The 72,089-nt window shown below is 44.9% G+C and overlaps 1 protein-coding gene across 2 annotated transcripts; it reads right to left on the minus strand.

Moving 5' to 3' along the window:
- Positions 1 to 1,893: 1,893 nt before the first annotated feature.
- On the minus strand, positions 1,894 to 28,284 carry bnc1 (basonuclin 1). 2 transcript variants are annotated; one of them, XM_036981189.1, is made up of 5 exons: positions 27,912 to 28,284; positions 8,470 to 8,572; positions 7,239 to 7,645; positions 3,849 to 5,992; positions 1,894 to 3,517 (listed from the first exon to the last, which is right to left on the minus strand). In XM_036981189.1, exons 1-5 carry the CDS (start codon positions 27,924 to 27,926, stop codon positions 2,719 to 2,721), a joined length of 3,468 nt encoding a protein of 1,155 aa, XP_036837084.1. In that variant the 5' UTR covers positions 27,927 to 28,284; the 3' UTR covers positions 1,894 to 2,718. The 2 variants fall into 2 exon arrangements, with proteins under 2 accessions (XP_036837084.1, XP_036837085.1); XM_036981190.1 differs by having other exon boundaries at positions 7,410 to 7,645; positions 27,912 to 28,280.
- Between the last annotated feature and the right edge of the window lie 43,805 nt (positions 28,285 to 72,089).

The following is a 72,089-nucleotide window of genomic DNA, read 5'->3' on the forward strand; positions in this document are numbered from 1 at the left end:
ATTGATGTCACTTGTTAAATCCATTTTAATCAGTGTAGATGAAGGGGAGGAGACAGGATAAAGAAGGATTTTTAAGCCTTGAGACAATCGATTGTCTCGAGACATAGGTTGTCTATATGTGCCATTCAGAGGGTGAATAGGCGAGACAAAACATTTAAGTGCCTTTGAGCAGTGTATGGTGGTATGTGCCAAGCGCACCGGTTTGAGTGTCAAGAACTCCATGCTGATGGGTTTTTCACGCTCAACAGTTTCCCGTGTGTATCAAGAAGGGTCAACACCCCGAAGGACATCCAGCCAACTTGACACAACTGTGGTAAGTATTGGAGCCAACATGGGCCAGCATCCATGTGGAATGCTTGACACCTTGTAGAGTCCATGCCCGACAGATTGAGGCTGTTCTGAGGGCAAATGAGGGGGGTGAAACTCAATATTAGGAAGGTTTTTTAATGTTTGTACACTTGGTGTATATGCAGAATACCTAAACCAAAAAACTATTGTGAAAAAATACAAGAACGTAACTTTGGACATCTTTTTCCTCCCAATAAACATCTCTTAGGATGCAGAATGAGTCTAGTAGAATTAGCATATTTGATACATTATGTTTTTTTTATTTTTAGATTACAAATGACTCTATTCACAAAATATACAATTCAATAATTATTTAGGTACCATATGTTTTGAAGGGTGTGTGGACATTGGGCCCTGGCTACTTATCTTTCAGTTAGGTTTTGTTTTTCTCAGTGTTTGACTTGTTCACAGTACAATATCATATGATCCAACTCTTGGAGACAATGACCGTCTGTCTGTCTGTATGTCTAGAATGATGCCCTCACCCACTCTAGTGCACAAGATGTGAGCAGATTTTAGTACAAAAGACCATGAAAATATATAAAAGTTCTTCCAATAAATGTTTTCTTCCAAGAGTTGTAATAGCTTTTTAAGAGCCCAAGTCTGAATACTGACTTTTCTGTGATGCATTTTCAGATAAGAGCGTCAAGAGAAGGCTGTTTTAATACTGCAAGCCTCAAATATACGGTGTCCATATTAGGACAGCCTCAATCTCGGCCCAACACTGAGGCTATCCTAATAGGGACACTGTACTGCATGAGGCGGTTGGATTCGTTTGCACCTCGGGACTGAGAAATCTTTGGTCAACGTTATCACGCTAGCATAATGCAACATCCAGAAACAGCAACGATAGGAGAGGAACAGAACCACACATACAACATCAAACAATAACTTATATCCATCAAGTTCACAATACTTAGAAAACTTTTTTTTAAACAAAGATCTTTACAGACCACAGTCCAAAGAAACGAACGTACGCCACACCTCTAGAATGTTACAGACGCTTTTGATTGGAACGATACGTGTAAACTCACAGGGAAAGTCGACGATAACTACCAAGAAGAACACCGAAAATATTTAACTTGTTATAGTTGATAACCAGTGGTGTAAAGTACTTACGTAAAAATACTTTAAAGTACTACTTAAGTAGTTTTCTTTTGGGGGGGGGGGGGGGGGGGGGGGGGGGGGGGGGGGGGGGGGGGGATCTGTACCTTACTATTTATATTTTTGACAACTTTTACTTTTAATTCACTACATTCCTAAAGAAAAAAAAATGTACTTTTTACTCCATACATTTTCCCTGACACCCAAAAGTACTTGTTCAATTTTGAATGCTTAGCAGGACAGGAAAATGGTCCAATTCACGCACTTATCAAGAGAACATCCCTGGTCATCCCTACTGCCTCTGATCTGGCGGACTCTCTAAACACAAATGCTTAGTTTGCAAGTTATGTCTGAGCTTTGGAGTGTGCCCCTGGCTATCCGTACATTTTAAAAACAAATGGTGACCCCTGGTTTGCTTAATATAAAGAATTTGAAATTATTTATACTTTTACATTTACTTTTGATATTTAAGTATATTTAAAACCAAATACTTTTACTCAAGTAGTATTTGGGTGACTCACTCGAGTCATTTTCTATGAAGGTATCTTTACTTTTTCCACCACTGTTGATGACTGGAGATAAGTGTCACTTGAACAGTATGTGATTTAGAAACTGGCAGGTGATCCTAAACTGGATGCGAGTAAATTATACTAGACTGTAAGGCAAACTATTTAGAATTAGTGCATAGAAATAAAAGAGCTAGAGAGAGGGGTTGAGATGCACAACGTTTTAAAAGATGATGCATGATTTTTAAGTGTTTTAAATCAAGACAAAAATGAATGATGGGAAAATGACTTGTCAATTTCGTGTCCAAAATAAATTGTTGTTTTTCTACATGTACCATCAATAAATATCAATTTAAAATAACATATTTAAAAAATGTTGGCAGGGGAAAGGAAACATAATTAGTTGAAAATGAGTGTCCAAGGAATGGAATGCAGAAGGTCTTCATGTGTACCTCAGAACAATTTCAGGTTGCTGAACTTGATATACCTGGAGAAATCCACTCAACATTCAGGGAGATATACTGTCCTGTAACATTTGCACAAAAAAAGCAGATACAATCTGCCATAACAAAGAAAAATACAGCTGGATTCTACAATCCCAAGCTCACTACAGACATTGCCCCCTAAAAAACAATGGATTTTTTTTCAAAAAGTGCTAACCTGTTAGCCTGCTAGCCTGTTCTGGTGTCAAATAAACAAAGACTAAAGATTACAGTGAGAGTGAATCAGGGTCTGTGTGAGCTGAAGCTCGGGCAAGGCCCTACTCCTGGTCTAGAGTGGTGCCGCCGCCACTGCCAGTCAGGTTGCGGTGCAGGTTGGGGTTCTGGCTGTGTCTATTGCGGCTCCGTACTGACGAGAACGTGGTGTCGCAGCCTGGGACTTTACACTTGTGCAGCAGGCGCAGGTGGACAGTCTTGTAGTGGGCTCTGAAAGTCCCCTTGTTGCTGTATACCTTCTGGCACACGTGGCAGGTAATGGGTGAGCCACCTCCGCCCCCCTGCGGCCCCATCTGTCCTCCCCCCCCACAGCCCAGGGTCCTGTCCCCGCCCAAACTTAATCCTTCCCCAACGGGGACTCCTAGACCAATCCCGTCGCAGCTTTCCCCATCGCTGTCTTCCTCCATTGGCAGAGGCTCCTCCTCTAGCCCCTCCCCTTCCTCGCTGCCTGCCCCATCCGAGTCCCAGGAGGAAGGGGCGCTGCCGCCCCCACGAGGAGGTACAGACGATGACGTACTTAGGTCCAGTACCGCCCCCTCCTCCACCCCTCCTCCTCCTTCCAGTTCCTCTCCTGCATTCTCCCCTGTCCTTTCGTCGGCCATCTTGCTCATGGGGAAGACCAGGCCCATGCGGTTGTGTCCTCTGAAGATGACGGACGTCTGGCTGCCTGTGTCTCTCTGGAGCTCTCTATCCCTCTGGAGGTCTCTCAGGTCCTGGCGGTAGTCCAGGCTGACAGGGTCTTTGTCCCTGCAGAGGGAGGCTGGGGAGTAGAGGGAGCGGGGTGATGGGCTATACAGGTCTTTGGTCAACAGCTTGTGGTGGAGGTTGAGGTTGGAGCTGTGCCTGAAAGACACAAAATGTAGGAAAGGTTGTTCCTTGGTTGGCGTTTTTTCAAAGGTACCTTTAGCAATTGTTCTATCTTTAATTGACTATTCATCTCTGTTAAATAAGTCTGTAACTGACGTATATGTGGTTGCTGCCAGTTTGGTGTGGTTTTATTAGATCATCTGAAAAGACATACTAACCATAACACTTCAACAGAACCTCTGACATCGTATGCTTAAATATCCTATATTATGCTAGAGAATGACAAATCCCTTTCATAAATCGCTGACAGACTATACAACTAAATGACAGACTATTAACTGACTGATGTGTGTTTGTTCTCTCTCACCTGTCTCTGCTCCTGCGGGAGGGGAAGGCAGCGTTGCAGCCAGCCACCGTGCACATGTGCATCTCCTTCAGGTGCACGTTGCGGTAGTGCATCTTCACACTGTACTGGTTGTTGAACGTCTTGCTGCAGATCTCACAGTGGTGTGGAAGGTCATCCCTGTCCAGTGGCCCCTCCTGAGAGTCCATACGAGACTGCAGGAGGCTAGAGTTGGTGTAGTCTTCCATACAGCCCTCTGGTTCATCCTTCCCTCTGTCGCCTAGTCTGAACACACCGCCGTTGGTCAGTCGGTGGTCCATGTCGTCGCACGGCTTGTCTTGATGCCGGGAGGTTGGTTGGTCGCCCTCCTCTCCCTCTGTCTCTGTGTGGTCTCTGCTCAGAGAGAGGCTGTGGTTCTCTCTGTGGTTGAGTTTTCCATCATAGGGGGATGAGGCGCAGGTGATCATACCTGTCTCTGCCTGCCGGGATCCCTCTTCTTTTTCTTCTTCATCCTCCTCTTGTTCCCTGCCTCCACACACATCTCTCTCCGGGCTGTGGGACCTTGGCCGCTTCACCTCCTCCCTCTCCCCTCTCTCTCCAGCTAGAATGACTCCTCTCTCCTCTCTTTCCCTCTCCCTCTCTACACCCATCTGTCTCGTACACAAATCCCCTCCTCCTCCTACCCCTCTCTCACACTCCTCCTTGTCCCTGCCCTGTATAGGGCTCATGTCCTCTGAACCGCTGTCCTCCCCCATCCTTCCCTCCCTCTCTACCGCTTCCTTCTCGATCTTGATGGGCATGCTCGACTTCCGCGACTTCTTCTTGGGCACAGGGTCAATGATGGCACCGCAGGCGTCTGGGGCGGTGATGGAGGTAGATTTGAGGGGAAGCGAGGAGGAGAGGACAGTGAGGGAGGGGAGGTGTTGGCCGGGGCTGTTGGCCAGCTCGGCAGGGGTCACCAGGCTCCGGTAGAAAGGCAGCACAGGCTGCACTGTCTTCAGGTTGGGGAAGAGGATGCCGTGGCCCAGGTGCCCCATGCTGGGGAAGGAGCTGCTGTGGTGCAGCTTGGTGCTGCTGGTGGTGGAGTCCACATGACTCACCATGTAGCTGGCAACTGACTTCTGGCTGTCGGGGGACGAGGTCAGGGACACCGGGATGGATGAGTGGGGGTATTCAGACCGCGGTTTGTCGCTTGCCTCGGAGTCTTCGTCGGCCGAAAGGCTCCCGCCGCCTCGCAGGTCCTTGTCGCGGTTGTTGCGGTTCATGGGCATGTGCAGGCGCGGGTTGGGGTTGGCACTGTGGCGGTTGCGGCTGCGCAGCGAGCTGAACACCATGTTGCAGCCGTCGATGGTGCACTTGTGCTTGATCTTCAGGTGCACAGCGTTGTAGTGGATTTTCAGTGTGCCCTTGTCGTAGAAAGTCTTGTCGCACGCACTGCAGTACACACGGCCCTTCTTGAGGCTTCCTCCCCCGCCTCCCCCGTTCCGGTCCATGGATTGTTGGAGCTTGCTATCCGGGGACATCTGGGTAAAGTCAGAGTTCATCATGGAGGGTGTGCAGGGTGTGGAGCGGCCGTCCGAGTAGTTGTCACTGGTGGGGAAGTCCTCAGCCTCCATCTTGGGTGTGGCCGAGAGGCCGTCCATAGGGTTGTCTCCACCCCTGTCCAGGTCAGAGGTGAATGAGGCGGAGCTAGAGCCCACCAGGCTGTTCTCGGTGGGAGGCGGCCCGGGGAGGGGGAGGGCGTTGGGGTTCTCGTCCCCCCGTCTCTGCCCCTGCTCCATCTGCCCCCCTTGCTGCTGCAGCGCCCCCAGTGGCGACCCCAGGAGAGGCGCTGGCACGGAGCCCAACAATTGAAATGGCAGCATAAACGCCATACTATTAATAAAGTTCTCAAAGTGGTGCGCTTTGGACGAGCTCAGTTTCTCCACCTTGGGGGTCAGGATGTTGTTGGTGGTGGCAGTGCGCGGGGTGCTGCGCTCGATGAAGGTGCGGATGTCTGAGTTGGTGCGGGTGCTGGGGACCAGCACGGCCTGGCCCTCCTTGTCCTGCAGGGCCATCAGCTCCACAATGGACTTGGTCTCACCGAAGCGGAGGAACTGCTGCAGCGTAGCAATCTCCTCCTCGAACGTCATGATGGCCCAGCGGTCCAACACCTTCCCTGCTATGTCCTGGAGAGGGTGTGAGGGAGGGAGGGGGGAGAGGGGAGGGGGAGGAAAGGAGGGTGTGAGGGAGGGAGGGGGGAGAGGGGAGGGGGAGGAAAGGAGGGTGTGAGGGAGGGAGGGGGGGAGCGGGGAGGAAAGGAGGGTGTGGGGGAGGGAGATGGGGGAGAGGGAGAAAAGGAGAGGGGGTGGGTGGAGAGCGGGCAGGGGGAGGAAAGGAGGGTGTGGGGGAGGGAGATGGGGGAGAGGGAGGAAAGGAGAGGGGGTGGGTGGTGAGCGGGGAGGGGGAGGAAAGGAGGGTGTGGGGGAGGGAGATGGGGGAGAGGGAGGAAAGGAGAGGGGGTGGGTGGTGAGCGGGGGAGGGGGGAAAGAGAGTGAGAGAGCGAGAAAGCGATTGATATGCAGAGAAAGAGAGAGAGCATTTCATCATTAGCATTATACATCTGTATTAAGCTCTATTCCTGTATATTCACACACCAAGGACGCTATGAAGTCATCTAAAACACAGACTGACTGTGTCTAAATAGGTGTAGGGTGAACTTGCCCTTAGACACAGATCTTGGGTCAAATGAGCATTTTCCCCACTAATGGCTAAGGTGAGGATTGGGGGAGGGGAAGTTGATCCTAGATCTGTAGTTAGGGGAACTTCACCCCAGAGCGTCTTAATAAAGGGTTCAGTTGTAAAGTTAATGCAGAGAGGAGGGAGCCCTCATTACAGCGCTGCCTTTCATCTTGCCTGTCATTTCTCTTCATTTAAGTCACGTGGATTTTCCCTCTATCCATCAGCATCAGAGAGGACATGTGCACACACATACATACAAATTAATGAATACACACACACACACACACACACACACACGCACACGCACGCACACGCACGCACACACACACGCACGTCAGGGTGGAGTGAGATCAGAGAGGAAGGAGAGAGGAGAATGAGGTTCCTCCACCCGGCCCAGTAGTAATTACATAGGAGTTGTGGTGTCTGTGAAAGTCAGACCGCGGCCTCTTCATACAGTAACCATGATCAATATTTCATCACACAGCATTCGCTTGGCTCTGCCTGTCGAGGATTCTGACTCTGTGTTCACCATTAGAGGAGCTAACATTAAATGCAGAGAGAAAGCTGAATAGTTGATGACGGACTAATCGAAGTGAGCAGCGGTTGGCTGACACTGACTGTGTGCAGGGTGGTTCAGCCTAGCTCAAGTTTGAGAGGGAAATCGTGGAACTAAATAATATTTACAAATCTCACCTCCATCAGTCTGGAGACCTCCAGAGAGGAGGATGAGGAGAAGAGGAGCGTTCCTATAGAGAATCTTTGTTTCTCCCCCTCTCTCCTGTGTTCCTCTCTCTCCTCCTCTCTTCTGTCCTCCTTTCTCTCCCCTCTCCTTGTCCTAAAGTAAGAAAGAAGAGCCCCCCCCACCTGTAGGACGTATCCTCGGATGTAGTCCTGTAGGGTCCAGTCCAATGCGTTGAGGATCTGGATGACCTCCTCTTGTTTCAGGACACTGAACAGCCTGTCCAGCAGGATCTTTAGTCTGACTGGGATTGCCTGGGTCCCGTAGAGCATCAGGCTGCAGATGTCAAAGACCACGTTAGAGTGGACGATCTCCACCTGGCTGCCCTGGTACATGTGGTGCAGCTTCAGCTTGCTCAGAGCTGCAGGAAGACGGAGGGGTGGAGGACGCACAGGAGTGAGTCGAGAAAACACAGGCGAACCCACACACACACAGACATGAATATAGAAAACAGCCCCCCCACCCCCCCACACACACACAGACATGAATATAGAAAACATCCCCCCCCACACACACTGACATTAATATAGAAAACAGCCCCCCCCCCCACACACAGACATGAATATAGAAAACAGCCCCCCCACACACACAGACATGAATATAGAAAACAGCCCCCCCACCCCCCCACACACACACACACGAATATAGAAAACAGCCCCCCCACCCCCCCCCCCACACACACACACAGACATTAATATAGAAAACAGCCCCCCCACACACACACAGACATTAATATAGAAAACAGCCCCCCCCCCACACACAGACATGAATATAGAAAACAGCCCCCCCCCCCACACACAGACATTAATATAGAAAACAGCCCCCCCCCCCCCCACACACACACACAGACATGAATATAGAAAACAGCCCCCCCACACACACAGACATGAATATAGAAAACAGCCCCCCCCCCCCACACACACACACAGACATGAATATAGAAAACAGCCCCCCCCCCCACACACAGACATGAATATAGAAAACAGCCCCCCCCCCCCCCCCACACACACACACACACAGACATTAATATAGAAAACAGCCCCCCCCCCACACACAGACATGAATATAGAAAACAGCCCCCCCACACACACAAACATGAATAATGACACACCTACCACCCACCCCCATTCCCACACCCTGATAGAAATGTACACTAAGTAAAGTAACAATTGAATCTGTGCTTACCGTGCGCTACCCATCCATGCTTGCAGTGCTCACACAGTCTTTTCTTCAGTTTCCCAGGTTTGAAACTATCACAGGTACAGTTCACCAAGGTGCAGCAGATCGCCTGGCAGAGAGACAGAAGTTCAGATGGTCCAGAAAGCAAAAAGAGTGTGGCTCACAGTTCCCCTACATCTCCTCCACACAACAATTGCGTCAAAAACAAAAGTTAACTTACTACGTTACCCACAATGCACTTCAGTGTTTTAAAGCTATACCCCTACTTTACCAACACCAGGCATTCCGATCATTCCATTTGCGAATCCTGCCTCATATGTAGTCATTCAGACTACCTCACATAGTGTACAAGTTTAATAAATGTCAACTACTTTCAGTGGAATTCCAGACTAACTCATCATTAGCAGCAGATAACATCCCCAAATGTGGGAATTGCCCCAGAGCATCTGTACATTTCTCTGGCCTTGGAGCTAGCAAGTGAAGGCTCCCCTGAGCCGTCCCGACTAAGGTCTGGAGGGGAGGAAGTAAAGGTAACACTGGGTTCCATTAGAGAGCCACAAAGGACAAAATAAAACAGTGTTAACTCAACTTCGGTTTTCAAGTACCACTAACAACACACATTTCTGTTCAAGCCCCTCACTAGTACACCTGATTCAACAACTCAATTAATCATCAAGTCCTTTAGTTAGTTGAATCAACTGTGCTGGACTAGAACTGTTCGGGGTTCTTTCTCAACCAGAAGTTGATAGTTGAGAAACACTGACATAAAACACAGCTGAACTCAGGAGAAAGGGAAAGTATAACAATAGATTAACCAGGAGAAGAAACCAATATGCAGTTTGATCACATGGAGAACACTACCTATCATTCACTTCTACAGGGAAATACACATTCAGCCTCAACCAACGGAAACAGCTTCTCTTCCCACCTAGAGCTGAGGGAAACAGATCCACTATGTTTCACAGGGAGGGAGTTATCTTTTGTACATTAATAAATGCACAGCCTTACACCTCTCTCTCTTCTGGATGTATAGCGGCAGAAACAGAGATTGCCTGCAGTCATCTGTTCTCCCATTGTGAATAAATCATCCCTGCCCTGGGATGAGCAGTGCATGTGAGAGAGATCAGGCAAGCTTCTCACACTAACACACAGCAGTGCTGCGGGCCTGTTCTCCCCATGGTAGGATCATCTACATCAGGCCTGCACTGTTCTCCCCATGCTAGGATCATCTACATCAGGCCTGCCCTGTTCTCCCCATGCTAGGATCATTATAGATCCAAGATGGCGTAGAAGTCAGACATCTTTGTCCTGTCGTGTCCCATGTATATATCTTTTTATAGCTTTTTCTTCACATATCCTTTTTTATATTTTTCTAAGCCTCAATTTCAAAATACTCTTCAGCAACCCGCCTCACCCAATGTGGTGTGGATCTGCTTTTTCTAAAGTATGTTTCTTTACTTCGGAACCGGAATCCCCCAACAGAAGCTAGCCAGCTAACCTGCTACTAGCTAGTAGTCAGCTAACCACTGCTAGCGGTCATCAGCTAGCCAATTTGCACAACGTGATTCAAACCAGAGCATACCGGACCTATTTTCTCTCCATATCCCCGGATTTGTATCGCAGCTAGCTAGCTGCAATTCGAGTAGCTACTCCTGGCTGTCCTGAAGCCTGGCTGTCCTGAAGCATCTCCTGACTAGCTGAAGAGGTCCATCAGCCACTCTACAATACTTATTTTGCCAATTGGCTCGGACCCCTTTTACTGCCGGTACGTACAGAGCTCCTTCACGACTGGACTACCGACGTAATCTGCCCGAGGGGGTTTTCAACTGGCTCCTATGTCGCGACGTCCCCTGAATGCCCATCTGCTAGCCACGGCCCGCTAGCAGTCTAGAGCATATCGGACTGTTACCTGAATATGTCCAGCGGCCAATTTCTTGGGCCACTATACCTATTTTGCCAATTGGCTTGGACCCCTTTTACTACACGAAGCCCTGCTTATCCATCACGACTGGACTACCGACGTAATCTGCCTGAGGGTTGTCCCCCCCCCTCCCCCTACCTCATTCGCAACGTCCCCTGAATGCCCATCTGCTAGCCTGCTATCCGTGGCCCGCTAGCTGTCTAGAGCATATTGGACTGTTAGCTAAAGAGATCTATCGGCCAATTTCTTGGGCCACTATACCTATTTTGCCAATTGGACTGAACCCCTTTGCTACACAGAACCCAAATACTCCATCACGACTGGTCTATTAGACGTAACTGCACGAGGAGGCTATAACAGACTACCTCCATCACAACGTCCATCTAAGGCCATTCTGCTAACTTGCTAGCCCCGGCCCGCTAGCTGTCTGAATCACCGTGTCTCCAACCAGCCTAACTACTCACTGGACTCCTATGATCACTCGGCTACACATGTCTCTCCCTAATGTCAATATGCCTTGTCTATTGCTGTTCTGGTTAGTGATCGTCTTATTTCACTGTAGAGCCTCTAGCCCTGCTCAATATGGCTTAACCAATCCTTTAGTTCCACCACCCACACATGCGGTGACATCAGCTGGTTTAAATGTTTCTAGAGACAATATCTCTCATCATCACACAATTCCTAGGTTTACCTCCAATGTATTCACATCCTACCATACCTTTGTCTGTACAGTTTGCCTTGAATCTATTCTATCGCGCCCAGAAAACTGCTCCTTTTACTCTCTGTTCCGAACATACTAGACGACCAGTTCTGATAGCCTTTAGCCGCACCTTTATCCTACTCCTCCTCTGTTCCTCCGGTGATGTAGAGGTTAATCCAGGCCCTGCAGTGCCTAGCTCCACTCCTATTCCCCAGGTGATCTCATTTGTTGACTTCTGTAACCGTAAAGCCTTGGTTTCATGCATGTTAACATTAGAAGCCTCCTCCCTAAATTTGTTTAATTCACTGCTTTAGCACACTCTGCCAACCCGGTTGTCCTAGCCGTGTCTGAATCCTGGCTTAGGAAGAACACCAAAACACCTGAAATTTACATTCCTAACTATAACATTTTCCGACAAGATAGAACTGCCAAAGGGGGTGGAGTTACAATCTACTGCAGAGAGAGCCTGCAGAGTTCTGTCTTACTATCCAGGTCTGTACCCAAACAATTCAAGCTTCTACTTTTAAAAAATCCACCTTTCTAGAAACAAGTCTATACCATTTTGCTATAGACCACCCTCTGCGCCCAGCTGTGCCCTGGACACCATATGTGAATTGATTGCCCCCCATCTATCTTCAGAGCTTGTGCTGCTAGGTGACCTAAACTGGGACATGCTTAAAACCCCAGCCATCCTACAATCTAAACTTGATGTCCTCAATCTCACACAAATTATCAATGAACCTACCAGGTACAACCCCAAATCCGTAAACATAGGCACCCTCATAAATAGCATCCTAACCAACTCTCCCTCCAAATACACCTCTGCTGTTTTCAACCAAGATCTTAGTGATCACTGCCTCATTCTCTGCATCCGTAATGGGTCTGTGGTCAAACGACCACCCCTCATCACACTCAAATGCTCCCTAAAACACTTCAGTGAGCAGGCCTTTCTAATCGACCTGGCCCGGGTATCCTGGAAGGATATTGACCTCATCCCGTCAGTAGAGGATGCCTGGTTATTCTTTAAAAGTGCTTTCCTCACCATTTTAAATAAGCATGCCCCATTCAAAAAATTTAGAGCCAGGAATAGATATAGCCCTTGCTTCACTCCAGACCTGACTGCCCTTGACCAGCACAAAAACATCCTGCGGCGTACTGCATTAGCATCGAATAGCCCCCATGATATGCAACTTTTCAGGGAAGTTAGGAACCAATATACACAGGCAGATAGGAAAGCAAAGGCTAGCTGTTGTCCAGACCTGCCACAGGGTTCATTTCTCAGGCCGACTCTCTTCTCCGTATACATCAATGTCGCTCTTGCTGCTGGTGATTCTCTGATCCACCTCTACTCTGACGACACCATTCTGTATATCTCTGGCCCTTCTTTGGACACTGTTAACAAACCTCCAGACGAGCTTCAATGCCATACAACTCTCCTTCTGTGGCCTCCAACTGCTCTTAAATGCAAGTAAACTAAATGCATGCTCTTCAACCGATCGCTGCCCGCACCTGCCCGCCCGTCCAGCATCACTACTCTGGATGGTTCTGACCTAGAATATGTGGACAACTACAAATACCTAGGTGTCTGGCTAGACTGTAACATTTCCTTCCTGACTCATATTAAGCATCTCCAATCCAAAGTTAAATCTAGAATTGGCTTCCTATTTCACAACAAAGCATCCTTCACTCATGCTGCCAAACATACCCTCGTAAAACTGACCATCCTACCGATCCTCGACTTCGGTGATGTCATCTACAAAATAGCCTCCAAAACTCTACTCAACAAATTGGATGCAGTCTATCACAGTGCCATCCGTTTTGTCAAAAAGCCCCATATACTACCCACCACTGCGACCTGTACGCTCTCGTTGGCTGGCCCTCGCTTCATACTCGTCGCCAAACTACCTCATCCCAATACTGTATTTATTTTGCTCCTTTGCACCCCAGTATCTCCACTTGCACATTCATCTTCCGCACATCTATTAATTCCAGTGTTTAATTGGTTTATTGTAATTACTTTGTCACCATGGACTATTTATTGCCTTACCTCCCTTATCTTACCTCAATTGCACACACTGTATATAAACTTTTTCTACTGTATTACTGACTGTATGTTTGTTTATTCCATGTGTAACTCTGTGTTGTTTTATGTGTTGAACTGCTTTGCTTTATCTTGGCCAGGTCGCAGTTGTAAATGAGAACTTGTTCTCAACTAGCCTACCTGGTTAAATAAAGGCTCCCCATGCTAGGATCATCTACAGCAGGCCTGCCCTGTTCTCCCCATGCTAGGATCATCTACAGCAGGCCTGCCCTGTTCTCCCCATGCTAGGATCATCTACAACAGGCCTGCCCTGTTCTCCCCATGCTAGGGTCATCTACAGCAGGCCTGCCCTGTTCTCCCCATGCTAGGATCATCTACAACAGGCCTGCCCTGTTCTCCCCATGCTAGGGTCATCTACAGCAGGCCTGCCCTGTTCTCCCCATGCTAGGATCATCTACAGCAGGCCTGACCTGTTCTCCCCATGCTAGGATCATCTACAGCAGGCCTGACCTGTTCTCCCCATGCAAGGATTATCTACAGCAGGCCTGCCCTGTTCTCCCCATGCTAGGATAATCTACAGCAGGCCTGCCCTGTTCTCCCCATGCTAGGATCATCTACAGCAGGCCTGCCCTGTTCTCCCCATGCTAGGATCATCTACAGCAGGCCTGCCCTGTTCTCCCCATGCTAGGATCATCTACAGCAGGCCTGCCCTGTTCTCCCCATGCTAGGATCATCTACAGCAGGCCTGCCCTGTTCTCCTCATGCTGGGATCATCTACAGCACCAAAGAGGTGTCCTCCACACCTGGCCCACCAACTCCATGTCAGCCAATCATATCCTGGCCATAAGACCCTTTACACAACACAAAGATGATGCCTCTGTCTCTGGTTGTTGCCCAAATGGCACCGTATTCCCTTTATAGTGCACTACTTTTGACCAGGGCGCATTGGAAATAAGGTGTAATTTGGGATGCAACCTCTAATTTGGGATGTTTCCCACTAATGGTCCTTATCTCTCAGGACAAGCACTCAGCAGCAAGTGTGTGTGTGAGAGATTCTAGTCACTGATGCTACTAGTGCTGTTGCCCTGTGTGTGTGTGTGTGTGTGTGTGTGTGTGTGTGTGTGTGTGTGTGTGTGTGTGTGTGTGTGTGTGTGTGTGTGATGCTATCTGATGTTTTGTGTTTCCTGCTTGCTGTACAGTGCTGTGTTAAGTGGTTGGGTTGAGAGAGAGCAGTAGAGTGACTGGGCTGAAACAGAGCTCTCCAGACCACCACTACACAACACTGAGTCAATCACAGTTCTCCAGACCACCACTACACAACAATGAGTCAATCACAGTTCTCCAGACCACCACTACACAACACTGAGTCAATCAGAGGCCCAAAACAATATTTCACACACTTTCATTCTCTGAACGAAGCATATTGTATTCCAGGGTTCTAGGTTTTACATTCCAAAGTGTGTGTACATGCTTGTGTTGATACTCATTAGATTGCGTTGAGAAGTTGGTGTGAAAGTGATTAATAAGATTCCGTTTCACCTGACGGTAAGAATCAACATTTTATGTGTCATAAAAATAAGTGTATAAATCACAGCAACAAACAGGGTTTCCGTAACATCAACAAGAACAGTATGCATGTCATTTACCACTAGCCGATTACTAACTAGCATCCCTTGAGAAGAGTCATCAGAATTGTGATCAAAGCGACCTGTGTTAGCACTACACGCCACCCCCCGTGCTGCGCTAGCACCGCTCTCTCTCTCTCTCCCCTACCATCTATAATGTATCAACAGCATGTGTTAGCATACATGAGTAGCATGCTTAATGGTTAGCAATTACTGCTGCTGTAGCACTAACCCCCTCAACAGGGGAGGAGGAGGAGACTGTCTACCTCGCTCTTAATTAATCACACAGTCAACTCCTCCCACTCGTTCGTCAGCAGGGCTGGGTTCCATTCCAAAATATGTCCCCTTGTTCTCTTCCCTTCAGTCTGACAGGACAGGATATGTTAGAGTAAAATGGAGGAAACCGGTTAAAACGTGCTTGAACTACTCAGTCATCTCAGTTATTTTAGATGTACAATGGGGAGTGAACATAGACAGATGGGAGACCACAACTTTCTGGAATGAAATGCAGCCGATTAACGCTCCGATGCATCCTTCCTGTTCTCTGTCCTCTCTTTCTATTTCTTTCCTTCTCTGTCTCTGTCTTTTATCCTCTCGTCTCCTCAGTCTCCCTCTCCTCCGTCTCCCACTCCTCAGTCTCCCTCTCCTCCGTCTCCCACTCCTCCGTCTCTCTCTCCTCCGTCTCTCTCTCCCGTCTCTCTCTCCTCCGTCTCTCTCTCTCCTCCGTCTCTCTCTCTCCTCAGTCTCTCTCTCTCCTCTGTCTCTCTCTCTCCTCCGTCTCTCTCTCTCCTCCGTCTCTCTCTCTCCTCCGTCTCTCTCTCTCCTCCGTCTCCCACTCCTCAGTCTCCCTCTCCTCCGTCTCTCTCTCTCTCCCTCTCCTCCGTCTCCCCGTCTCCTCCCAGTCTCTCTCTCCTCCGTCTCCCCTTCTCCTCCCAGTCTCCCTCTCAGTCTCTCTCTCCTCCGTCTCCCCTTCTCCTCCCAGTCTCCCTCTCCTCCCGGTCTCCCTCTCCTCCGTGGTCTCCTCCTCCCAGTCTCCCTCTCCTCCGTGGTCTCCTCCTCCCAGTCTCCCTCTCCTCCGTGCTCTCCTCCTCCCAGTCTCCCTCTCCTCCGTGCTCTCCTCCTCCCAGTCTCCCTCTCCTCCGTCTCTCTCTCTCTCCCTCTCCTCCGTCTCCCCGTCTCCTCCCAGTCTCTCTCTCCTCCATCTCCCCTTCTCCTCCCAGTCTCCCTCTCCTCCCGGTCTCCCTCTCCTCCGTGGTCTCCTCCTCCCAGTCTCCCTCTCCTCCGTGGTCTCCTCCTCCCAGTCTCCCTCTCCTCCGTGGTCTCCTCCTCCCAGTCTCCCTCTCCTCCGTGCTCTCCTCCTCCCCGTCTCCCTCTCCTCCCCGTCTCCCTCTCCTCCCCGTCTCCCTCTCCTCCCCGTCTCCGTCTCCCTCTCCTCCCCGTCTCTCTCTCCTCCCCGTCTCTCTCTCCTCCCCGTCTCTCTCTCCTCCCCGTCTCTCTCTCCTCCCCGTCTCTCTCTCCTCCCCGTCTCTCTCTCCTCCCCGTCTCTCTCTCCTCCCCGTCTCCCTCTCCTCCCCGTCTCCCTCTCCTCCCCGTCTCCCTCTCCGTCTCCCTCTCCTCCCTCTCCGTCTCCCTCTCCTCCGTCTCCCTCTCCTCCCCGTCTCCCTCTCCTCCCCGTCTCCCTCTCCTCCCCGTCTCCCTCTCCTCCCCGTCTCCCTCTCCTCCCCGTCTCCCTCTCCTCCCCGTCTCCCTCTCCTCCCCGTCTCCCTCTCCTCCCCGTCTCCCTCTCCTCCCCGTCTCTCTCTCCTCCCCGTCTCCCTCTCCTCCCTGTCTCCCTCTCCTCCCCCTCTCCTCCCCGTCTCCTCCGTCTCCCTCTCCTCTGTCTCCTCATCTTCAGCTGATCTTCTCCTGTGGGACTGAGGTGACGTGGAAGAACCTCTTGGTCACCTCCGACCACCATAATCCCATCATTACAGGGCCCAACCAACACGGCCCAATTACACTAATCCCATCACACACAGGCACACACACAGTCTTATGTGCTCACACACATGCAAACGAATGAAGGCACGCCTGCACACACACAAAGACACACACACACACACACCCCTTTGATGTTTCCTCTAGTGTACAACTCAATCTGTTCCTCTGGACAATCAAAGTGCGCACGCACACAGAAGCACACGCAGCAGGCATTGCTCCGCGTAGTCCTCCCTGTCGTTCATTTGTCTTAATTAGCTATTCATTTCTTCATTAGTCCCTGAGATTAAGAAAAAAAACTGTCACTTTCACAGACCACCGCTGGGCTGGCTAAGTCTGCTGCTGTGACCATGACCGAACGGACAGACAGACCAGCGCTGGGCTGGCTAAGTCTGCTGCTGTGACCATGACCGAACGGACAGACAGACCACCGCTGGGCTGGCTAAGTCTGCTGCTGTGACCATGACCGAACGGACAGACAGACCAGCGCTGGGCTGGCTAAGTCTGCTGCCGTGACCATGACCGAACGGACAGACGGACCACCGCTGGGCTGGCTAAGTCTGCTGCTGTGACCAAGACCGAACGGACAGACGGACCAGCGCTGGGCTGGCTAAGTCTGCTGCCGTGACCATGACCGAACGGCCAGACAGACCAGCACTGGGCTGGCTAAGTCTGCTGCTATGACCACGACCGAACGGCCAGACAGTCCAGCGCTGGGCTGGCTAAGTCTGCTGCTGTGACCATGACCGAACGGAATAACAGACGGACAGACGGACTCTGGTAGAGTTAATGAGTTGTTAGATCAAGGGTGATATAGTCACAGTCAAAGTGTCATGATTTATTGGTTATTCAGTTTGATTTCTGAATACTTGGTCATTGTCATGATCACAGAGGCTTTTATTTAGTTATGCATTTATGATCAACTTGATTCAGACAGGAATGGGAGCATGTTTTTATTCACAAATGGATCGTTCGTCTTCCACAGTCCACAATGTCAGGATAACACTAATTAACACTTTAATGAGAAATCTCCATAAACTACCATTAACACCAGTCTCTACAACTTGGGATGGAATATTTTCCTTACACAATATTTCTGACAATCAAAACACTGTGCAGGATTGCTGAATTCTGGTAACTTTCCCCAAATTCCCAAGAATCCCAGATATCTTGATTGGAGGATTCCCTGATTTCGTGCTTATTCCCTAGCAATTCGAGGAATATTCCAACTTGGAATTCTGGAGAACCTAGGAATTTTCCCTGAATTGTGCAACCCTACAGTGTCTACTTGATTTTCAGAAATACCTTAAGCGAAAATTTACGTCCAAAAATATAGAGAATGGCTACCCTATAGACCACACTATTAATCTTCACAAAATCATTGGCGGATGCAGAAAGGAAGGAAGAGCACCAGAAAGTGGAATGGAAACTCTTCTCATCTCCTGTCTCTGTCTTCACGCTGGTGTTAATGCTGTCACTCAGCACCTGGATCTACTGGGCCACAGGGTGGGAAATGGAAAGCAAATGTCTCAGAGTCTCTATCCATCCCCCCCTTCGCCTTTCTCTAGGTGCTTTTGTCTTTCTCCCTCTTTTTTCTCTCTCATTTTCAATCTCTCGCTCTACGTGGGGTTGGCTCCTTTTCTCTCCCCCAAGTGGAGATTTTGTATTTCTCTCCACATTCGTAAACAAAATAAAACTATGCAAATTTCTGTCTTTATTGGCCAAACCAGCAACTTCAGTGCCTTTGGGAATTATTCAGAAGCCTTGACCTTTTCCACATTTTGTTACGTTACAGCCTTAACTTAAAATTGATTTTTTTTTAATTCCTCAGCAATCTACACACAATACCCCACAATGACAATGCGAAAAAAGCTTTTAGAAAATGTAGCAAATGTAATAAAAAATAAAAAACAGAAATACCTTATTTACATAAGTATTCAGACCCTTTGCTAACAGACTCAAAATTCAGCTCCGGTGCATCCTGTTTCAACTGATCATCCTAGAGATGTTTCTACAACTTGGAGTCCACCTGTGGTAAATTTAATTGATTGGACATGATTTAGAAAGGCACACACCTGTCTATGTAAGGTCCTACAGTTGACAGTGCATGCCAGAGCAAAAACTAAGCCATGGGGTAGAAGGAATTGTCCGTAGAGCACAGAGACAGGATTGTGTCGAGGCACAGATCTGGGGAAGGGCACCAAAACATTTCTGCAGCATTGAAGGTCCCCAAGAACACAGTGGCCTCTATTATTCTTAAATGGAAGAAGTTTGGAACCACCAAGACTCTTCCTAGAGCTGTCCGCCCAGCCAAACTGAGTAATCGGGGGAGAAAGGCCTTGGTCAGGGAGGGGACCAAGAACCTGATGGTCACCCTGACAGCGCTCTAGGGTTCCTCTGTGGAGATCGCTGCAAAGGTGCTTCAACAAAGTACTGAGTAAAGGGTCGCTGTAATCGCTGCAAAGGTGCTTCAACAAAGTACTGAGTAAAGGGTCTGAATACTTATGTAAATGTGACATTTCAGGGGGGGGGGGGGGGGGGGGGTTGTGTAAATTAGCAAAAATGTCTATAAACTTGTTTTTGCTTTGTCATTATGGGGTATTATGTGTGGGGGTGACATGTTTTCTCTCTCTGTCTGTCTAATTCAAGGGGCTTTATTGGCATTGGAAACATATGTTTATATTGCTAAAGCAAGGGAAATGGATAAACTAAAGTGAAATAAACAATAAAAAGTGAACAGTAAAAATTACTAACAAGTTCCAAAATAAGAGACATTTCAAATGTCATTATTTCTCTCTCTCTCAATTAAAAATCTGCTTATCTGAGAGTCAGGAAGGGAGTGAGAATCGGGTGAGGCTGAGAAAGGCTGAGAAAGCAGCAGCAGCAAACCATGACACCCCAAACCTGGGTGATAACATGGGTCTGTCGGTGTGTGTGTGTGTGTGTGTGTGGAAAATACCTCTCCACACACTGACTCAAACCCACAGAGGGGAGGATATGGTTGAGCAGAATCACAGAGAACATATTATAAATCATCAAGCTATGAAATACTTTGCGTGAGCAAACTTACAAGAACTATTTAATCAGATGGAATAGGGCATTATTGGAGCTGGAGTTGCTATTCTATTAAAAAAAATAAAGTAATTTTGCTCACGCAAACGGTTTCTTAGTGTGAGGATCAAGTCTGCCAACATGTTGTACACTTCATAGAGGTTTAATGGAGGTTTCATTTCATCATGTTTCATTGACAGTGATTCAGGGCAAATAAAACAAAACTTCCTCTAAACACCCATGCAGGCCAGAGTGTTAAATCATCCAGTATATCAGTTATTCACTATATACAGACCCATGCAGGCCAGAGTGTTAAATCATCCAGTAGGTCAGTTATTCACTATATACAGACCCATGCAGGCCAGAGTGTTAAATCATCCAGTAGGTCAGTTATTCACTATATTCAGACCCATGCAGGCCAGAGTGTTAAATCATCCAGTAGGTCAGTTATTCACTATATTCAGACCCATGCAGGTCAGAGTGTTAAATCATCCAGTATATCAGTTATTCACTATATACAGACCCATGCAGGCCAGAGTGTTAAATCATCCAGTAGGTCAGTTATTCACTATATTCAGACCCATGCAGGCCAGAGTGTTAAATCATCCAGTAGGTCAGTTATTCACTATATTCAGACCCATGCAGGTCAGAGTGTTAAATCATCCAGTAGGTCAGTTATTCACTATATACAGACCCATGCAGGCCAGAGTGTTAAATCATCCAGTAGGTCAGTTATTCACTATATTCAGACCCATGCAGGCCAGAGTGTTAAATCATCCAGTAGGTCAGTTATTCACTATATTCAGACCCATGCATGCAGGCCAGAGTGTTGAATCATCCAGTAGGTCAGTTATTCACTATATTCAGTGTCTGGGAGTTCAGGGTCTATGTCCCTAGTGGAACCTTAGTTCTAATGTAGTGCACACAGGGCCCTGTTCAATAATAGTGCACAATCCAGGGTCTCAGAAATGGTCTCCAGTCACTTCTGCGTCACAGCCATAACATCCTTGACAGAAACATTTAAATTGTTCCTCTCCGGCTCGTAAAATAAATCCTGCCATATGTCCATAATATCCACACTGGTTTGGTTTATAGAGTCAACAGCAGTCAGTGGTTCAGAGCAAGACGGGAGGGAAGGGAACAGCTGTGGGGTGTGACAGTGTGTATTGACTGGGCCATGTTGGAATCATTTAGTGGAAAGCAAATCAATTAGGAGAGGATTGGTGCAGATTGCCACACAATGTGAAACTAGCTGTGCCTGTGCCAAGATGGTAAAGACGGGAATGGAATGGGATAAGAAATTCAACTGGCTGGCAAGGAACTGAGTGTACTAAACATTAGGAACATTAGGAACTTTCCTGATATTGAGTTGCACCACCTTTTGCCCTCAGAACAGCCTCAATTCCTTTGTGTGGTGAACCATTCTTGATACACGAGAAACTGTTGAGCGTGAAAAATCCAGCAGCGTTGTAGTTCTAGACACTCAAACCGGTGCGCCTGGCACCTACTACCATACCCTGTTCAAAGGCACTTCTTTAACCTGTCTCCTTCCCTTCATCTACACTGATTGAAGCGACATCAACAAGGGATCATACTGTAGCTTTCACCTGGTCAGTCTAAGTCATGGAAAGAGCAGTGTTCCTAATGTTTTGTACACTCAGTATGTGTATGTAGTATATTTATGGAGGATCTCTCTCTCCCTCTCTCATTTCAAAAGTGATAATGTACACAGACCTAATGCCCATTGTAGACCTACAGTATGTAGGATTATATTTTTTAAAATCTGAAATGTGCAGAATTGTTTTTAAAGTTACAAGTTAACATTAAACAATCTATACGTGTTCGGTAAGAGAAATGCAGAGAGTGTTGGGCAAAACAATTAAGCAAAACTTGAGTGTAATGTTTCTGTTCAAATCTCTTCATATCATTTAACGCATGACACCATAAAAAATGGATAAACCACATCACCTATCTGCATCAAATAAGACGCACTTTTAATTTGAAAGACATTTATTCAGATAAGCTAGAAACATTGTTCGAATCTATCACATTTATTGATACAGTGCAAAAACATCTATAAAAACCCAAGATATAGCACAGTGAAACCATCTGTAACAAACACGGACACACATATTTTCCTCATATCTTCATTCCAGGCCAAAACTGCAGCCAAAATACAGAGCAGCCTGGTAGTACCAGGAACTAAGAAAGTCCTGCAGAATTCCTCTAATAAAACACACAGACTAGCACGGAGCAGCTACAGGAAATAGGATTTAGGAATACAGCAGTCTAGGAGGTCGCTGTGTGTAAAAAAAAACTACCTGCAGCACTAAAACAAGTGGTCAAAAACCAGGAGCTAAAACCAGGAGCTAAAACCAGGAGCTAAAACCAGGAGCTAAAACGAGAAGATATAAACCAGTAGCTAATGGTTCACAGACAGAGGACTTCCTGCTTCTGAACATCTCAGTGTGTGTGAGTGTGTGTTACACATGCACAGACCATGGCCACATTCATAAATCATACGCCACTGAAACACATGTACGGCTGTGTGGCAGTTATAACGCTAAGCTAATTGATGACAAGTGTTGAGCTACTTAAAACAGACTGATATAAAGCTGTTATGTATGTAACACGACCCAGTGTGAACTTGAACACGTACGTCATCCCCTCTAAAATAAAAATAGCAGTAGTATTTCCGTGGAGTGTTTTTAAAGGAATGACCCTATATCACAAAGTGGCTGGGAAAACTGTGAAAGTCACCCACCCAGTTAAAGGACATCTCCTAGACATGTTCACCAGCCTTTCTATCTGACACACAACTCACTTGGTTTGAAATCCAATAGCCCCATTTTAGACTGAAATAAAACTTCTTTTTTTTTTTACAGGATTCTGCTTTAAAAATAGGTTCAAAGATGAAAAGTGAGAGTTTGAACTCCTGTCCTAAGAGTGAAATGTGAGAGCAAAGCATGAGAAGCTAAGGCTCTGCTTGTGCAAGTAGTGACAGGCTATGCTTTAGCCTATTAGGAGTCAATGGAGACCAAAGACAGCGTGAAAAACTCATTATTCCTCCTAATTCAGCAGTCAATCACAGAGCAAACACACACACACACACATGCAAGCACACACACACTGCCAGTTTCAACACAACACCTGAAAACAAAAAGTTACCTGAATCTCCATGAAAAGTGGGTTAGTCTCGTCTACATAAAAAACACAAATCACAGATGAAGAAAAAGAAAAGCCACAACTTTTATTACTGTCTCCCCAGCAGTTCTAGCCACCCGTTAGAGGAGAGGAGAGAGAGACATCGAGAGAGAGAGATAGCTGTGGGAGAGTAGCGGCGGCGAGAGAGAGAGAGAAAGAGAGGGAGCGAGGGAGTGTATAGTAAATGAGAGGAACATGTTAGTACACTGCGTCGGAGAGAGTTTAGCTCCCAGCTACGCTCTGATTAATATCATATCTCCCCTCTCTCTCTCGCCTGCCTCTTGACAATCTTGTCACATCTGGCTGACAAATCCTCACAAGCCTCTCGGTGGCAGCGCAGGGCTGGGGTGGAGAGGGGCTCAAGGGGGCTGTAGGAGGGGGGAAGGCTGGGGCGCAGAGGGGCGGATCACGCCCTGGGACTGGCTGGAGGGGGTGCAGGCTGCAGCAGAAGCCCCTCGCTGACGGACCATCATGAAGCTAATGAAGCTGACTGGGCTGGCAGGCTGCAGCCGCTGCACACACACACACACACACACACACACACACAGCAGCCCAGCTCAGAGGAGCCCAGCCCTGCTCTGTTCTGCCCCGGGGCCCTACAGCACTGAGACACACACTCACACCCAGAGAGAGAGAGCGAGAAAGAAAGAGAGAGAGTTAAGGAGAATGGGAACCAAGGGAAGAGAGGGAGAAAAATAGAGTACGAGACAAAGAAGGAAGAGACAGAGAAACAGAGAGATACAGAGAGAGAGAGAGAGAGAGAGAGAGCGAAAGAGAGAGAGAGCGAGAGAAAGAGAGACAGGGAGAAAGAGGGAGAAATAGAGACAGAGAAAGAGACACAGAGAGGAAGAGAGAAACAGAGAGATACAAAGAGAAAGAGACACAGAAAAAGAGACACACAGAGAGGGAGAGATACACAGAGAGAGTCACATTATCATCCCACTCAGTTCAGAGGGTGAGGTGGAGCCAGTTCAGAGAGAGATAAGTCAACAGCCAGCTCACTAACACAGAGCCAGAAATCTGTTTTCAATGGTTCCACTGAACATGTCAAGGAAATAAAAGGCATTTTCAAATACCATGGAGAGTAACTTGGTTGGCCTTGTTTTGTAATGATTAGATATGAACTCTGTTTAGAAACGATGTCTGTTTGTCTACATGCCTTATTAATGCACATCCAAACATCTTATTCTGTAGACTGAAAGCATCTACCTGCATCTACCTGTGTCTTTTTACCTTTATTTAAACAGGGAGTCACCATTGAGACCAGGGTCTCTTTCACAAGGGAGCCCTGCATATACAATTCATAAGACACAACAATCAAATCAAAATCAGATACAATGTAAAACAAGTCGTTAAAATACACCACAACACAAATATTCAAGAAAAACAGTTACATTCCACAGTATGAAGGTCCCCAATCAATATTTTCAATTGCCTGAGCGGCACCAGAACATCCAATTGTAATATATTTGGTACTTGGTTCCAGCAATGAGGTGCTTTAAAACTAAAAGCGGATTTACCTAGTTCGGTGGAGACCCGAGGAACCTCAAGCGTTAACCAAACCTGTATCTGGTGTTTCTATACTTTAACAACAAAGTTAGGTAAGTTGGAAGCTTGTGCAGGAAAGCTTTCTAAACAAAAAGAGAGTAATGACGTGCTCTACGGGACTTTAATGAGGACCAGCCAACCTTTTGATACAGGATGCAGTGGCGAGTATTAAAACTGTCCCCTGTAATCAAAAATAGTATATGCTTCTATGTCGTGGCTTCAATATCATTTAGAGCAGTGATGTTTTTAATGAATAACCCATTCTTCTAGTGTGTCAAACATGTCTAACAGCCAAAGGATTCTGAGTGAGTCCTATTATTAAGTTATTTTCCTCGATTTACATCAGATATGACAGGTACACAACTGTTACCAAAACAGGTAAATGAAAGGACGTGCCACTGTAATTGCTATGTAAATGTGGTAGCACTTAACTGTGTCACTTTACAAGTTGATCTAATACATTTGTCGTATAATTATGCTAGTAACAACTATGTGTTAATAACATATTTTATAACAAAAATGGCTCATGTTCAACAGAACACTGTACCAGTGACAGAAACACGCTGAATACTGGGTACAACATACATTTGAATATTAAAATTAGCAATATTAACTTAAATAAAATAAACAATATTCAGGCCAAAAAAATGATATTCATCACAAAGAACTGTGGTAATGATACAATGCTGTTACTGTACAAACCAGTCTTGGATCAGATGGGACATATTGTGTTAAAAGAAGTCTATTGGAGAGTTCATTCTCTATCACAAAAACAAGGAGGAGATAGAAAAACACCAAGCAAGGCCATGTGAGTCGATAACAAAGACGGTATTAAATCTGCCGAGAAGCTTGAAGGACCTCTGTTTTTAGTTCTATATTCACCTGAAAGAAGTTAATATAATCAAGATTCCATTAAATACCTGTCACCTAGATTTAAAGGTCAGAACACAACACACATACACACTCTGCAGAACAAGATGTGGTTGTGGTGTGTTGTTCACACCTCCAAACACAGAGAGACAGAGAGAAAGAGAGTGAGTGTTTGCGCCTAACAGCACCACACAGACACTTGTGCTAATTGTTACATTATGGCTGCAACAAAACATTAGGCTGCTCTTAAATTACATTCCACTAGTGAGTGGCCAGAAGCCAGCACACATAGAGACAGAGAGAGGCAGACGGGGCTAAAGCAAGCATGCCTTAGCAGTCTTCTGTACAGGGATACACAGCAACAGACTGAGCATGCCGTAGCAGTCTTCTGTACAGGGATACACAGCAACAGACTGAGCATGCCGTAGCAGTCTTCTGCACAGGGCTACACAGCAACAGACTGAGCATGCCTTAGCAGTCTTCTATACAGGGCTACACAGCAACAGACTGAGCATGCCGTAGCAGTCTTCTGCACAGGGATACACAGCAACAGACTGAGCATGCCGTAGCAGTCTTCTGTACAGGGATACACAGCAACAGACTGAGCATGCCGTAGCAGTCTTCTGCACAGGGCTACACAGCAACAGACTGAGCATGCCTTAGCAGTCTTCTGTACAGGGATACACAGCAACAGACTGAACATGCCTTAGCAGTCTTCTGTACAGGGATACACAGCAACAGACTGAGCATGCCTTAGCAGTCTTCTGTACAGGGCTACACAGCAACAGACTGAGCATGCCTTAGCAGTCTTCTGTACAGGGCTACACAGCAACAGACTGAGCATGCCGTAGCAGTCTTCTGTACAGGGATACACAGCAACAGACTGAGCATGCCTTAGAAGTCTTCTGTACAGGGCTACACAGCAACAGACTGAGCATGCCTTAGCAGTCAGTCTTCTGTACAGGGATACACATCAACAGACTGAGCATGCCTTAGCAGTCTTCTGTACAGGGATACACAGCAACAGACTGAGCATGCCTTAGCAGTCTTCTGTACAGGGATACACAGCAACAGACTGAGCATGCCTTGGCAGTCAGTCTTCTGTACAGGGCTACACAGCAACAGACTGAGCATGCCTTGGCAGTCAGTCTTCTATACAGGGCTACACAGCAACAGGCTGAGCATGCCTTAGCAGTCTTCTATACAGGGCTACACAGCAACAGACTGAGCATGCCTTGGCAGTCAGTCTTCTATACAGGGCTACACAGCAACAGACTGAGCATGCCTTGGCAGTCAGTCTTCTGTACAGGGCTACACAGCAACAGACTGAGCATGCCTTAGCAGTCAGTCTTCTATGCAGGGCTACAGAGCAACAGACTGAGGGAGAGAGAGTGCTGGGAAACACAGTAGTAATGAAACAAATGACAGGACCACTAAATAAACCCTCCACTGGGATAGACCAAATTACAAGCAGCACCCAGTTAGAATAGAACAGAATGGAAACTTCTGTATATACCAGCACTAACTTGGAAATGAAGAGAAGCAACTGTATAAATCAGCAATTCATTCAAATTAAGGAATAGCTTAGACAAACACACAAAGGTCCCGTGTGGCTTAGTTGCGGATTGTGGGTTCGATTCCAATGGGGGACCAGTATGAAAATGTACGAAAATGTATGGTCTGGGTAAGAGCATCTGCTAAATGACTAAAATGTAAATATTGAGTTTGAATAGAATATAACCATGTGGATAACAAGCCCTGAGTTGCAATATAATAGAACCATGCCCTAACTAGCCCTGAGTTGCAATATAATAGAACCATGTGGATAACTAGCCCTGAGTTGGAATAGAATAGAAACGTGGATAATGAGCCCCGAGTTGGAATATAATAGAACCATGTGGATAACTAGCCCTGAGTTGGAATATAATAGAACCATGTGGATAACTAGCCCTGAGTTTGAATAGAATAGAACCATGTGGATAACTAGCCCTGAGTTGGAATAGAATAGAAACGTGGATAATGAGCCCAGAGTTGGAATATAATAAAACCATGTGGATAACTATCCCTGAGTTGGAATATATAACAGAGGAGGGCCTGTAGTCATATTGTCAGGTTAAAACAACTTCCTGCCTGGTTGGCTGCTTTAAAGTTCCTCCTTTTGTTTTAAGGGAGTTGCCGCAGTAAGTAAGCAGCGTCTTATGGCAGGTAAGGACAACCTCTACCTCCCTCAGCAAGCATGGACACAGCCCGGCCAGGACGCAAACATCAATCACCAAATGATTCACGTGGAAAACCGAGACGAGAAATGATCTAGAAGTTACTGAATGCAAACCAGGCGCATTCTGTGAATAAACATGAATAATGACGGCATCAGCAAACGCTGGGAAACGACAGCGCTACAACGACACACGTTTTTCTCATTTCTACCTCAGGAGCATGTAGCAAGATTTGGCTAAAGGAGAGAAAAGAGGAGAAGAATGTGGAAAAGAAATAAGACAAGATGTTTCTCACCTCAGCCATTGTCATTAGAGATAGGTTTCCAGGGTTACCGTGTAGTTTGCCATTCCCTGCGAGTCCTACAAAAGAACTGCCTCCAACTCTCCCGTCTGAACAAGTACTAACGCAAAAGAGCCATCACACGCCAGCACTCTGTCACACACACTCATACACACACTGTCACACACACACACACACAGAGAGACGACACACACACTGTCCTCAACGCTCACACCACATAAAAAAACAATAAACGTACTACTCTTACTCACACACACACACACCTTTTTTCCACTCTCTCTTCCTATGTTGCTGAGGACTGGCTCTAAACTACTCAAGATGTGCTCTGTAGAGTGTGTGTGTGAGTGTGTGTGTTGAAACCGGGCACAGGGGATTGGAATGAGATCCTCCCACTCTCCCACTCGGCATTCTCACCTCAGCTGCCTGCTCCCTCCCCAGCCAGCAGAGCAATCGCACAAACACACGCGCACGCACACACACACACACACTCCCACCCCCATAGTCACAGGGCAGCCCCCCTCACAGCTGGCTAGAAGAGGGCATGACACTCATCTTTCACAGAGATTTGATCAAAAGGAATCACAAAGGCTGGAGGCACTCCTAATGCAGTCAGGAGAGACTCTACCTCTCCCTCTCTCTTTCCTTTCCTCTCCCTCGCTCTCTCAGCCTGAGTAATGCTTTAAATCAATGCTGCCCCTCTCAGAGCAGAGAGCTCAGTCCAGTATGGTTGTGTGTGTTCACCTTAATGGAGCTCTGTGAACAGCCTCCATAACAAGTTGTGCCTTGTGCCGTCAGGAATGTGTCAGTCTCTGTGTTAAGTATTTCTTTAGGACAAAGTCAATTCACAATACTTCTGAAACATTATTGTCCCTGCTCACTCGGACACTTTTCTTCACACACCTTTCTGACAGAACACAAGGTAGAATAACTCCAAGTCTTGTTATCAAGTCTTAGTCAGTTATCAATGATACAATTGACTCCCGCGCACGCACGCACACACACACACATGCACACACACACCTGTGTTTTGACAGCGTATTGGACCTTAAGTCCACCTTATTCAAGAACATGAACACCCAAATAAATGTGCAGGAGTAAATTTATCTTTGTGTGAATAATCAATTGTCTTTCGTTTTCAATTATCATAATGATAAAAACAGTGACAAAATGTGTGTTCACTCATTCAGAAATGGCCCACAGTGACTGTTTCACATCAGTGTTTAGGGCTATTGTCTCTTGGTGACACACTTAAACCATGTCAGAGAAAAATGCTAATGAAGCATCTGACTCTTTCTTTTTTTGTTTCTTCAATTATGATCAACTCACAGGGGTTAGAGGTCAGAGCACCCTGCAAAGTCTGCTATAAGCAGAGTAGCCTAATACTCTCTCTCTCTATCGCTCTCTCCTGTTTTTACACGTCTCTAATTCACTCTTCCTCATTAACTCCTTCACCGTTTCAAATGTTCTCTCTCTCCTTCCTGTCCATCTCCTTTCATCTCTTTGTTCTCCATTGTCAATGTATTTTATTTGACTTTGTCGCTCTGTCTGTGTCTGTGTCTCTCTCGCTCTCAGAGAAAGCTCTCTCCTGTTGTGGATCTTAGCCATTAGGGGCGTCTGCTAATCCACAAATTACACAGCAGGTTTAAACAGGTATGCTGTTGCTGCCTCTGTCTGTCTGTCTGTCCTACCTGTGCTTTGTTATCTACCAGCGGAGGAGAGGAGAGGGGAGAGGGTTTCCACCAGGAAAATAAATCACTCAGATGCTAAACATCTCAGGCCGCATTTTTTTTTATAAGCATTAAGTATAAATCTAAGTATTTACAGAGAGCGTCTGGGACGGTAACTGATAAAAACCTATCTAATAACCCTTGAAGTTGGATATTAACCCTCCATTACTTTCACACATGACATCAAAGCTTTTCTGATTTGTGAATAAGCCCAAATGTTATGATGTTATTACACATGGATCAGGAGAGATAGTCAATCAGGCATGCAACGTGGGGTGGAGGCGCTCCAGTCCTTCTTCCCCGTCAGGGAGATACATAAGCCTGGAACTCTTCATTTATTCCTTACCTAGGGGATGCATACCAAACAGACAGACAGACGGACGGACACAGAGACCTGGGTTGGATTATGAGGTCCTGCTGGTTGGTTAGATTGCTGTTCTACGGTAGGCTAGAACCGCTGTTGCCGTATGCACGCCCCAAGGGTGGCGGAACGGAGGAGGCTCCCGCTAAAACCACAGTAAATAAACACCATGTGCAGAGAAAGAGGTCACACTGTTATTTATATGTTGGCGTTTTGGTTTCCGAAAATATAATAATGCTTGAGGATGAGTTGTGTTGGTACGAATGTTTGGCTTGGACTTGGAAATATCAATGGTTTATTTGAGACAACTTTACCATAACCTTGTTTTTGTACAAAAAAAATAATAATAAAAAAAACTCAATAAACATTTAAATCAGTATTAGATTTAGTTTGTTAAGGTGACAGAATCTTTGTACATTTTTTCAGCGCTGGTTTTATAAACAATATTTATTTTGTTTCTCCTCATAGTGAAACATTGAAAGTGGATTACCTGACTGGCATCTTACTGTGAAAAGCTAACAAAACGTCATTTTTTTACATGGCAAAAATATAACTAATTTGACATGAAATGTGAGGTGATGTATGATTCAATGAAACAATGATTACTGATTATTCTCTCTCTGCTGTATCATAATGAACCAAAACAGAAAGTGCCTATCAGAAGACCTCTGTCTCAGGTTTTGGTCAGCTGTGCTATAGAGTGCTCACCAGGCTCAGAAAGTCTACATTGTCTGTCTCAGATGTTGAAAATCTCTCTCTTTCACTCTGTGAAGCGCCTGCTGTATAGAATGTGTTTCCTGTCTGATTATGGGAGCTGTGTATAGAATGTGTTTCCTGTCTGATTATGGGAGCTGTGTATAGAATGTGTTTCCTGTCTGATTATGGGAGCTGTGTATAGAATGTGTTCTCTGTCTGATTATGGGAGCTGTGTATAGAATGTGTTTCCTGTCTGATTATGGGAGCTGTGTATAGAATGTGTTTCCTGTCTGATTATGGGAGCTGTGTATAGAATGTGTTTCCTGTCTGATTATGGGAGCTGTGTATAGAATGTGTTTCCTGTCTGATTATGGGAGCTGTGTATAGAATGTGTTTCCTGTCTGATTATGGGAGCTGTGTATAGAATGTGTTTCCTGTCTGATTATGGGAGCTGTGTATAGAATGTGTTTCCTGTCTGATTATGGGAGCTGTGTATAGAATGTGTTTCCTGTCTGATTATGGGAGCTGTGTATAGAATGTGTTTCCTGTCTGATTATGGGAGCTGTATAGAATGTGTTTCCTGTCTGATTATGGGAGCTGTGTATAGAATGTGTTTCCTGTCTGATTATGGGAGCTGTGTATAGAATGTGTTTCCTGTCTGATTATGGGAGCTGTGTATAGAATGTGTTTCCTGTCTGATTATGGGAGCTGTGTATAGAATGTGTTTCCTGTCTGATTATGGGAGCTGTGTATAGAATGTGTTTCCTGTCTGATTATGGGAGCTGTGTATAGAATGTGTTTCCTGTCTGATTATGGGAGCTGTATAGAATGTGTTTCCTGTCTGATTATGGGAACTGTGTATAGAATGTGTTTCCTGTCTGATTATGGGTGCTGGGTATAGAATGTGTTTCCTGTCTGATTATGGGAGCTGTGTATAGAATGTGTTTCCTGTCTGATTATGGGTGCTGTGTATAGAATGTGTTTCCTGTCTGATTATGGGTGCTGTGTATAGAATGTGTTTCCTGTCTGATTATGGGAGCTGTGTATAGAATGTGTTTCCTGTCTGATTATGGGAGCTGTGTATAGAATGTGTTTCCTGTCTGATTATGGGAGCTGTGTATAGAATGTGTTTCCTGTCTGATTATGGGAGCTGTGTATAGAATGTGTTTCCTGTCTGATTATGGGAGCTGTATAGAATGTGTTTCCTGTCTGATTATGGGAGCTGTGTATAGAATGTGTTTCCTGTCTGATTATGGGAGCTGTGTATAGAATGTGTTTCCTGTCTGATTATGGGAGCTGTGTATAGAATGTGTTTCCTGTCTGATTATGGGAGCTGTGTATAGAATGTGTTTCCTGTCTGATTATGGGAGCTGTGTATAGAATGTGTTCTCTGTCTGATTATGGGAGCTGTGTATAGAATGTGTTCTCTGTCTGATTATGGGAGCTGTGTATAGAATATGTTTCCTGTCTGATTATGGGTGCTGTGTATAGAATGTGTTTCCTGTCTGATTATGGGAGCTGTGTATAGAATGTGTTCTCTGTCTGATTATGGGAGCTGTGTATAGAATGTGTTTCCTGTCTGATTGTGGGAGCTGTGTATAGAATGTGTTTCCTGTCTGATTATGGGTGCTGTGTATAGAATGTGTTTCCTGTCTGATTATGGGAGCTGTGTATGGAATGTGTTTCCTGTCTGATTATGGGTGCTGTGTATAGAATGTGTTTCCTGTCTGATTATGGGAGCTGTGTATGGAATGTGTTTCCTGTCTGATTATGGGTGCTGTGTATAGAATGTGTTTCCTGTCTGATTATGGGAGCTGTGTATGGAATGTGTTTCCTGTCTGATTATGGGAGCTGTGTATAGAATGTGTTTCCTGTCTGATTAAGGCTCTGTATGTTATAAAAGGCAGGTCGTGTCCTCCAGGTAGTCACTAGATGACCATGTCTGAAGGAACTAAAACGTCAGTAGTCGTTCTATAAAAGACAAAAGTGGCAATACATGAGCTATTTAGATCTAAACTAGGGTTAGACTTCTGATTATTAGTAGGATGAAGGTAAATACTAGAGGAAGGGTTCTTTCATATTTGTGGTTATAAAGTGCCAAAGTACTTCCCTCCTCTCTGGAATGACCAGGTAGTGACGACCGTGTCGTCCTGACCCAGGCTGGGCCTGTCCAGACACAGCCAGGTGGAACGAACTGGAGTGGTTTGTTGTGAAGAGCTGTGTGTGTGGGTTGTGTGTGTGTCCTTGTGTGTGTCTGCAGTTAACGTATCTACCATGTGCATCTATCCTGTGTGTGTGTGCGTCTGCCTTTACTTTAGCTGACAGTAAAAAGGGTAGAGGAGAAGCCATTACCCACAGCCACTCAGCAGGACTGGCCTCTGGCTACATCCAGAATCCTCTGTGGTACCAGGCCCCGACCGTCACCTCCCCAAATGGCAGGCGTTTACCTGTCATCCCCAGTCATTACTCAATAAACACTCTCGCATCCACGGTCACTTTAAAATCACATTACAGAGGACAGAGAGAGGCTAAGAGAGCATGGGTGTCTCCCAAATGGCACCTTATTCCTATGGGCCCTGGTCGAAAGTAGTGCACTATATAGGGAATAGGGTGCCATTTGGGCCGCAGACTAAGAGAGCCTGAGTTCACTTCAAATTAGGCTTTAAACAGACGTGTCAGTGGTTGGGCTGGAAGATATTTAGTGGGGAAACAGGGCATGTGTATGAGCGTGTCCAATACAGCTTAGTTTGTTGAATGTTCGGTGAGTAATAAGATGGGTTTAGTCGTTAACAATCACTCCATGTATGCTAAAGAAACAACGCAGAATCGTTTTTTAGAGGGCCATTTTGACTCAAGGTAAATTATGCTGGTGCAACACACTGGTGTAGGTGTGTGTGGACGGTTTTAAAGTGTGCTTCTGTGTGTGTGTGTTCGTTCATGGTGGTTTAATAAAGACCAGTTTAATCTAAAGCAGTGAGAGTAAAAGCATGGATGGTCTCTTAAGTGCACTTCAAATGTAGGTTTAGAGCACCTGTTTTAACATTCAACTAGAGAAATATATCAACTACGTGAGTTGCTTCAGTGAAAGGGAAGAACATTCTGATAAATCTGATTCTTATTTCAATATTTTAGACTAAATGCAGCACATTAAAACTCTCTAAAGATAAATAATACTATAGATTACTGTCAACAATGTAATTGTAACAGAAATGTCAATTACTATTAAACACTTGCTATTTAGCATCTATTCTATAGTGTCAACCACCTTGTTTGGAGAACAAAAATGTTGTCTGATGCTTTACTTATTTCCGTTGTCCCTCCGCCATTACAATAATGTTCCCCTCGCTGCCAATCAAGGTTTTGGACTGGAACCCTCAGAGAGCTGTGGACAGCGGTCTGGCTCATATGTGAGGGTGACTGATGCAAACCATGTGTCTGTCTGTTCTATCGGCCGTTGAGAGAGTGTGAAGGGATCCTAACATGGGGCTCACCTGCAGGAAAACACATTAGCAGAAACAAAAACAACTCACACGCAGAGAGTGAGAAAGACAGAGAGAGTGAAGGGATAGAAAGCGAGTGAAGGGATATAGAGAGAGAAAGAGAGAGAAGGGATATAGAGAGAGAAAGCGAGAGAAGGGATATAGAGAGAAAAAAAGAAGGGATAGAGCGTGAGAGAGAAAGAAGAGAGAGAGAAGAGAGCTGGCTTCACTGTCTATTATTGTGTCAGATTAAAAAGCATTACTTGGCTGAAGTGGAACCATTGCGCTCCAAACCTACTGTTGCGAGAGGTAGATGGAAACTGGAGTCAGCGATCACTTTTCTCTAACATTTTACTCTAAGCATTGCTGTTTCTTTGTTTGGGGGTAATACTCACATGTGAGTGATGCCCGATCCTAAATGTAGCCCTATACCACCGATGCACCCTATGCACCCTATGTTGTTGTGATTGTTGGTTGCATCTCATGTTGTTTGAAGTGCTTCCTACTCCTCTCCTCTATAGTTAGTTTGTTGTCCCATGTTAGAATCAATCTCACAGACCCCCCCGATCAAGTCACGAAGGAGAATAGAGAGAGATTAATAAAGCTACTCCCCGTCCTTCTCATCCCTCATCTCTCCATCCTTCCATTTCTCCATCCCGTGAGTCTAGTATTGATCAGGCTTGTGGGGCATTAGAGGCAGGGGGAAGATGCTTTTATGATAATCTCTGTCAGGCACAGCGAGCACCGGACAGTAATGGCTGCATTAGACCCCCATCCCCTTTCCACCCGACACCTGGCCTGTTCTCCTAGGACCGGCTGTTTGCATTACAACACTGTGTTAATGGGCTCTTTAGTGGCCGGGGGGTGGGGGGTGGTTGGGCTTGTTGAGAGACATAGGAAACTTTACAGGAGTTTCCAGTACAGGAGAAGAGCAGAGAGCAAGGAGCCATTGGGAGTGTCCAGAGAGAAAATGAGTGAAGTGCATTATGGGAGGGAATGTTTTGCCTGTGATGCCATTGGTTGATGGGGAAACTGGGAAGTGGATGAGTGGAGAGGGGAGGATATGTCTGGATCAGTGCAGACCCAGACAAACAGCTGATCAATATTTCCCTCCCTCCCTCCATTCATTGCTTTCTCACTCTGCCCCATCTATTTCTCTCTGTCTCTCTTGTGCTCCCCCCCCTCTCTCTCAATGCTGTCCACTCAAGATCATTCCTGACTCTTTGCAATGGGGCTTTGTTTGAAGCGATTAGAATCTGAAGGTAAAGCTAAATGGTGTCTGTGGTGGACTGTTAATAGATGAAGAATAGTCATTCTTGCTGGCTTTAGTGGATTAACTTAAGATCAATAGGAGTATGAAACCTGGATGTTTGCATAAACCAATCAGAGAATTTTGGAGAAGAAAAAGGAAGTTACCCAAAAAATACAAGTTAGGAACTGGCCCTAAAAGATCTGGGCCCGATTTCATCTCAGAGTAGGAGAGCTGATCTAGGATCAGGTCCCCCCTGCCCATATAATCTTATTCATGATGACCTAAAAGGGGAAACCGATGCTACATCAGCATTCCTACTCTGCGACTTTGAGAATACGGGCCCTGGGGATTTTTTTTCCCTTTCACCCTCACATATTTCACCAGGCAGGTCTTAGGGGGTGAAGCCTGGGGAAGCCTTCCCTGCCCTACCTACTGGAGGGAAAACCGACTGCTGGGGGAAAAGAACGAGAGAAAAAAGACAGAAGAGAGACACCTGGACACCATCAGTCTCAGCCAAGGTAAACATCTCCGACATTCCTCCTGGCACACTGGCCTTCCCGGGGTTAAAGGTCATGATGACAAACGAGTGACCCAGGTGCCCTGAGAGGCCGACAGAGGGGAGAGGCAGGAGAGGGGAGCCTCTGGAATCTCTCAGTAGGGGGACGGCCAGGGAGGGGACAGGGGACAACAAGTAGCATTCATAGGACCAGGGATTTAGGGGTTAGGAGCCAGGGTTAAGAACCAGGACAGGGCGACATAGTCTATAGGGGCCTAGCCTGTGACCTTCACACCTCAGACTGCCTTAGCCACCTTTATATTGATCTCTCTTCCTTACACTCTCTTCTGTAGGGGCCTGTGGCCCTCAGAAAGTCTCTCTCTCTACCTCTGTAATTTTATTCCTTATGTCCCAACCTTCCTCCCTCCTCTCTCTCTACATCCCACACAGTGATGTGGACCTCCAGGCAGGGATGGCTCTCCCCTTGTGACATCACATTCATGGGGACTGCAATGGCAAGTAGTTTAACTATGCTGGTCTCCTGCAACTTCACGTTAGGGTTCCCTTTGTTAACTCTTGTAAGTTACCGCTACACGCAAGCTATACTATTAATCAGGGGTTGCACTTATGAGTTTAATGGAGACTCTTTAAAACTGTCAAGGTTGTCAAGGGAAGAAAGTGTTGTGAGAGTAAATCACAGAGATGTGGAGGAAAGAGAGGAAGAGGGTGTCAATTTGAACCAATGAGACATACTGTATTTCAGCCCGCGTGCTGATCTAATATGAAGTCAGCTGCAGCTTGGCAGCGTGTAACGACAATATTTAATGAGAAAGGAATGGTGAATATGTACAGGAAGCCCGGTGGTGATAAGAACCAACTGGAAACAGACAGGCTTTCCTCCACATAGGTGCCAACCATCCACATGCTAGCTAGCTAATCACATCTGTTAGCGTAAAGCTAAGATACAGTACTGGAATGGCTAACGGTATGAGTCTCGCACAAAGCACATGATACTGTAATAATAACTAATAGCATATGGCTAAGGTACTGACACTTCGCATAAAACTAAGATACTGCAATTACTTTTAGCCTTAAGCTAAAAATTACTGTAGCCTAATTACTGTTAGCATGAAGCAAGTGTTAGCATAAAGTGTAGCTACTATAATAACTGTTAATTTAAACCTAAGATACTGTCAAGACTATTAGCATAAAGCTAAGATTCCGTAATGGCCATTAGCATAAAGCTAAGGTCAGCGGTGTAAAGAAACTTAAGTAGTTTTTTTGTGGTATCTGTACTAGGGTTGTCACAATATCAGTATCATGGCAAGGAAACAAAACATGAAGCAGACTGAATTTTTTACTTTTACTCGACTACATTCCTAAAGAAATGTTTTATTTTTTACTCAGATACATTTTCCATGACACCCAAAAGTACTTGTTGCATTTCAAATGCTTAGCAGGACAAGAAAATGGTATGCACTTATCAAGAGAACGCGTGGTCATCCCTATTGCCTCTGATCTGACAGACTCACTAAACACCAATGCTTTGTTAGTAAATTATGTCTGAGTGTTGGAGTGTGTCCCTGGCTACCCGTATAAAATAAGAAAAATATAAAATTGTGCAGTCTGGTTTACTTAATATAAGGACTATTCAGTTATTTATACCATTTACTTTTACTTTTGATACTTAAATATATTTTTGAATTCACTATTACCTTTGACACTTAAGTATATTTAATACCAGATACAACTTTCTTGGAGTTAAATTGCTGAGGATTTATGATATTGTAGGCAACCCACCCCTCCATTCCAGTGACAGGAACATGCCCGGGACTAGCAGTAGTATTATCTGAATAATTTAGCCCAGATGTTCTGTAGACAGTAAAGATAAGGTATTATCAGTGAAGATGAGGTGAACAGTCCAGCTGAGTGATGAGTCAGTTGTTTAGAGTGCTCTGTGGTGAGGTATGCCCACTGACTTACAGCAGGAGTAGAGGGTGTACTGTGACCTCTCAACTTTACCCTCACGCTGAACCACACCCTGCCTCACCGCACATACACACAGTTTCCATGTAAACACATTTTCCAACAAACTCTCCCCACTCATTGATATAGTTACTCACAGAGGGGCTTCTGCAGCTTCTCACACACACACTCTCTCTACCTCCCTTTCCCTCATAAGAGCTTTCTCTCTTTCTCCCTTTCCCTCATAAGATCTTTATCTCTCTCTCCCTTTATCTCCCTTTCCCTGCCTCTGCCCTACCTCTCTCTCTACCTCTCTCTCCCCCTTTCCCTCATAAGATCTCGCTCTACCTCCCTTTCCCTCATAAGATCTCGCTCTACCTCCCTTTCCCTCATAAGATCTCGCTCTACCTCCATTTCCCTCATAAGATCTCGCTATACCTCGCTCTTCATCCATTTATTTCTCTAATCCCTCTCCCCCTTTAAACCATTCTATTACAGTATCTCTCTCTCTCTCTCTCTCTCTCAAATTGCTTTACTGGAATGAGAAACATTGCATAAATACTAAAAACATGATAAAAAATAACAACAATAGAATGACAACAGTGGATAGTAATAGAAAAATAGAATAGATAATGGGGACAATATTAGACAACCTACTACTACCACCATCACCATCATCATTAAGCTACTACCGTTACCACCACCATTAAACTACTACAGCTACCATTACCCCTACTACGAATACCACCACTCTTAAACTACTACCACTACCCCTAGCACCATTAAAATACTATCGTTACCATTACTTCTACCACCCCCACTACCACCATTAAACTACTACCACTACCCCTACTATCATTACCCCTACTACAACCATTACCCCTACTACCACTACCCCCATTAAACTACTAACCCTACCACCATTACCGCTACTACCGCTACCATTCCCCCTACTACCACCATTAAACTACTACCACTACCCCCACTACCATTACCCCCACTACCATCAGGAACAGATATAGTCCTTGGTTCTCTCCAGACCTGACTGCCCTTAACCAACACAAAAACATCCTATGGCGTTCTGCATTAGCATCGAACAGCCCCCGTGATATGCAACTTTTCAGGGAAGTTAGAAACCAATATACACAGGCAGTTAGAAAAGCCAAGGCTAGCTTTTTCAAGCAGAAATTTACTTCCTGCAACACAAACTCAAAAACGTTTTGGGACACCGTAAAGTCCATGGAGAATAAGAACACCTCCTCCCAGCTGCCCACTGCACTGAGGATAGGAAACTCTGTCACCACCGATAAATCCACTATAATTGAGAATTTCAATAAGCATTTTTCTACGGCTGGCCATGCTTTCCACCTGGCTACCCCTACCCTGGTCAACAGCACAGTACCCCCCACAGTAACTCGCCCAAGCTTTCCCCATTTCTCCTTCTCCCAAATCCAGTCAGCTGATGTTCTGAAAGAGCTGCAAAATCTGGACCCCTACAAATCAGCCGGGCTAGACAATCTGGACCCTTTCTTTCTAAAATTATCTGCCGGAATTGTTGCAACCCCTATTACTAGCCTGTTCAACCTCTCTTTCGTGTCATCTGAGATTCCCAAAGATTGGAAAGCAGCTGCGGTCCGCCCCCTCTTCAGAGGGGGGGACACTCGACACAAACTGCTACAGACCTATATCTATCCTACCCTGCCTTTCTAAGGTCTTCGAAAGCGAAGTCAACAAACAGATTACCGACCATTTCGAATCCCACCGCACCTTCTCCACTATGCAATCTGGTTTCAGAGCTGGTCATGGGAGCACCTCAGCCACGCTCAAGGTCCTAAACTATATCTTAACCGCCATCGATAAGAAACAATACTGTGCAGCCGTATTCATTGACCTGGCCAAGGCTTTCGACTCTGTCAATCACCACATCCTCATCAGCCTTGGTTTCTCAAATGATTGCCTCACTTGGTTCACCAACTACTTCTCTGATAGAGTTCAGTGTGTCAAATCGGAGGGCCTGTTGTCCGGGCCTCTGGCAGTCTCTATGGGGGTGCCACAGGGTTCAATTCTTGGGCCGACTCTCTTCTCTGTATACATCAATGATGTCGCTCTTGCTGCTGGTGAGTCTCTGATCCACCTCTACGCAGATGACAACATTCTGTATACTTCTGGCCCTTCTTTGTACACTGTGTTAACAACCCTCCAGACGAGATTCAATGCCATTACAACTCTCCTTCCGTGGCCTCCAATTGCTCTTAAATACAAGTAAAACCAAATGCATGCTCTTCAACCGATCGCTGCCTGCACCTGCCCGCCCGTCCAGCATCACTACTCTGGACGGTTCTGACTTAGAATATGTGGACAACTACAAATACCTAGGTGTCTGGTTAGACTGTAAACTCTGCTTCCAGACTCACATCAAACATCTCCAATCCAAAGTTAAATCTAGAATTGGCTTCCTATTTCGCAACAAAGCATCCTTCACTCATGCTGCCAAACATACCCTCGTAAAACTGACGATCCTACCGATCCTCGACGATGTAATTTACAAAATAGCCTGCAATACCCTACTCAATAAATTGGATGCAGTCTATCACAGTGCAATCCGTTTTGTCAACAAAGCCCCATATACTACCCACCACTGCGACCTGTACGCTCTCGTTGGCTGGCCCTCGCTTCATACTCGTCACCAAACCCACTGGCTCCAGGTCATCTACAAGACTCTGCTAGGTAAAGTCCCCCCTTATCTCAGCTCGCTGGTCACTATAGCAGCACCCACCTATAGCACGCGCTCCAGCAGGTATATCTCTCTGGTCACCCCCAAAACCAATTCTTCCTTTGTCCGTCTCCTTCCAGTTCTCTGCTGCCAATGACTGGAACGAACTACAAAAATCTCTGAAACTGGAGACTCATATCTCCCTCACTAGCTTTAAAACCTCTTGAAACTCTGGGGGCAGTATTTCATTTTTGGATGAAAAACGTTCCCGTTTTAAACAGGATATTTTGTCCCAACAAGATGCTCGACTATGCATATAATTGACAGCTTTGGATAGAAAACACTCTGACGTTTCCAAAACTGCAAAGATATTGTCTGTGAGTGCAACAGAACTGATGTTACAGGCAAAACCGAAATAAAAATCCAATCAGGAAGTGACCCATTTTTTGAAAGCGCTGCGTGCCAATGACTTCTTATATGGCTGTGAATGGGCTACGAATGAGCTTACGCTTTCTACGTATTCCCCAAGGTGTCTACAGCATTGTAACGTCTTTTTATGCATTTATGTTGAAGAATAGCCGTAAGGGACCACATTGAGCAAGTGGTCACATGATGGCTCTTGTGTAAAGTACAGAAGTAGCCATTTTTCCAATCGCTTCTTATGAGAAACCAATTGTCCCGGAGGATATATTATTGAATAGATATGTGAAAAACACCTTGAGGATTGATTCTAAACAACGTTTGCCATGTTTCTGTCGATATTATGGAGCTAATTTGGAAAAACGTTTGGCGTTGTAGTGACCGCATTTTCCGGTCGATTTCTCAGCCAAACGTGAAGAACAAACGGAGCTATTTCGCCTACAAAAAGAATATTTTTGGAATAAAGGAACATTTGCTATCTAACTGAGAGTCTCCTGAGTGAAAACATCCAAAGTTCTTCAAAGGTAAATTATTTAATTTGATTGCTTTTCTTATTTTCGTGAAAATGTTGCCTGCTGCCAGCAGGGCATAATGCTATGCTACGCTATGATAAACTTACACAAATGCTTGTCTAGCGTTGGCTGTAAAGCATATTTTGAAAATCTGAGATGACAGTGTGATTAACAAAAGGCTAAGCTGTGTCTCAATATATTTCATTTGTGATGTTCATGAATAGGAACATTTTCTAGGGATATTTATGTCCGCTGCGTTATGCTAATTAGTTTCAGGCGATGATTACGCTCCCGGATCCGGGATGGGTAGTATCATTAAGCACCAGCTGTCAGAGCAGCTCACAGATTACTGCACCTGTACATAGCCCATCTATAATTCAGGCCAAACAACTACCTCTTCCCCTACTGTATTTATTTATTTATTTTGCTCCTTTGCACCCCGTTATTTCTATTTCTACTTCGCACATTCTTCCACTGCAAATCTTCCATTCCAGTGTTTTATTTGCTATATTGTATTTACTTCGACACCATGGCCTTTTGTTTGCCTTTACCTCCCTTATCTCATTTGCTCACATCATATATAGACTTATTTTTATACTGTATTATTGACTGTATGTTTGTTTTACTCCATGTGTAACTCTGTGTTGTTGTATGTGTCGAACTGCTTTGTTTTATCTTGGCCAGGTCGCAATTGTAAATGAGAACTTATTCTCAACTTGCCTACCTGGTTAAATAAAGGTGAAATAAAAAAGAAACTACCACCATTAAACTACTACCACTACTACCTTCACCCCCTTTTGTTAAATCATCCCCCAGCGTTGCAACGATTATATGCAACGCAGGACACGCTAGATAAACTAGTAATATCATCAACCATGTGTAGTTATAGTGATTATATATTATTATTTGTTTTACCTTTATTTACCTAGGCAAGTCAGTTAAGAACAAATTCTTATTTTCAATGACGGCCTAGGAACAGTGGGTTAACTGCCTTGTTCAGGGGCAAGGCTAGTTTATCTAGCATGTCCTGCGTTGCATATAATCGATGCAACGCTGGGGGATGATTTAACAAAAGCGCATTTGCGAAAAAAGCACAATCGTTGGACGACTGTACCTAACCATAAACACCAATGCCTTTCTTAAAATCAATACACAGAAGTATATATATTTAAACCTGCATATTTAGCTAAAAGAAATCCAGGTTAGCAGGCAATATTAACCAGGTGAAATTGTCACTTCTCTTGCATTCATAGCACACAGAGTCAGGGTATATGCAACAGTTTGGGCTGCCTGGCTCATTGCGAACTAATTTGCCAGAATTTTACGTAATTATGACATAACATTGAAGGTTGTGCAATGTAACAAGAATATTTAGACTTAGGGATGCCACCAGTTAGATAAAATACCGAACGGTTCCGTATTTCACTGAAATAATAAACGTTTTGTTTTCTAAATAGTAGTATTCGGATTCGACCATATTAATGACCAAAGGCTCGTATTTCTGTGTTATGTTATAATTAAGTCTATGATTTGATAGAGCAGTCTGACTGAGCGATGGTAGGCAGCAGCAGGCTCGTAAGCATTCATTCAAACAGCACTTTTGTGCATTTTGCCAGCAGCTCTTCGCAAGCACAGCGCTGTTTATGACTTCAAGCCTATCAGCCTAATGGCTGGTGTAAACAATGTGAAATAGCTAGCTAGTTAGCGGGGTGCGCGCTAATAGCGTTGAGACTTAGAGTAGTTATTCCCCTTGCTCTACAAGGGCCGCGGCTTTTGTGGAGCGATGGGTAACGCTGCTTCGAGTGTGGCTGTTGTCGATGTGTTCCTGGTTCGAGCCCAGGTAGGAGCGAGGAGAGGGACGGAAGCTATACTGTTATACTGGCAAAACTATAGTGCCTATAAGAACATCCAATAGTCAAAGGTATATGAAATAAAAAATGGTATAGAGAGAAATAGTCCTATAAATACTATATTAACTACAACCTAAAACCTCTTACCTGGGAATATTGAAGTCTCATGTTAAAAGGAACCACCAACTTTCATATGTTCTCATATATTTCATATGTTCTCAGAGAGCATCATGAAGAACAAGGAACACACCAGGCAGGTCCGAGATACTGTTGTGAAGAAGTTTAAAGCCGGATTTGGATACAAAAAGATTTCCCAAGCTTTAAACATCCCAAGGAGCACTGTGCAAGCCAAATATTGAAATGGAAGGAGTATCAGACCACTGCAAATCTACCAAGACCTGGCCGTCCCTCTAAACTTTCAGCTCATACAAGGAGAAGACTGATCAGAGATGCAGCCAAGAGGCCCATGATCACTCTGGATGAACTGCAGAGATCTACAGCTGAGGTGGGAGACTCTGTCCATAGGACAAAAATCAGTCGTATATTGCACAAATCTGGCCTTTATGGAAGAGTGGCAAGAAGAAAGCCATTTCTTAAAGATATCCATAAAAAGTGTTGTTTAAAGTTTGCCACAAGCCACCTGGGAGACACACCAAACATGTGGAAGAAGGTGCTCTGGTCAGATGAAACCAAAATTGAACTTTTTGGCAACAATGCAAAACGTTATGTTTGGCGTAAAAGCAACACAGCTCATCACCCTGAACACACCATCCCCACTGTCAAACATGGTGGTGGCAGCATCATGGTTTGGGCCTGCTTTTCTTCAGCAGGGACAGGGAAGATGGTTAAATTTGATGGGAAGATGGATGGAGCCAAATACAGGACCATTCTGGAAGAAAACCTGATGGAGTCTGCAAAAGACCTGAGACTGGGACGGAGATTTGTCTTCCAACAAGACAATGATCCAAAACATAAAGCAAAATCTACAATGGAATGGTTCAAAAATAAACATATCCAGGTGTTAGAATGGCCAAGTCAAAGTCCAGACCTGAATCCAATCGAGAATCTGTGGAAAGAACTGAAAACTGCTGTTCACAAATGCTCTCCATCCAACCTCACTGAGCTCGAGCTGTTTTGCAAGGAGGAATGGGAAAAAATGTCAGTCTCTCGATGTGCAAAACTGATAGAGGCATACCCCAAGCGACTTACAGCTGTAATCGCAGCAAAAGGTGGCGCTACAAAGTATTAACTTAAGGGGGCTGAATAATTTTGCACGCCCAATTTTTCAGTTTTTGATTTGTTAAAAAAGTTTGAAATATCCAATAAATGTCGTTCCACGTCATGATTGTGTCCCACTTGTTGTTGATTCTTCACAAAAAAAATAAAGTTTTATATCTTTATGTTTGAAGCCTGAAATGTGGAAAAAGGTTGCAAAGTTCAAGGGGGCCGAATACTTTCGCAAGGCACTGTGTATATATATATATATATTTTTTTTTAAATCAGACGATTAATCGGTTTCGGCTTTTTTGGTCCTCCAATAATTGGTATCGGTGTTGAAAAATTATAATCGGTCGACCTCTACCTACTACCCCCATTAAACTACTAACCCTACCACCATTACCCCATCTACCGCTACCATTCCCCCTACTACCACTACCACCATTAAACTACTACCACTACTACCATTACCCCTACTATCACTACACCTACTACCATTACCCCTACTATCACTACCTTTACCCCCACTATCACTATTAAACTACTATCACTACACCTACTACCATTACCCCTACTATCACTACACCTACTACCATTACCCCTACCATCACTACCACTATTAAACTACTACCCTACTACTACCACCACTACCACTACCCCTACTATCACTACCTTTACCCCCACTACCACTAACCCTACTACCATTATCCCTACTACAACTACCCCATTAAACTACTAACCTTTTCACCATTACCCCTACTACTGCTACCATTACCCCCACTATCCCTACCCGTACCCCCACTACCCTTACCACCATTACCCCTACCTTTACCCCAATACTGCTACCCCTACTACCATTACCCCCAATACCGCTACCATTACTCCCACCATTACCCATATTACCACTACCATTACCCCCACTACCCCTACCATAACCCCCCACGACCTTTACCATTACCCCCACTACCACTACCTTTACCCCCACTACCGCTACCATTATCCTTACTACCACAACCACTACCCCATTAAACTACTCCCATTACCATTATCCCTACTACCACGCTCACTACTATTTTGAATAATAATCAGTAATAATAACAACAATAAAAACTACTACCATTACCCCCACTACCACTACCTTTACCCCAATACCGCTACCCCTACTACCACTACTACCATTACCCCCACTACCATCACTACTATTACCCCCACCACCAATACCATTATCCCAACTACCATTACCCCCACTATCCCTACCATTACCACCACCATTATCCCTACTACCACATTAAACTACTACCGTTACCACTACCTTTACCCCCACTACCACCATTAAACTACCCCGCTACCATTATCCCTACTACCACAACCCCATTAAACTACTACCGCTACCATTACCCCTACTACCACGGCCACTACTATTTTGAAAAACAAATCACAGTAATAATAACAATAGAAACATTAATCTCTTCCTCTAAATAACAACAAAACAAAAAACAGTAATAATAACAAAACCTCTCCCTTTCTCTCCCCCCCCCCCCCCCCCCCCCCCGTTCCTCGATGGGAAGCATTAGACAAGTGTCTCTGTCTTTCAGAGCAGCTAGGCTTTTTTTGATGCTGAGTTACATTCATCTACCACCCTGTCTCCACCCCCATCTGATGCTGGGTTACATTCATCTACCACCCTGTCTCCACCCCCATCTGATGCTGAGTTACATTCATCTACCACCCTGTCTCCACCCCCATCTGATGCTGAGTTACATTCATCTACCACCCTGTCTCCACCCCCATCTGATGCTGGGTTACATTCATCTACCACCCTGTCTCCACCCCCATCTGATGCTGGGTTACATTCATCTACCACCCTGTCTCCACCCCCATCTGATGCTGAGTTACATTCATCTACCACCCTGTCTCCACCCCCATCTGATGCTGGGTTACATTCATCTACCACCCTGTCTCCACCCCCATCTGATGCTGGGTTACATTCATCTACCACCCTGTCTCCACCCCCATCTGATGCTGAGTTACAGCATCTTTCATCTACCACCCTGTCTCCACCCCCATCTGATGCTGGGTTACATTCATCTTGGTCCCCCCATCTGATGCTGCGTTACATTCATCTCTGTCCCGCCATCTGACAGCCATGTGATCTGCTCAGTGAAATCTAAATGTCACTACACCTGCACCTGGCAGCACTGGGCTGAGGGAAACACACAAAGGGAATAATTCAATCCCTGGAGAGCACCTTCCATATGCTCCCTCCTGTTCCATGTCATCACATCAAACCACATCAGGGTGTTACTTCATGGGACAGAAGACCGCTGGATTTTGCCCGAGCCTACATGGAGCGGCGAAGTATTATATATATATATATGTGTGTATATATAAACACATATATATGTATATATTTTTTTACCTTTATTGAACTTACCGTTACCGGCAAACCAGTAAAGCAACAAACCAGTAAACAATGAACCAATGAAGCAATGAACCAGTGAAGAAACGAAGTAAACATTGGTGAAGGCTAAAAAATGGACACCTTTACTGAATTCTAGTGCTGCACACTGCAACAGCCCGTATCACAGAACCACGGCCTTGAATGAGCACAACACAAATTTTTCCATTACATTGTCTAAAAAACAAATGATTTTGTTCACTTCAAAAGGTAACTGAAAAAGAAATAAAGATTTGGGCCAAATAGTCTTATTTTGTTCCAAACCACTGCCAGTTGATTTGAGTTCCAGCTCGTTGTCCTGCGGGGCCGTCTCTCTCTCGCCCCTCAGGTGGTGGCAGCGGTGAGGCACTGAGACTTGAGGGGTTATTTACCCAGAGGGCTTTGCTGTGGTGACACAACGTGACCTCCTCTGGGCTGGGTTAGGGGTGGGCTCTGGGCACAGGAGGAAGATAGCAGGAACAGAGGGAATAAGTGAGGGGACAGATTAAAGAGACGAGGGCCTGGAGATTGTTGTGGGTCTGTGCGTGTCTTGGCTGTGTTTAGGTGTCATTAAGACCAACACAAACACTCACTCGGGTGGCTCTTACTCTATAGGACTCTCAGTGGTGGGTTTGTCCTCCTGTGTCCACCCTCTGACCCTGCACTGGAACACACACCCACACACACACGCACGCACGCACACAGTCATTTAGTTGATGCTGTTATTCAAAGCGACTTACATTAGTGCAGTCACATAAACACCCTACTTTGAGACACTCTGAGACATCCACAGAGTGGCCCAGGGCTGTAGAGCTGTGTTAGGGCTTGTAGGGGCTGAGTGAGGCTTGGCTGTGGCACTACAGTAGTCTGTTTGTGGACAAACATCACTGGGTGAAAGCTCCAGTCATCACATGTTTAAAGGAAGAGAGAGTCAAAGCTGTCTGGGTCAAACACCTGGGTCATGGTTTAACACACACACACACACACACACAATAGCATTTTAGAGAAGCTATTAACTGAACAAGAAATCTCATTTTTATTTTCAGTTTCAGAAGATTTTGAGCTGCACTTCATGTTTCCTAGTAAACATAGCCTACAACCCAGCCAGGTGAATTGGAAGGAGTTTTTCATTAAATAACATCTAAAGGAAAACCTCTCTGAAAGATGTTATTCAAGTCTGATCAATGCTCACACCGCAGAAAAAGCCTTCTCTGGGGCTATCCTTTTATTAACATGAGAGAAAGATGATTCAGACATGCTTCATCTTAAAACACATTGGCTTACAACACAAAACTACACCCATCACCCAGTGGCACCTTATTCCATATGTAGTGCACTATGTAGAGAATAGGGTACAATTTGTGACGGACCCACTGATACAAGCCCATTCCAAGCCAGTCAAATGAGAGACCTAACCCAGCCCAGTTTTCTGCCCAGTCAGCCACAGCCCAGAAACAGCAGCCAGAAACAGTCCCTGTAATGTAATGAGTGTTTTCTCTCTTAAAATGGTGTTCTGTAGACAGGCCCTATCAGAGACAGTTATAATCACCACAGTGGTGTGTGTTGTATGTGTGTGTGTGTGTGTGTGTGAGACACTCACAGCTAATAAAATACGTAATTTATTAGGCTTCCAGATGATCCACTAAACTCTTGCAGGTCGTCACACACACACACACACACACACACACTAAAGCTGTTCAATATTTAAACAAAACAAGCGTGACACGGTGTCTCACACGATCACAGACAACATGGGCCTCAACCACTGGGGTGACTTGTTTTTTCCCCCTCTCTCTCCCACTCTCTCTTTCGCACTCTTTCTCTCCATTTCTGCCTCTTTAGTGAAATGTGAGACCCCAGCAGCGACATTCCTTTGTGAAGAGCAGGGGAGAGAAATGCTCCCCGTCTCTGTCGACTCCAACCACACAAATAAAGTATGTTTCCAAACTGGTGAGAGAGAAAAAACTATTCTATTCTTCATTCATGATCTCCATTTAGATATTATTCTAGAACACCAGAACAAAGAGCGACATGGCAGTGTGTTGTAGTACTAGGCTAAATGACAATGTACCATCATCCACCGGCACAATGTAATGACAGGGACACAGGATTATGTCAAACAGAGTCACAAAGACAGTATTAGGCTAGCTGACAATGTACTGTCAATGACAAGTATTTAAACACAGGGACACAGATTTATGTCAAACGAAGATACACGTGTACAGGATCGGTGCTGTCTCTGAGCTACTTGACATCTCCTTGGGGACTTGGTAGTTAATCAGAGCAAGATGTTGATTTTCAGTTTTAATGATCAGAATGGGCCGATTCCACACAGACACAGACATGTTTCCTCCCCACGTACATCTGTTTGTGTCACAATCAATCAGCGCTGACACACACACACACACACACACACAACTCCCACCGGACACACACACCGGGGCCTTCCCATAAGGCATGGGGACATAATTACCCAGCCTGCCCATGACATTCCTGTTTAAGGGTCACAGAGAATTACCCCCCCCCCCCCCCCCACCTCCCACGCACACACACTTCATCCATGGCTGGATTAACCACGTCACCAGGAGTGAGTAGTGAGTAGAGAGGGGTAACAGGGTTGGGTAGAGAGGGGCAAGGGGGCATGGTGGGGGAGTGAAGGCGGATGAAATTGGAAAAGCATGTGGGAGATGGAGCTTTGTGTGTGAGACGGATCCAGACACTTCCAGATGCCCGGGCTGGGAGGCAGGCTGAAGCCAGGGTTGAAGGGGGGTTGAGGGGGGCTGACTGAGAGCCACCTTCCCCAGGGTCGTGATTCACCTGGAAGGAGGGCCAAGCACTGCCAGATGTGGAGGAAGCTGCCTGGGACCCACACGCTAACACTGGCCCGATTGTGCGGCAGCATATGCTTCCAGTCAAGGGTGAAAAATGCAGGCACCAGCACATGCCAGAAGTCTTTCAAGCATGGCCCAGCAGTCAGCCCCGAGCTCTAGCACACTGATACATACACACACAGAGATCCTCCCAGTCATCCAGTCAGTGCAGGCATGTCACCACACAGCAAGTCAAGGCTGGTTAAACTATAAAATAGCTAAGGGACCTGGTCCAGACACCCAACCCTGGCTATACCACACACACACACACACACACACACACACACACACACACACACACACACACACACACTGAGGGAGAGTGAAAAGTAGAAAGACAAAGACAGATAAAGAAATAAAAGAGAGCGAGAGAAAGCGACAGAGCGAGGGAAGGAGTGATAGATCCACAGCTCAGAGGAGTGCAGTGTGAGGCAAAACAAGTCAAGGTGCTGATCCAAACAAACCCAGATGCCCACAGTTCAGATGCTGACTCAGAGATGACTTCATATGAGAAAAACACACATAGTCCCTTCTAACACTACAGTACATGTTCTCCCAGGAGACTGGCCCCATTCACATTACCCCGGAGACTGGCCCCATTCACATTACCCAGGAGACTGGCCCCATTCACATTACCCAGGAGACTGGCCCCATTCACATTACCCAGGAGACTGGTCCCATTTATATTACCTAGGAGACTGGCCCCATTCCCATTACCCAGGAGACTGGCCCCATTCACATTACAAGAGGTCTCTTCACAGTCCCCAAGTCCAGAACAGACTATGGGAGGTGCACAGTACTACATAGAGCCATGACTTCATGGAACTCTATTCCACATCAAGTAACTGATGCATGCAGTAAAATATGATTTAAAAAACATATTAAAAAAACACCTTATGGAACAGCGGGGACTGTGAAGCAACACAAACATAGACACAGACACATGCATACACACACGATAACATTTGCACTATACACACATAGATTTAGTACTGTAGATATGTGGTAGTGGTGGAGTTGGGGCCTGAGGGCACACAGTGTTGTGAAATCTGTGAGTGTATTGTCATGTTTTAAAAATTGTATAAACTGCCTTAATTCTGCCTTGGCAGTAGCTAAAAGGGGATCCATAATAAATACAAATATAAAACATGACCCAGGAGACTGACCCCATTCACATTACCCAGGAGACTGGCCCCATTCACATTACCCAGGAGACTGGCCCCATTCACATTACCCAGGAGACTGGCCCCATTCACATTACCCAGGAGACTTGTTCCATTCACATTACCCAGGAGACTGGCCCCATTCACATTACCCAGGAGACTGACCCCATTCACATTACCCAGGAGACTGACCACATTCACATTACCCAGGAGACTGACCCCATTCACATTACCCAGGAGACTGACCCCATTCACATTACCTAGAAGACTGGCCCCATTCACATTACCCAGGAGACTGACCCCATTCACATGACCCAGGAGACTGGCCCCATTCACATTACCCAGGAGACTTGTTCCATTCACATTACCCAGGAGACTGGGCCCATTCACATTACCTAGAAGACTGGCCCCATTCACATTACCTAGAAGACTGGCCCCATTCACATTACCCGAGAAGACTTGCAATATTCCCACTTGGAAAAGGAATAACGTTGTAGACAAGGCCATGACATGTTCCAAACTCATACTGAGCACTCCCACTAGCTGAGCACCCATTCACTTAAGTCACAAGATGAAGATTATAAGTGTGTGTGTGTGTGTGTGTGAGAGAGTGTACAGAGACACACAACTGGCGAGCGCACATTACCTGTAGTACTGTAAATCTCATCCAAATCCTCCTAACCTGGACACACATACACACGGACAAACACACACCACACATGGACACACACATGCAGATGGCCACCTCCAGCCCTGTAACAGTCCGAGGCCCTTGCTGAGTGAGGAATGTGTGTGTTCCACAATGACCTCATTGTACCGTGATATGGCTTGTCTGAGCCGAGCTCTCTGTGGCAGAGTCACACCTGTTCCACCTATGCCAAAGAGCTGACAAAGCCAGAGCTACATCAATCAGCATTTAAACACAGGAACACACATACAGACACACACACAAACGCAGAGGCACAAAACCACATGCACACACACGCATAGACACAGAGACAGACAGACACGCAGGACGGACACATAGGCACGGACAAGCACTCACACACTGCTGATGTGGCTGTCTGTCTGTAGCCCCAGCCCTCCTGACAGGGTGGCTCCATGACTGCAGGCAGGTACGTTGTTAACCCTTTGTGAGCACAGCGATGAAGATCGTCATTCCACTGCTCCTCTCTTCAGAGTTGTGTCCTCTCTCAGTGTTTCAATCTACCCCAATGTTTCTCGACATCAATCCTAGGGACCTAGGCATCATTAATGACAGATTTTTACTGATAACTGATAAGGTGCATGTAATATGTACAGTTGAAGTCGGAAGTGTACATAAACCAGTTTAAATGACTCCAACCTAAGTGTTTCAACCACTCATCAAATCTCTTGTTAACAAACTATCATTTTGGAAAGTCGGTTAGGACATCTACTTTGTGCATGACACAAGTCATTTTTCCAACAAATGTTTACAGACAAGTTTATTTCACTGTATCTCAATTCCACTGGGTCAGAAGTTAACATACACTAAGTTGACTGTACCTTTAAACAGCTTGGAAAATTCCAGAAAATGATGTCATGGCTTTAGAAGCTTCTGATAGGCTAATTGACATAATTTCAGTCAATTGGAAATGGACCTGTGGATGTATTTCAAGGCCTACCTTCAAACTCAGTGCCTCTTTACTTGATATCATGGGGAAATCAAAAGAAATCAGCCAAGACCTTATAAGTCTGGTTTTCATCCTTGGGGGCAATTTCAAAACGCCTGAAGGTATCACGTTCATCTGTACAAACAATAGTACGCAAGTATAAACACCATGGGACCAGGCAGCTGTCATACCGCTCAGGAAGGAAACGCGTTCTGTCTCCTAGAGATGAACGTACTTTGATGTGAAAAGTGCCAATCAATCCCAGAACAGCAGCAAAGGACCTTGTGAAGATGCTGGAGGAATCAGGTACAAAAGTATCTATATCCACATTTAAACGAGTCCTGTATCACCAAAACCCGAAAGGCCGCTCAGCAAGAAAGATACCTCTGCTCCAAAACCGCCATAAAAAAGCCAGACTATGGCTTGCAACTGCACATGGGGACAAAGATTGTACTTTTTGGAGAAATGAAACAATGAAACACGATGAAACAAAAATAGAACTGTTTGGCCATAATGACCATCGTTATGTCTGGAGGATAGAGGGGGATGCTTGCAAGCCGAAGAACACCATCCCAACCGTTAAGCACGGGGGTGGCAGCATCATGTTGTGTGGGTGCTTTGCTGCAGGGGGGACTGGTGCAATTCACAAAATAGATGGCTTCACGAGGATGGAAAATTATGTGGATATATTGAAGCAACATCTCAAGACATCAGTCAGGAAGTTAAAGCTTGGTCGCAAATGGGTCTTCCAAATGGACAATGACCCCAAGCATACTTCCAAAGTTGTGGCAAAATGGCTTAAGGACAACAAAGTCAAGGTATTGGCGTGGCCATCACAAAGCCCTGACCTCAATCCTATAGAATATTTGTGGGCAGAACTGAAAAAGTGTGTGTGAGCAAGGAGGCCTACAAACCTGACTCAGTTACACCAGCTCTGTCAGGAGGAATGGGCCAAAATTCACCCAACTTATTGTGGAAAGCTTGTGGAAGGCTACCTGAAACGTTTGACTCAAGTTTAAATAGTTTCAGTCAATGCTACCAAATACTAATTGAGTTTATGTAATCTTCTGACCCACTGGGAATGCGATAAAAGAAATAAAAGCTGAAATAAATCATTCTCTACTATTATTCTGACATTTCACATTCTTAAAGTGGTGATCCTAACTGACATAAGACAGGGAATTTTTACTCTGATTAAATGTCAGGAATTGTGAAAAACTGAGTTTAAATGTATTTGGCTAAGGTGTATGTAAACTTCAGACTTCAACTGTAAGTATGCATGAAGTAGTAAATAAGCCATATTGGGTGAACAAATCAAATCAAAGTTTATTTGTCACGTGCGCCGAATACAACAGTGAAATGCTTACTTACAGGCTCTAACCAATAGTGCAAAAAAGTTTAGGTGAAAAATAGGTAAATAAAGAAATAAAACAACAGGAAAAAGACAGGCTATATACAGTAACGAGGCTATAAAAGTAGCGAGGCTACATACAGACACCGGTTAGTCAGGCTGATCGAGGTAGTATGTACATGTAGATATGGTTAAAGTGACTATGAACTTATGATGAACAGAGAGTAGCAGTACCGTAAAAGAGGGGTTGAGGGGGGCACACAATGCAAATAGTCCAGGTAGCCATTTGATCACCTGTTCAGGAGTCTTATGGCTTGGAGGTAAATACTGTTGAGAAGCCTTTTTGTCCTAGACTTGGCACTCCAGTATCGCTTGCCATGCGGTAGTAGAAAGAACAGTCTATGACTGGTGTGGCTGGGGTCTTTGACCATTTTTAGGGCCTTCCTCTGACACCGCCTGGTGTAGAGGTCCTGGATGACAGGCAGCTTAGCCCCAGTGATGTACTGGGCCGTACACACTACCCTCTGTAGCCGAGCAATTGCCGTACCAGGCAGTGATGCAACCTTTTGAGGATCTCAGGACCCATGCCAAATATTTTTTGTTTCCTGCAGGGGAATAGGTTTTGTCGTGCCCTCTTCACGCCTGTCTTGGTGTGTTTGGACCATTCTAGATTGTTGTTGATGTGGACACCAAGAAACTTGAAGCTCTCAACCTGCTCCACTGCAGCCCCGATGATGAGAATGGGGGCGTGCTCGGTCCTCCTTTTCCTGTAGTCTACAATCATCTCCTTAGTCTTGGTTACGTTGAGGGATAGTTTGTTATTCTGGCACCACCCGGCCAGGTCTCTGACCTCCTCCCTATAGGCTGTCTCGTTGTTGTCGGTGATCAGGCCTACCACTGTTGTGTCGTCTGCAAACTTAATGATGGTGTTGGAGTCGTGTCTGGCCATGCAGTCGTGGGTGAACAGGGAGTACAGGAAGGGATTAATGGTGTTGATGTGAGCCATTACCAGCCTTTCAAAGCACTTCATGGCTATGGACGTGAGTGCTACAGGTCTGTAGTCATTTAGGCAGGTTGCCTACGTGTTCTTGGGCACAGGGACTATGGTGGTCTGCTTGAAACATGTTGGTATTACAGACTCAATCAGGGACATGTTGAAAATGTCAGTGAAGACACTTGGTCAGCACATGCCCGGAGCACACGTCCTGGTAATCCGTCTGGCCCCGCAGCCTTGTGAATGTTGACCTATTTAAAGGTCTTACTCACGTCGGCTACGGAGAGCGTGATCACACAGTCGTCTGGAACAGCTGATGCTCTCATGCATGCCTCAGTGTTGCTTGCCTCGAAGCGAGCATAGAAGTGATTTAGCTCATGTGGTAGGCTCATGTCACTGGGCAGCTCGCGGCTGTGCTTCCCTTTGTGGTCTGTTACAGTGAAAAATCTAAATCTTTCTCCATTTGTGTACGCCCCTATAGATTCAATACATGACGTATTCAGGTATGTTTCGGAGGGTACATGTAAATGCTGTTTACACACCTTTTTACTCTGCATATAGTTTTTTTTGCCATAATAGCATAGTTAGCATTAGAAAGCCATCTTGACCACGTAACTACATTGCTGGATGTATCATACTGGACCTAGTACATCCTTTCTAGTGCTCTGTTGAAGTCATGCGGAATCGGTCCATTCTAGAACAGGGTAAAAAAAAAACATGCATAGCATGTCTATAGGTACAAGTAGCTGTTCAGTTCTGGGACAGGGAAGGGCAATTCCAGTCCTCAGGCACAGGATACACTTTTGTCCCAGGCCTAGCTAACACACACCTGACACCAATAATTAACTTATCAAAGTCTCCAGTTTAGAATATAATACGTTTAATCAGGCGTATTAGTTAGGGCTGGGGGAAATGTATGACACCAATCAGGCCCCCTAGGATGCAGAATCACATTATTGGAAATGAAGGCTGTTCTGATGGCAGGCCTGGTTGTGGCTAGATATGTTTGAGTTGTGTCAGAGACAATTGTAGAATTAACCTAATTTTCCCAACCTGCTACGCTAACTCTCCTAACCTGCTATGCTAATTCTCCTAACCTGTTACGTTAATTTATTTTACCTTTATTTAACTAGGCAAGTAGGTTAAGAACAAATTCTTATTTTCAATGACGGCCTAGGAACAGTGGGTTATGCCTATTCAGGGGCAGAACGACAGATTACCTTGTCAGCTCAGTGATTTGAACTTGCAACCTTCCGGTTACTAGTCCAATGCTCTAACCACTAGGCTACCCTGCCGCCCCATTCTCCTAATTCTCCTAATCTGTTACAAAAAGTCACTTCAGCTGTACTCAATCTAGTCAGGACCGGCAGGTCTGCCCGCAGAACAGCGTGTGTTTCCAATAAAGCGATTCACCCCCAAGGACTCGAGTTGCCAATCCTGTTCTAGGATGTTTTGCTGAAGTCCATTTCAGTGGGCGTGTCCTAAAGTCATTAGGTGGCACCCTATTCCCTATATAGTGCACTACTTTTTACCAGAGCCCTATGGGGAATAGTGTGCCACTTGGGATGCAGACATTGTCATATGATCCATTATCCATCAGTCCAGTCCCTAGGCCGGAAGAGTGAAGAGTGCACTGATGAAGGCGCCGATGGTTGTGTGTGATTGTGGCTAAAGTGATGTTTGGGAGTGCAGTGAGGAAATGGCCGTCTGTTTGTCACATTAACAGGGTCATCCCACTGAGACTTAATCAATAACTCCATACACTGTCTGACACTCAACTGGGGCCCTATAAAATCTGTGATGCGGAGAACGCGGAACGAATCATGGAATCCAGACATTAAGACATAATTTCAACAATATTCAAAAATGTATTGAACTTAGTAGGAAATCGACTAAATGTATTGAACTTATAAGAACATTTATTAATATGCCCAAGATTATCATAAAACATGAACAAAATTCAATGATTCGTATTTTCCTTTAACTTTCTGTCTACCACTTGTAGCCGTTAGTGATGACGCTAACAATGATAACCTTCTTCTGGTAGATAGAAAGGCTTTGCCAAAAACCTTCTCAATTAAATGTTAACTACAGTATGTCTACCTGGTATCATAATATCATGATTATTTGCAATAATCCAATGGCGATTTGTTTAGCCAACTCTGCAATGACATGTGTGCTACAAAAATAACCAAATTAGTCTATTGTCGGTCCACAGCTGAATTAAAGGGCATCTTCTATTTTTCCCAGACCTCAAAAGTGGTCTCCTGATGCGGTTTAAGCATTGTTGTTGACTTAAAACATCCAATATTGTTGATATTCAATTAAAACCATGCAATTTTGAGAGCAAAAATCTGAGGGATAAAACTGAAACTTTGAAAAACTAAAACTGAGAAAATGGAATTTTGGAAAAAACGGAATTAGGCAAAAAATAAAATGTCAATGGGCCCTACTAATAGCTACAGGTAAATGCCAAAATAATGGAAACACTTGAGTAAAATCAGGGATACAAAGTATAATGAAAGGAGGTGCTTCCACACAGGTGTGTTTTCTGCGTTAATTAGGAAATTAACATCCCCTCATGCTTAGGTTAATGAATAAAAATGCTGAGCAGGCCATTATTTTGGCTACCAGGGCTATGCCCCCATAGGATGACAATGCCCCCATCCACAGAGCACAAGTGGTCACTGAATGGTTTGGTGAGCATGAAAACGATGTAAACCATATTGCATGGCCGTCTCAGTCACCAGATCTCAACCCAATTGAACACTTATAGGAGAATCTGGAGCGGCGCCTGAGAGTGTGTTTTCCACCACCATCAACAAAACATCAAGTGATGGAATATATCGTGGAAGAATGGTGTCACATACCTCCAACAGAGTTCCAGACACTTGTAGAATCTATGCCTAGGTGCACTGAAACTGCCTCTGCATCTCATCTCTGGGGTTTTAGGCTGGGTTTCTGTATAAGCACTTTGTGACAACTGCTGTTCTAAAAAGGGCTCTATAAATAAATGTGAGTGATTGTTCTGGATCATGGTGGCACAACACCCCATTAAGACACTTTATGTTGATGTTTCTTTTATTTTGGCAGTTACCTGTATTAGGCTATTATCTGGAGGCCAGTAGTGTACTGTTTTCATCCGTGTTTCAAATCACTGTGGAAAGAGACACCAAAGCAACAATGAAGAAACATTTTAATCTGCGAAGGCAATTCGAAAATTTGCCATGTCATATGACACATTTAAGCATATTTCAGGCTTTTATTCTCTGACAAATATACACTACCATCACTAAACAATGACAAATGAGAAGTGTTTAAACAGTAAAGAATTGGTTTGATACAGACACATTGACACAAGTGTGTGTATGGTACCACAGCATCTTGGCGGTGGAGCTATGAGGCACAGAGCCAGGGGCTGGATGGAGGATTGTGTCTGGGCTGAAAGGGATCCAGAGAAAGGGGTAGATAGGCTCACACCGACCCCCTCACTACTGGAACACACCACTAACACACTGCCAAGTTCTCAGGATCCCACACACGCACAAGCACGCATGCACAAACACGCACACACACAAACACATGGATGCACACACAAGGCTCTGCTGACTCAGAGAGCACACCAGATACCATTCCGTTTTCTTCCGTGATATTCCTTTTTTTCCAGAGGGAACGAGAAAGAGAGAGAGAAACTAAAACAGACAGAGAACACACTACTAACTGCCAAGTGCAGAGTATTTTTTGTGTGTCAGATCTGTCTTGTCCTTCTGCCTATGGTTCAAGGAACATAGGTCTCTCTGTTGCTCCACTATGAAGAAGAATACTGAATTAATCCATACGAGACTGCTGTATTCAACCCCTCCGATACACACACACGCACAAAGTTGGAGAGGCTGGAGCAGAGGGCAGCCACCCTGCAGCGCCCAACTATGTACAGCTAGCAGATTTTACTTTTAGATTTTGCCTAATATAATGCAGGTTCTGATTCCGGGCTCCTGGTGTCCAGCTTCAGAGCATATCTAGCTATGGGAAACACTGGTTTGAGAATGACTGGAGAGTGGTTAAAAGGAATCCATCAAGCATGCCATCACCCCCACCCCACTGTCCTAGTGATGGGATCCAGACTGGTTCCAGACCCCCTATCCCAGGTCCACCACCCCTTCTCCCCACCAGTCCATCCCCACACATCATCAATACCCCTCAAACCCTCTGTCACCCCACGCACACACACGGGCCCCCCTCCCCCTCCCACACACACACAACCAACCCTACACAACCCCCTGTTGAAGCACTCACATGAAAGGGGACCAGCTTAACGTGTCATTGATCAGGCCAGCCAGGGGTCTGCAGCGCAGCACAGGGGGCTTTCTAGAGCTATCGGTCACTCTAGGGGAATCCCATCCCAGAGAATGCACATCACACTCACACACATGCAAAGGCATACATCACAGCCTTCTTTTTACTGTACTACATGTGCAGTTATCCGTCTCTAATAAAAGTATATAAACTGAGGGGTGAACGACAGGCCCCTCCCCCCAACCCCGTCCGGCTTTCAACTTGCTCTTGAAAGTTGTAATAGTAGAATGCACAAGGTGCAGATTCAAAATTGGGTAGTGCATCATCAGTTTTCCTCTTGTCATGTCAGTCATTATATACCTTAGAGAGATATTTATAACTTGTCAGAAATGCTCAGATCAACTAGCATAGTTTTTTTCTAGGTTTTTTAGATTTTGTAGTAATATTCGAGTCACTCAAATATCATATGAATACACATTAGACATGGAAAAATGTATAGAATTGCAAGAAAATATGCTTTAAAAACAGCAAAACTTCCTTTGCATCCCTTGGGAAAATGTGTAGAATTGCAGGAAATAAGCTTTAAACCTGCAAAATGTTGTCTCTGTCAACAAGAGGGGGGGGGGGGGGGTTGAAAACTTTTGGGTATATAGGCCCCCAAACTACATACACCCTGATATATAGGCCCTACATACACACTCTACTTCTATTGCAACACATCTGGTAGTTAATTTACCTAAACAGTGTATAGCAGGGTAAAACACCCTCCAACGCAGACAATACCCTTACCTACACCTCAATGTCTAGACTTTGTCACAGTGGCGATGAAGATAATTGGCGTAATTAGATGCTTGCATCACAGACAATGATGTATGTCAACAAGCTATTAAGAGGTGATTATGCCTTGAGCAATGCCTTTTAGCACATGGTTTAAGCACTGTGTCCACGAGCGCACAGACACATGATCACACTCACATGCACACGTACATGTAAACAATTGTAAATAGACACACACGGACACACACAGGCACACACACACACAGTGGGTTAGGACTGGGCGATATGGCCTAAAGATCATATCATTATTTTTTTCAAACTTATTAACGATATATTGTATATAAAAAATTATATGTTCTCTAAATAAGCTTGTTTTTTTTGTTGCAATAATCACTGACCTGGCTTCCAAGTCTGTCTATGGAAATTATTGTTTGTTAAACATTTAACCAGAACCATGCATAATGCACATCCACTAATCAAATCAAATGTATTTGTCACATACACATATTTAGCAGATGTTATTGCGGGTGTAGCAAAATGCTTGTAATAATGACTTCCGGGAGCAGGCATTATAGCAAATTAGCACACATAAACAATCTCTCCGGTACAAGCCTACGTGCTAGTGAGTAACCAGCTGATCTTTATATTTGAAGTTCAGCCAACTTGGATCTACAGTATTTGGTAGCTAACAAGGTAGAACAGTTGAATTGTTATGAACACACCCTTCTGTCCTCTCCAACTGTTTGAACAGCATGCTAGCCTGTCAACGTTTCAGGTGTTGAAATCAAGTGGCCTACCTTACAGCGTTGTGTTCAACACCACCTAAAGCAAGACCGATTCAAGACCAAGACTGGGGGAGGGAGACCGAGTCAAGACTAAGACAGGGAGGTGGGCGAGGGTTCTGAGACCGAGTCAAGAACGAGACCAGAAAAATGTCAGATTGAAGAACATGATTGAAATTGTGTCCATGGCTTAAAACTATATATTTTTGTATACCAGCCACTGTGGCATGTAGACTTCGAACAAAAAAAAAAATCGAACAGCCACTCAGTTTTAACCAGACAAAATATTTTTGTTGCCATAATTACACAAAAAATCCCCCAAAAAGGATGAACATGCTTAGTAATGTTTCTAAAACAAGAAATGTATTACTAGTAAGAAGTAGCTTGGTATATTTATGCAAAAAAAAAAGACATACGTTTTGTCATACGGTCTGATATAACACGGCTGTCAGCCAATCAGGACTCGAACAACCCAGTTCATAATGCGCAATTTAATCTAATATTCTGTGAGTCTTTTAACCAAAATATCTGACAAAAATGTTCAGCTGCCCCTTTAAGGTTACCTTGGGGCCATTCGAGTCAATGTGAGCCTGTGAGAATCTCACTAGTAAAGGCCAACGATGTCTCTTTGCTAGAAATGGATGCAAACTCAAACATTGAAAAGCAACCTAGCTTGTGAACAAACCAATGTAAATAGCCAAGAAACACGAGGACAAAGTCTCACTAGACTTTCGAGTGAAATAGTCCAACTTTTATGCCTGCTTCTAAAAATAGATCTTTCAGGACTTCACCCAGTGCGCACAGGCCCCAGACAGGCAGTGTGCTAGTCAAGGTGGGATAGCTATAACGTCAGGAGTCGTATTTCTTTGTGTATTACCAGATATGAAACAAAAATGCTGAAATACTTTGAAAACAGCTACTGCAGCATTTATTTAGCTATAAATCACAACTTGCACATAAAAAAGTCATGTACCCATACTTGACTTTTTACTATTTCTATTAAATGCTCACACTGTAGAGCCTACGAGTGTGACCAACCGCCAACGTTTCTGGTGAATTAGACAGTCTTACCAGTCAAAACCAAAATCTATCCGAATTTGCAGGTGGCAGTGTTAATTTTAGGCCCTGATTGTGTCACATTACCACCATGATAAGAGTTCAAAATGTCCAATATGTCAGTGTTCATACAGTATTTCAGAAGAACAATGGATTCTTTAGACCAGAGGTTCATAAACATTTTCAGTCTGGGACCAAAATTAGAAATTCAGTGTTTTCCTGGGACCCAAGCTCATGAAAACATGCCACCTCTTGGGGGTCGTAAGCTAGATTTGGTTGGGGGGCTCCCCGACTTCATGGGCAAAACTATTTAGTGGCCTCCGTCTTCACAGCGGAGAGAACAATGTACATTTTAAAGTTAATTTCCTGCAATTCTACACATTTTACCATGTGGCAGAGATCAGAAAATTGCAGTTTTAAAGCAAATGTCCTACAATTCTACACATTTTGCCATGACAATATGATATTGGAGTGAGAGTGACTAACAAAATCAATGTGGGGACCCTGCAGGTCAGGGCCTCTGGGCACGAACTCTGCTTGCATGGTCGGTATTTGGTGATGATTACTACAAGTTTAGATAGCTGGCTGGACTAACTCACCAATCTAAAAATGTTTAGCTGGCATGGCTAATTGAGTGACTGTCAGTGATGGACAGAACAAAACAAAAACTGCTGATGGACAACCAAATTTCCAAATTGTACGTATTTTTTAATTCTACATGAAATTTGTGGTCCTTTGTAGCTCAGTTGGTAGAGGATGGCGTAATACCAGGGTAGTGGGTTTGATTCCTGGGACCACCCATACGTAAAATGTATACTTGCATAACTGTAAGTCGCTTTCGATAAAAGCATCTGGTAAATGGTATATATTATATATTCTAACTCTCAACAGTAAGTTGAGACCCGACTGAGTACCCCCCCAAAAAATGTTTTACTTGTCCACAAACCACTTTGGGTTTTATGTTCACATTTTTAAATGTATTACATTTAGCCAAAGCTCTTTTTCAGAGCAGCTTACAGGAGCAATTAGGGTTAGGTGCCTTGCTCAAGGGAATATCGACAGATTTTTCGATTACTGGCCCAATGCTCTTAACCGCTAGGCTACCTGCGACCCATACTTTAAAAAAGGCTGCTTTAGACATTCTGAATGGTGAAAGAATGCCTGCTGAGGGCTATTTAGAGAGCCACTGTACAAATGATCACTAACCCAAATCGGTCTATAATAGTTTAAAAGACTGAATATGTTAGAACTTCCTGCGCTCTCCCCTTACTAATAGTGAGTGTGCAACTTCAAATAATTACCCCCCACTCTTCCCTACCAGCCAATTAAGTAAGTTCTGACAAGTGTAACAGAGTTTGAGGATATTTTTCAACAAAAGTAAAGGACAGTAATGTTACGAGTAAAGTAGGAACTCTAGGACTTGATAGGCCATAAGATATTGTGTCATAAAAGAAGTGTGGATATTTGGTCTGGCAAAGCACTGACTGAATGGGAGCTGATAATCACAGGTGGTCTCAGGAAGAAATGATGATTTCTTATTATCTAAGACCAAGTAAAAATGTATCAGACACCGAGATAAGACCGACACACTCAATGTGGTCTACAACACTGCTACCTTATTTCTCAGAATGAGAACGAGTTTGTAATTCCTAATATAATTGTGTTTTATGCTTATTGCACATTTATAAAACACAAACTAGACAGCTAGTATGCTGTTAGCGGTACGTAGTATCGCAATGCTACGAGCAACAAACTGAGCGTTACATTTCCAGAATCAATGTTTATCGATACTCTCGTTTTAGTAGTGTTTGTTCCGCTCTCAATCTGAGTAGTTGAGACATAAACAGGGTTTGGTTAGAAAGGTTAACATCTCCTCCATTACAGTAAAATAATATAAATGTGTGTTTCAGTCTCCAGGTTAACGCCTCCTCCATTACGGTAAAATAATGCCTCAATGTGATTCAGTCTCCAGGTTAACATCTCCTCCATTACAGTAAAATAATGTCTCAATGTGTTTCAGTCTCCAGGTTTAACATCTCCTCCATTACAGTAAAATAATGTCTCAATGTGTTTCAGTGTCCATACGACCCATTCTGTTGGACCAAACCTCAAACACAAATAGCGAGTTGAAACCGCTTGTCAGAGAAGAAGTGATCTCTCATCTTTGTTGTTGTGAGTGGCAGGAGGAGGGGCTTGGTGTGTGTAAATGGGAAGGTGCACAGAGAACAAAAGGAGCAAAGGAGACGAGAAAAAAAAGACAACGTGACAACAATTCTGTACACGCTAAAACATACATTCAAATTAATCAAATGAATTGGATATATCGCCCAGCCCCAAAGTACATCCACTTAGACTACCCCTGTCTGTCACAACGTGCTCTCTTCATGAATTCTGCTGTGACAATATGGAAAACAGTCATTGCTGCTGCACTGCTGGGTACTTGGACCATCCATGTAGAGGCTCTCTATATCTGTATCATGTTCCAATAGCATAATATCCACTTACACACGCCCACGCCAACAAGCTGTATATTCATGAGAGACAATGACACCAGGGAGTTTCACATTCGAGTCCCAAACGATGAGCTCTTCACACTGTAGCCATTATCTAACTCTGGCTGTGAACATGTACTCTTAGTTGACACAGAACTGCCACTGTGTAGAAGTGCTGCCATAGAATGTGCCTACAAAATCATCAGTGCCAGAGTCATCGATATTCAGTGTGGCCAACTATCCTCCATGTTGTTTCCAAGTGTTCAATAACAATAATGTACTAATTGGAAATCTCAATGGAATGTCTGGTATGTGTGTCCCCCCCAGAGGGGAGCAGTGGAGTGCTGTCTGACCAGACCCCCAAATGTCTTTCATCTTTGATTAGCGAGGCCTCTCTGGGGTGCTACACCCCCGCCCCCACCTTACCTCCACACACCCCTCCTCCCCCCAACTCCTTCAACCCTGAATACTGATCAGCCTGATCCAGCTCTTTCTCCTTTTCTCTGTCTCACTCTAACTCTCTTCCACTCTCTCCATCCCTCTATCCCTCTCCACCCCCAATAGCACCACCTCTCTTTCTGCAGCCCTTGGGTTATAGTCAGTGTAGGTTCTCTAAAGTCTCAGTAGAAATCAGTGGTGCTGTATGGGTAGGTAGGTAGTGAGGTAAAGAGCAGATAGGCTAGGAGAGAGACCTAGGAGGCCTGGGAGCTCTGGCCCTGAGGAGAGGGTTGAGGGTTCTGCTCTCCTTCTGGCTGTTTGAAGGGGGGTAGAGTCGAAGGAAAATCAATAGGCATGGAGCGCCAGGCTCTGTGATGGCATTGGTAATCGGCTTTCTGCATTAATGTTTCAGAGGCTGGGAGAGAAGCCTAGCTGGCAAGGGGCGTGCGGCAAGCACAGAGGGCCCCAAACACACACACAAAAGCAAAAGTAAAAACTGTTACACATACATTCACCACCACTATCCCTCCTTTAGTTTCCTTCAAAACAGAATACTCAAGTATCCAGACATTTGAAGCCGGACGGGAGTTTCCGATGTGAACCACACTTTCATGATGAGTAACTTAGACCAAGACCTGAAGACCTTTAGCTACCCGGGCTAATGCTTAGCTCAGTGGGCTAATGTAGTCGTGTTACCAAGGTTCAAACCCAGTCGGTCACACTTGCTTACAGCAAAATAAATAAAGTAGTAGTAGAGTTTTTGTGAACCGGATGCTTACACATGCTCACTACCATAAGACAGGAGGGCAAGGCTATTCACCAAACCACTGGAGAAAAATATTTGTTGTTTCAACTTATTATTTCCAGTCATGTAGTTGCATGGTATTTTTCAAGCTGTATCAACTTTAAATTTCAAGCTATCCTAACTTACACCAAATGTGCTTTGACTGACAGAAGATAGTTAAGTCAACTTCACCATTTGTCAGAATAACGTATTATTCCAGGTTGAATCAATGTCAAATTTAAAATGTAGAGTTATCCTAACTAACACCAAACGTACTTTGACTAATATAAGAAAGTCAAGTCAACTTTAGTTTGTCAGTATAACCTAATTATAGTTGAACAATTTACATTTTAGTGGAGATAACAAGTCTCCATTTTTAAATGACTTAATATTTTCATTTAATTGAACCTACTATGAAGTTAAGTTCACAATATTCACATTGACTAAATAACCCTAACAATGATATAATAGAGATTACAGTAGGGAACATTATGCTCCCATCTGTCTCTTGCTCATGTTGTTACCAGTTTCAAAACTGGCAGTCCACTCAGTACTGTGAACCAACCAACAAACCACTTTAACTACAACAACTTTCTCAGTAGCGGTTACAGAAACATTTTACATGTGGTTGTTTATCTACCTTTGTTGAATACACTAACAGAAGTCGCTCTGGATAAAAGCGTCTGCTAAATGACCAAAATGTAAATGTAAAAATTAACGGTTGCAAAGCATGCTGGGTATTATTCTAATAAACCCCCCAAAATAATTTGGTCATCTGACATCTGTCACATATTGTCAATACAGCAGATATAGTTTAGTTTCAGTTTATTTTACTTTTTGGTTGTGAACTTCTAAGTTGAGTAAAAACGTTGATCTTTGGCGATTCAACTTAGTTACTGTCACGGAGGTGTCAGTCCGTGACAACGTATTTCTGACTTTACATATTAAACAACCAGACATGGAAATGGTATACGGGTTTATGAAATGCACATTCCTTTATTGCATATAATATGTGTATGATGCCTCATCCTTCGGTGCTTCCGATGTAGCCTGTCAGGAGAGAAAAAAATGGTTGAGAGTTCGCTGGCAATTCATTTGTTTGTGGTGCCGCATTTACTGTTTCTTATCATGCATTTTCTGATCATTGTTGCCATTCAAGTGCACAGGTTTCGGTAATGAAATTTCTAGAAGTTAAAAGAATTGTTTGCAAACATAGCCTAACTGTACTCCTCATAGGTTAAACTCCCACACTAGTAGAAAGCCACTTTTTAGAGCTGAAAGATGATTTCCAGAGCTTATCCATGATATTGCACAACTATGTAAGTCAATAAGTGATCGTTTTAGTCAAAGTATGATATACTTGGGCTTGAAGTGCCAAGTCCGAATGTTTGACTTCTGATGTTTCCGTGAGTCTTGTTTCTTATCCTATGAGATTGCGTGCAAATTACTTTCATCCCTTGTTTTGTCTCAGGGCTGGGTTTTATTTCAATGATACCAACCACCAGCATGGCAATGTTTATTAATCAGAAACACCTGCTGCAAAGTTCTTCCTATTCGCAAGTTGTCTGAGAGTCAAACAACTTTTTTCTGTAGCCTACACTCGGGTCTCCACAAGATAAAAACAACCACAAAGTCAAAATGGGCTATATCGTACAAATGAAAACCAAAATTAACAGTGTGGTTAAGGTGAGAGTTAGGTTTAAAATCCTATTTTAAGAGAAGAGAAAATGTAGACAGGGTCTATGATTTTGTGGCTGTGTTAAATAGTGATGACCCTACACTTGGCCACCTTTCCATGGCGCAAATTAAAATAGAGGGGTGAAAACTAATCTTTTGGAACCTCCCCTTTTAATTTTTTTTTTACCCCTTTTTCTCCCCAATTTCGTGGTATCCAATTGTTTAGTAGCTACTATCTTGTCTCATCGCTACAAATCCCATATGGGCTCGGGGGAGAGACGAAGGTTGAAAGTCATGTGTCCTCCGATACACAACCCAACCAAGCCGCACTGCTTCTTAATACAGCGCGCATCCAACCCGGAAGCCGCACCAATGTGTCGGAGGAAACACCGTGCACCTGGCAACCTTGGTTAGCGCGCACTGCGCCCGGCTGGTGCGCAATGAGACAAGGATATCCCTACCGGCCAAACCCTCCCCAACCCGGACGACGCTAGGCCAATTGTGCGTTGCCCCACGGACCTCCCGGTCGCGGCCAGTTACGACAGAGCCTGGGCGCGAACCCAGAGTCTCTTAACCACTGCGCCACCCGGGAGGCCCCCGGAACCTCCCCTTTTTTACCAGCAAATTATCATAATCCATTGGATAATTTGTCAAGTTTCACTTATTATTGAGCTAGTCTGCATAAAAAAATATATGACAATATTATAAACGCTACAATTGCGTGTTATGATTGCATTTTAGAACCCCGCTCCCTCAGTCTCCAAGATTAATGGTTTTGTCACGACTTCTACCGAAGTCGGTGCCTCTCCTTGTTCGGGAGATGGTCGACGTCGCCAGTCTTCTAGCCATCGCCGATCCATTTTTCATTTTCCATTTGTTTTGTCTTGTTTTCCCACACACCTGGTTTTCATTCCCTCATTAAGTGTTGTGTATTTAACCCTCCGTTACCCCCATGTCTTTGTGCGGTCTTGTTTGTTGTAAGTGCTTGTGCACATTTGTTTGACTGATGCGCGTCGGGTTATTGTGCCCATATTTTGTATTTCTTATGCCATTGGTTTTACTATTAAACTGCTCCGGCAATTACCTAGTTCTGCTCTCCTGCGTCTGACTTCCCTGCCACCAGTTACGCACCCCTTGACAGGTTTTGACCACTAACATTTCAGACAAATTCGTTTGCATGGCCCGGTGCCCCAGTGTGCAGGGTTTGCTCATTTTCAACCATTCCATTGATCCTAAAGAGAAATCTCCACCCACCCAGGGCACCGGGCCATGCGAAACGAGCTCGGCCATTGCTTCATCAATACACAATCCAAACCGTTCAATAGTTTGGCTATCCATATTACCGGAACTTATATTAATTATATTTCTATGGTGGATTCACGGCCACAATTTAAATAATGCATTGATAAATAGCTAGCTAGCTTTCTGAAATGATAACAGAGAGAACAAAGAATATAGCTATTTGATCATGTCTGTGTGCATGTCTAAATATTAATAACATCTGGAATCCGACACAGTTTTACTGGAATTATCAAACGGCAAGAGTCAGACAAAAGGCAACCCTCAACATGTCAACAGCTCATATAGGCACGGTTTAGCTGAAACGCATCTATTGACAGGTAGGCTGGTAGTCTTTTTCTGAAACTATTTTCACCTGACTTACAGTATGCCTGTCTTAACTGAAATGGTGCTCACATAACTTTCATTAGCTGGCTAAGGTTAGCATAATAGTTAGTTACACTGACAGCTGTCAGTCAGTGCCCTACATTCCCACCCAAACTCCTGAATATGTATTAGCAGCCTGCGTCAGTCTTCGAGCTGGAACCTAAACAGGTTTATACCGGGACCTACACAATTTGTGTGCTTGTATTAAGGAATGTTTGATTTATTGCCTAAATATGTTTATTGTGCTGTTCAAGCTTTTATGTAAGAAAAGTGTTAACTTTTGTGATTTTTCTAAAATGGTACAGTCCAAGCTGAGGTCTGATTGGAAATCTACTTAAACCCTACCATTTCATTGTGGGCAGACAAGACAGGGGTAAGGTTGCCATGCTGTCTTTTTATTTATTTCCCAGTTTATGTTCCTGTCCAGTAATTGTTAAGTTTGTTTTATTATTGTTTCATTTAGTTTGTACATAGTGTACAGTTTCACCGCTGTAAATAAACACCCTCATTCTCAGTTTGCTCAAGAAGTCCCTGACTGCAGCGTGCAGTTCGGGGTCGGGCTCGATGTGGGCGGAGTCAAACGTGTTTAACCCGAACCCTTCCCGTCTCCTTCAAGGTCACCCATTCCAAGTAGAATTGCACCCTTTTGCATGTGAGCTAGCTAAATGCTTACAATTAGAATCTTATTTGTTACTTTACTGTTATTCCTCTCTTCAGAGTTAACAATCAAAGTGTGGCTTCAGTTGTAGAAATGTTGCTATTGCACGGCAACAATAAATCAACATCAGCACAGTTTCTGAAGCACCTGACATACCATCAGCATCCAGTGGCCCCTCAAGAGCACCCAGAGGTCCTTAAACAGCGGCCAGTGGCCCCTCAAGATAATAATTCCATCCTCCTGATTCTTGCTTACAAGCAAAAATTTAAGCAGGAAGCACCATTGGCTAGATCAATAAAAAAGTGGTCAGATGAAGCAGATGCTGAGCTACAGGACTGTTTTGCTATCACAGACTGGAATATGTTCCGGGATTCCTCCAATGGCATTGAGGAGTACACCACGTCTGTCATTGGCTTCAACAATAAGTGCATCGATGACGTCGACCCCACAGTAACCGTACGTACATACCCCAACCAGAAGCCATGGATTACAGGCAGCATCCGCACTGAGCTAAAGGCTAGAGCTGCCGCTTTCAAGGAGCGGGCCTCTAACCTGGAAGCTTATAAGAAATCCTGCCATGCCCTCCGACAAACCATCAAACAGGCAAATCGTCAATACAGGACTAAGATCGAGTCATGCTACACCGGCTCTGACGCTCGTCGAATGTGGCAGGGCTTGCAAACCATTACAGACTACAAAGGGAAGCACCGCCGAGAGCTGCCCAGTTACACGAGCCTACCAGACGAGCTAAACTACTTCTATGCTTGCTTCGAGGCAAATAACACTGAAACATGCATGAGAGTACCAGCTGTACTGGAAGACTGTGTGATCACGCTCTCTGCAGCCGATGTGAGTAAGACCTTTAGACAGGTCAACATTCACAATCCCGCGGGGCCAGACGGATTACCAGGACGTATACTGAGAGCATGTGCTGAGCAACTAGCAAGTGTCTTCACTGACATATTCAACCTCTCTCTGTCCGAGTCTGTAATACGTTTAAATCAGACCACAATTTGCCTGTGCCCAAGAACAGTAAGGTAACCTGCCTAAAAGACTACCGACACGTAGCACTCATGTCTGTAGCCATGAAGTGCTATGAAAGGTTGGTCATGGCGCACATCAAAACCATTATCCCAGAAACCCTAGACCCACTCCAATTTGCATACCGCCCAAACAGATCCACAGATGATGCAATCTCTATTGCATTCCACACTGCCCTTTCCCACCTGGACAAAAGGCACACCTATATTAGAATGCTATTCATTGACTACAGCTCAGCGTTCAACACCATAGTGCCCTCAAAGCTCATCAATAAGCTAAGGACCCTGGGACTAAACACCACCCACTGCAACTGGATCCTGGACTTCCAGACGGGCCACCCCCAGGTGGTAAGGGTAGGTAACAACACATCCTCCACACTGATCCTCAACACAGGGGCCCCTCACAGGTGCGTGCTCAACCCCCTCCTGTACTCCCTGTTCACTCATGACTGCACGGCCAGGCACGACTCCAACACCATCATTACATTTGCCGATGACACAACAGTGGTAGGCCTGATCACCGACAACAACGAGACAGCCTAAAGGGAGCTCAGAATCCTGGCCGTGTGGTGCCAGGACAACAACCTCTCCCTCAATGTGATCAAGGCAAATGACATTATTGTGGACTACAGGAAAAAGAGGACCGAGCACACCGCCATTCTCATCGATGGGGCTGCAGTGGAGCAGGTTGAGAGCTTCATGTTCCTTGGTGTCCACATCACCAACAAACTAACCTGGTCCAAGCACACCAAGACAGTCGTGAAGCGGGCATGACAAAACCTATTCCCCCTCAGGACACTGAAAAGATTTGGCATGGGTCCTCAGATCCTCAAAAGGTTCTACAACTGCACCATTGAGAGCATCACTGACTGGTATGGCAACTGCTCGGTCTCTGATCGCAAGGCACTACAGAGGGTAGTGCGAACGGCCCAGTACATCACTGGGGCGAAGCTTCCTGCCATCAAGGACCTCTATACCAGGCGGTGTCAGAGGAAGGTCCTAAAAATTGTCAAAGACTGCAGCCACCCTAGCCATAGACTGTTCTCTCTGCTACCGCACGGCAAGTGGTACCAGAGCGCCAAGTCTAGGTCCAAGAGGTTTCTAAACAGCTTCTAACCCCAAGCCATAAGACTCCTGAACATCTAGTCAAATGGCTATTCCCCCCCCCCCTCTCTCCACTGCCACGCTCTGATGTCATCTATGCAGTCACTTTCATAACTCTACCTACATGTACATACTACCTCAACTAACCGATGCCCCCGCACATTGACTCTGTAGCCCCTTTATATATTGTTATTTTTTTACTGCTGCTCTTTTATCTCTTATCTTATCAGTATTTTTTTTTAACTGCACTGTTGGTTTGGGGCTC

Source organism: Oncorhynchus mykiss, chromosome 6, assembly GCF_013265735.2.
Source record: "Oncorhynchus mykiss isolate Arlee chromosome 6, USDA_OmykA_1.1, whole genome shotgun sequence".
Lineage (NCBI taxonomy): Eukaryota > Metazoa > Chordata > Actinopteri > Salmoniformes > Salmonidae > Oncorhynchus > Oncorhynchus mykiss.

Coding starts and splice junctions, on each gene's coding strand:
- bnc1 (XM_036981189.1), bottom strand. Junction 5,993..7,238: donor AGGTCTCCAGACTGATGGAG/GTGAGATTTGTA, acceptor CACCCTCTCCAG/GACATAGCAGGGAAGGTGTT. Junction 3,518..3,848: donor TCCCGCAGGAGCAGAGACAG/GTGAGAGAGAAC, acceptor TGTGTCTTTCAG/GCACAGCTCCAACCTCAACC.